Source organism: Callionymus lyra, chromosome 1 (assembly GCF_982586985.1).
Source record: "Callionymus lyra chromosome 1, fCalLyr1.hap1.1, whole genome shotgun sequence".
Taxonomy (NCBI): Eukaryota; Metazoa; Chordata; class Actinopteri; order Syngnathiformes; family Callionymidae; genus Callionymus; species Callionymus lyra.
The window spans coordinates 25,412,069-25,473,016 of NC_141818.1; the positions used below are offsets into that span (position 1 = coordinate 25,412,069).

The following is a 60,948-nucleotide window of genomic DNA, read 5'->3' on the forward strand; positions in this document are numbered from 1 at the left end:
TCAGGTGGGACACATATCTCTTTCCCCGACACTTCTCACCAAATTACTCTACCTGCACTCTTGATCTTGATGGACTTCGACTTCTGAGACTGTCCTTATAGACTCTGCTGCTGACGAGAACTTTATTGACAAGGACAACGCTCTCTCCCTAAACGTTCCTCTGGTTGAGCTTGATGTTCCAGGACCGATCTGCACTATTGATGGCAGAGCCCTGACTGATATTACTCATCAGACTAGGCCCCTGCCCCTCAATTTTTTCGGGTAACCATTCTGAAGTAATTTGTATCCTTGTCATTTCTTCTCCCTCCTCTTCGTTAGTTCTTGGTCTATCTTGGCTCAGTCTTCACAACCCTTACTTTGACTGGGTGAATTCTTCTGTCTTGGGTTGGAGTTCTTCATGTCAATCACAGTGTCTTCGTGCTGCTCCTGTAACCTCTCGCCTTCAGCTTCCTGTGTCTTCTCCTCCTGACCTCTCCTGTGTTCCTCCAGAGTATCACGATTTGGGTGAGGGTTTTAGTAAAGAAAGGGCTGTATCACTGCCACCACACCGCCCTTATGACTACTATAGAATTGCTTCCTGGCTCTCCTCTACCCTTTAGTAGGTGCTACAATGTATCAAGCCCAGAAACACAGGCTCTTGAGACCTACATAGGGCAGCTGGATGGATCCGACCTTCCTCATCTCCCCTAGATGCAGGGTTTTTATTTGTTGCCAAGAAGGACAAAAGACCCTCAGACCATGCATTGACTCCTGGGGACTAAATAACAAGAATAGGTACACTCTTCCACTCATTGACCATTCTTTTGAGCCCCTAAACAAGGCTAGGATCTTTACGAAGCTTGATCTACGAAATGCCTATCATTTAGTCTGATTTAGAGAGGGAGATGTTACATTCAATTTGTGATATTTGTATACACCATACTTAAATTAATTCTTAAAGATAATCAAATATAAAGTAAGAGAATAATACAATATACTGTGCTTGATCTAAATGCGAGGAACATTTGTCCAAACACACACATACAATCAACATTTTTTTTCTGCCTACAACCACACCTGAATTTGTATACAAAAGAACAAGGACAAACGAAGCCGGGAAGACCCCGGGGGGAATGGAATAATTTCTTTAAAAACAGCTTTCTTGGTTAATAATCAAGTTTTGGGTATGGTTAGGCTGCATAGTGAGTACTTATATTATGATTAAATAAAACAGGCTTTCTTGATTAATGCATTGTATTTTTCAAGTTTTGTTTGAAGTAGTTTATGGACAAATATCTTAAACTTCTATTGGGTTAAAAAGGTGTTATTCTTGTGAGTTTTGTGCCCCGAGTTTTTTTTTAAAAAGGTAAAAACAGCTTTCTTGGTTAATTATCTTAATCAAGTTATAGGTAAAAGTAGTTTTATGGACAACTATCTTAAAACTTCTATTGGGTTTAAAAAGGCATTTTTTGATTGTGATTTACATATCACAAGTTTTTTAATAAAGAATTTTGTATATTATAATATAAGTAAGTATATTAGATATATTTAAACTGAAAAAGATATATTTAAACTGAAAAACAAGTTGTAATATACTCTGGTCGTCGTCTCATGTTTACGTTGCATAGTGAGTACTTAGATTAAGATGAAATAAAACAGGCTTTCTTGATTAAGGCATTGTATTTGTGTAAGTTTTGTGTGAAGTAGTTTATGGACAACTATCTTGAACTGCTATTGTTTTAAAAAGGCATTTTTGCTTGTGATTTTTGTATCACAAGTTTTTCAAGAAAAGTATTTAAGCGTGAAAGGTCTCAGTTTCTAGAGAGGGAGACAAACAGTTGTTGTAAAAAAATAAAAATAAATAAGGATAAACAAAAAGAAAAAAAAAGAAATGGATTTATCTGAACAACGGATAAAATGGCAGTCTTGTGGAACAGGATAATGTGGTGCTGTATTGTTTCGCTCTGTAAGTTCATATGTGGAAAGAATGAGTCTGTTGGATCGGAAGAATGTTGTGAAAATCTGGTATGAATGGGCTTAGAAGCGGAGAAAAGTTGGAAATCTGCCTGACTGGGGAATTACGATGCCTGGGGAAGATATTCTTGGAGAAACTGTGAAAAACATTACTCCAGAACTAGAAAGTCATTAGAAAGAGGAAAACAAGCATGCTGTTAGGGAAGACAAAAACTGATAAAGACAGATTTTCTATGCTGATCGAAATGGTAAAAATGATAAAGTTCAATACTGAAGTAATGGCACCAGTGAAAGCTGCTAAAAAGAAAGTTTTTGATGAAAATAATGTAACTGAAAAAACAGGTCCACCACCACCTTACCTAGAAGGTGGAAACCAAAAACTAGATCTATAACTGTCAGACAAAATATCTTTTAACCCTAAGCACAACTGCTGCTGAATTGCAAGAAATGGTATTAAAATAGAGAGTTAGCACCCAGGCACCAGTGTTTAATGTTGCAGGATGGCAGCTGATGATGGATCAAGATGGTAATAAATAGATAAAACAAAAATGGTAAATTTAAAAAAGATAATCGATAACGTAGCAAAGATAACACACAGGCGAGAAATTCTCACAAGAGAATGATAGACACAGCAGAAAAGACATTTAGCAGATCAGTTGAGGTGGCGATAAGACAAGGACAAGATAAGGGAGATGAATATTTGGGTGCAGCAACGACAAGTATGACTATAGAGCAGACAAAATGAAAGGTACATTGAAAAGAAAAAATACAGTTAGGGAGGAAAGACTGAGAGAAGGATAAATAAAATAAAATTGAGCAAACCTTCAGATAGAGAAAATAGTGAAGGGATTAAAATGCTGTTATCATTCCAGTGATGGTAGCAGTGAGGATGAGGAACAAGACAAACTTTGTAATTATAGACTTGACCCAGGCACGCCACTAAAACCCTCCCTATAGTTAAAACTAAAAGGGATGAGAAAGGGACACTGAAAGGGTGATCAAATGGATTGAAAGGAACAGGCCTTCATGGGCAGTTTCCTCTAGTGGTGATAGGAATGAGCCTCATCAGACACCATTCACTCATCATGCAAGACAAATATGGATAGCCATGAGAGAGGAGTTCACCTTGAAGGTGGATGTGAATTAACTGACGTCATGCATGTACAAAAATCGAGAAGCTGGCAGTGAATATTTGACATGTTGTAGGACCAAGTGGGTTCAGTTTTTGTTTTGAATAAGTTATTTACACTAGTGGAATTTTTGTTGAGAGAAAGAATGAATACTCTTGCATCTTGTCCGATTCTTGAACAATTTCTTTTACAAGCCATGGTTCTGACAGAAGAGTAATTTATTTGGAAAAAAATCTAAAAAGATTTCAAATAGAATGTATGTAGTTTTTAATTGAATGGTAAAGGAATTAATTCCAAGGTTCGGCATACCCAGTCAAACAGCATGGCACCCTGTTTTAATTCTGCTGAAATAAAAGTTGTTTGTTTTCCTTTTAACGAATATGTGTAGCCCTTTGCAGGGTATTGTTTTAGGAGACAAAGGAAGCCTGAAGACTGATCTTACAACGTTCATGGTGGATCCAGGTTTGAGTTTGCATTTAGGTGGAGATACCTGGATTGGACACCATAAGAAAAGAACCTAGTAAAATAACATCTTAAGATTCTCACAGGGTTCCACAAGGAGGACTACAGCGCAGACGGTGAAGTTTAACAAGGGGAGTTGGTTCCGAGTGATCTTTGAGATGCCCAGACAACAGTAGCCCAAAGGACAGGTAATATAAACAAGATGTTATGTTTCCTCTAGAGGAGGTTGATGTATGAATGGAATGAGCAATGAATGAACATTGAACAGTGTCGGTGACAGTATTGTTCATAATTTGGGGATTCCTGGTTTTAAGTCCTGTTGGAAGAATGGGGGACGCCTCGTTTAATCAACATGGACGGATAACTAAAAAGAAAAGAAAAGAAAAATGAAAACAAAAGCAAACAAAAACTAAGAATGAACCTGAATTAAAAATACACTAACAATAAGAATGAAATAAATTAGATTAAAACTAAAACTGAACTAAACTAGATTTAAAATAAACTTAACTAAATAATAAATTATATATATATATATATATATAAAGAAGAGATAAAGTACGGAAAAAATGTTAATAGATCTAATATGGAAGTGACTCGTGTCTGTGCACAGACGTCGTGTTTGACTCTTTTAGAGAGTGGAAGACTGTATTTTAGAACCCTCTCTGCCATTTTGAGTATCTGGTTATGCCGCCCTCGCTTTTTTCCAAGGACTGATTAATGATGTTCTCAGAGATTTTCTGAAGGACTTTGTCTATGTGTATCTTGATGATATTTTCTGTGAGTGGACATGCATACCATGTTAGAATATCTTGTGTCGAGGGATCAGCTGGTGCATCTGTGATTAAGTGAAGTCCATCCAGTGTGGTCTAGCAGCAGTATAGTGAGTTATAATTATAATTTTAAATTAGCTTTAACTGTTTTTTTGTTCTTTCTTTCAAACTTAAATTGTATTGAATTTTTTTCCCATTAAAAAAAAGGAAACAAACACAAATACACAAATACATATGTAAATGAATAGACAGAAAAGGGGTAAATAAGATTAGGGATTGTTTGTTCATTTTACACACATCTTTCAAAGTACAAAATACACACAAACAAATTTAAAATAACATTTTCAATCATGTCGTTGTTGTGTAAACAGAGTCTATTTTCTTCATTTGTTTATGCATTTATCTTCTTGTGTCCTTATCTTATGACTCAAAAGTTCCACTTCAACACGCGAGACCACTCTTCAACTGTAGTTGATTGTGTCTTATGTAATTTTTTTGTAATAGTCTTTTAAGATGCTGCCAAATGTATTTTAAACAAATATTTATCTTTCCTATGTACAGTATTTTAATTCATGCCCAAATACAAAACAGAACATGAATGTGGAATGTTATACCCCAAGATATTTTCAATTATTGCATGCACATCCTTCCAATATTTTTCAATTTCAGCACAATACCAAGAAGTATGAGCATGATAAACATCGACAGCTTTACAATTCCTGCAGAATGGTGAGTCTATTGAAAGTTCCCTATTTTTAATTCTTGGTGTAATAAAGAATCTAATAACATTTTTCCAACAATGTTCCCTCCAGATATGAGAGGACGTTGTAGATTGTTGCCTGCATGTCTGAACTGTGGATCAAATCTATTTGGGATAAATTTCTTGTCATAAGCTATCCAGCTGAGAATTCTGATTTCATTTTCCAATTTGTGCTATGACCTTCTTGAAACACATTTCAAGTGTGAATTCACTTATTGTGTCTGATTGGTTACTAAACTCTTTCATTACTTTCCTTTCTCCAATTTGGCTTTGAATTTCCCGATCATTTATTTTTTTCCTCCAGGTTTTTCCATTTTGCCTCAAAGTTTTGGTCACACCAACTTATAATTCTTCCCATTTGGGCCACAAGATAATATTCTCTTATGTTTGATAACACCATTCCACATCCCTCCCTACTAATCTGTAGGGTTTCAAACTTTACTTGGACTTTGTCTGTTCCATTTAAATCTAGATAACAATTTATCCGACTCTCTGAACTGACTCTCTGGTATATCAATTTGAAGTGCTTGAAACAGGTAGAGTAACTTTGGTAGGAAGTTAATTTTGATTGTATCGATTCTTGAACTCTAATCCAGCGTAAGAGAACCCCATTTCTCTAGATAATTTCTCATTTCCTTATGTAATTTGAAACAAGTTGTGTTTAATACCATTTTAAGATTTTCAGATGGAATAAAATTCATTGTCAAAATTTGTGTTTTTTTTATTTTATTTAGTTTGTACCTAGAGTAGGAGCCAAACATTTCCATATGCTGTATTATCTCTGAAATTCTCATTTCTGGGTATTGCAAATACATATAATATCGTCTGCAAAAAGTCAGATGATTTGTTTTGAATCTTTAATTTACATTCCTTTTACTTACTCATTTTGTCGAATTGCTTGGGGCAATGATTTGATATAAATGGCAAAAAGAGTTGTGAGAGGCAACAACCTTGTCGAGTGGATCTCTCTAATGTAATGCAGTCAGATGACTACCATTGTTATTCTGGCAGAAGGATTTTGTTACAGAGATATAATACATTGTATTTCTTTATTATTTAGTCCCAATTTCTCTCGCACAAGATACAGGAATGACAAATTAACAATATCAAAATGCTTTTTGTGCATCAAAGTTTATTAGGACAGTTGAAGCGTTATTAAACTGTACTTTATCAATTACATACAAAGTCCTCCAAATATTGTCATGAGTTTAATGTCCCTTAATAAATACCGCCTGATCCTCATCAATTATATCTGTCATGAATGTTTCATATCTTTTTGCTATGATAGAAGTATAGAGTTTAATAGCGATATAAGCCTATAATCTGAACAAGTGTCTTGAGATAATTTTTTTATGATATGACACTATGATGCATCCGGACCAGAGGAGAGAAATCCTTCCAGGCTGTGGTTCCTAAGCTTTGAAACGATCTTCCACTCCCTCTTTGTTTGATGGAGTCTACTGACTCCTTCAAGGAACATCTTTAGACCTATTTATTTGTGTTTGAGGTTTTTTCTAATTATCTTGGGGCGGTTGTGTTTGTCACTTACTTACCTATTGTTTTAACTTGGCCTTCTAAGGTTTTTCAATTTGTATGTATTTTTAAACCAAGTATTGTTTTGTTGTTTAAGCACTTTGTGACCCTGCTCTCTTACTTACTACTTACTTACACTTTGAATTACATTGAATTGATTTCCTGAGAAGATTCTTGACTTATGATTTGTTCTAGCAGAGGAGGTTGTGTAAAATTAGGGTTACACGACAGATCAGTAAACTGAATTTTTCCTTTTTTTTTTTATTTGTTAGCTTTTTAGTTGCCTCAATGGATGATGTAAGTTTCTGTTTTTGTCACAAATTTAGATCATCATTTCAGCTCTGATGCTTTTGTTCTGGTTTTTTTTTAGGGTAATGTATAAAGTCAGCTATAAAAATAACAACTTACTAAAATACATTATATTTCCCCTGGTTGAGAAATATCACAAGGAGCTGTTGAGAGAACATATATTGAGAATTTGTGTTGTACTAGGCAAGAGACCAAGAGTTACACAGCCCCGTATCTCCTGGAAATGAAAGTGAGGGTGGATGCACATAAGGGATTTCCTTATTCTTTACCTAATAAAAAGCTATGGTTGATTTATGTGGGTAGACTTTTTTGTTAAGCAAATTATCTATCAAAAAATCCAGGATATTTGGGATTGAGAGTTGGTCTCAATTATGATAGATATCCTGGTTTTGAGGCCCTTCCAGCTGCCGTGCGTAGGCTAGCTTCGATTTTGGTTGTTTTGTGTAGAGATGCTCTGCAGGTTTGGCAGTGTAGTTAGGGCTAATACGTTTTTCATTTATTAAAGCATTTTAGTTGCTCCAAAACTATTCATTTATATCTCATTGTTTAAAGCTTAATGTGCTATTTTGAGATGCTCCCGTCATTATTGTCTTCTATACTTCAGACAAAACATGCTGGTAGAGGATCTGTCCAGGTAGCTTAGATGTTTGTCTCTTGCTGCCTCACAAAACATGTTACTACTGTATTTGCCATCTCCAACCTTCATGTTGACAGTTTCGACTTTTGTTTAGAGACAGATCCTACACAGTATCAACCAATCAGAAGGTGAACGACCTCCCTGGCTTTCATACATATGCAGTGGTGGAGGTCTTTCACCTTGACTCAACAACACAAGGGATACCACAAACAAGTTTGTTTCCGAGTCTTCAGGTCACCTTGACCCTGAGATAACACAACGGTTTAAGTAAACTCTTGTACGAGATGGCTTTCCGTGGCTTGTCTTGTTACTCTGATTGCTTTGGCTGGGATTTCACATCCGTGGAAGCTATCTTGTTCCTCCTACTGATACGAGCACATGCATTTGGTAAAGATTTGATATTTCTATTAAAATATTTTTATTGTTCGCTGATTGTTTTAATTAATTATCATTTCATTGATTTTAATGATTTAATTAAATTATTGGGTATTTAATATTTCTTTGTCTATGTCTGGGATGGTACTGCACCTTTAATGATGGCTCAGCGCAAAAATGCAATCCAAAATCCGCAAGATTTATAAGCCCAATGTTATTGTTAACATTTTTAAAAAAAACTTTTCAACTAAAAAAGTTAGATTTAAATTAAATGTAATCTAATCATTCTGGAAACCAACAACATGTTTTAATGGTGTGATCAAAGTATAATGTTTTTTATTGATTTCTTGCAGTCACATTTTTCTGTAAAACTTGCTGGTTTTATAGGTTGGTGAACTCTAATCCAACATCATGATGACCCTCAAAACAGAAAAAGTCAGAGAAAGTCCAGGCATAAACATTTATAGCTGTACATTTTGTTTCCACTGTTCACCATTACACTTTGACATTCTTCAGCCAGTCTCAGTTATCAATTTCATTGAAGTCCTCTGAGGAGCCGGAGTACGAAGCGTTGTCACCAGGGTCTGTGGGGCACAGGAGTATAAAGACCTATCATATACTTGACAATTCATTTTAAATCAATGAGAGTATTTTTATGGAGCTATTTTTGTCTCATACAAAATATTTGTGAGAGAAAGAGAGAGAGAGAAGCACCATTCTTTGACAATAATACATTTATGTATTTAATTGTTTTGATATTTATGCACACATTTATTTATGTATGAATGTATTTATAATTTATTTATTTATAATTAAGTCATTCATTGTCCATCATAGAGGATCAGAGGTTTATCCGTATGCCACGAACACGAACATGAAAATATGTTTTGTCCTCTTAGACCTGACTAATGTTGTGTCGTTCATAAACTATTTACTCATTTTAAATGGCTGGGACTGAATCAATCAATCACTACTTCACACGGGATTTGGGAACAGAACATGTCCAATTGACACAGATCATTGGAGGACTCATACAAAACGGGTTTCTATGTTCTCTGCTAGCTCCACAACTATTTAAATAGAGTTATATTTATTCTGTTAAATGTTGTAGTGCTCTTATTGTTGATTTGTTAATAGAAACACAGTAATACAGAAAAGTTCATCCTGTAAATTTCGTGACGTTAAAACACACTAAAGACTAAAACTTTATCCTTATGTTTTAACATCTGTGAATGCACTTACACATTGCTAAGAGAAAATGAGTGAAATTGGATTTTGAGTGAGCTATCCCTATAAAAGGGTTTGATAACTAATTAAATGACTAATATTCTGTTAATGTTAGATTTTAGTTTGGTAAAATGAAAATCAATGCACAGACCTTCACATGGACCCCTTTTGAAGCTGATGTCATCAATGGCTATGTCACTTCTCAAAGATGGACCTCTGATTGCTTCAAATATGATCTATGAAAAAAAAAAAGATTAATATAAATTGCATGAAGTGTGTTTATCTATCCGGGCTACAGAGTTGAAGTAATATGCAACATACCACATTTTTCTCACGCTCATATTAACTCAATTAATTCAATATTATATATTTATTTTTGTCAGTATAATAAATGTTGTCCTGTGCCTAAATCTAGCCAACAAAGGAAGGCACTACACAGTATCACCCAGTCAGAAGCAAAGGTGGTTCTTAGCTATTTCAAATTAATTTATTTTTATTATTAATGTATTGTGCCATATCTATCGATTGTTAAAAAACTAAGAAACAATTCTGCTTAAATTTTTAACTTGTTAATACATTATTTAGAATGGAAAGTTTAAGATGTGATGAATCAATTATTTCCCTGAGTTACCATCATTGACTACCACAGATATCCTGTAGAACAGGGGTCGGCAACCCGTGGCTCCAGAGCCGCATGCGGCTCTTTCAGCACTCTGATGCGGCTCTCTGAGTTTTTGGGGAAAAAAAAGTATAAATGTGGGAATTTTATTTAAATGTTTCATAGAGTTTTTCCAACGATGCACGAACAATGTGCAAACCTCTTCTTCTGTTTAATTTGTATTTAATAAAAAGCGTCACAGTATAAGACATATCTTCGCTGATATAAGAACAACATTAGTTCTTCACGATTATCAGAACTCTGACTCCCCCCTCCCTCACCTTTCTCACTCTTAAAGGAACAGTGAGAAATAAGGTTTGATATCAAATAGTTTCGTTTTGAATGTCCTATTATTTTGTATTCTGCATTGTTGAACAGATAGTAGTAATAATGATATGATAATGATGATACAATTATTATGATGCATATTGTTAGATTAAAATTGTTGTATACGTATATGCCATACTTCAATTAATGCTAAAAGATAATCAAAATATAAAGTACAATTTACTCGTTTGAATTAAGAGCGAGAAAACGTTTGACTACAACACATTCACAATCAACATTCCACTCAGAACTGATTACTGGTTCAAGACAAGCTTGAATGAAAATGAGGGTCAAAAACACCGGTAGAATCAACATTTTTCTCTGCCTGAAACCACACCTGACAAAGGAACAGGAACAAACGGGTCCGGCAACACCACAGGGGGGGAAGCAGAAGACAGGAAAACAACACCCACAACATGTGACCTCCGCCCGAGAACATTTTAATAATTAGATTAAAAGACGAAAAATTAGGAACTCTCTCATGTCAACTAAGGGTTGGGATTATTTTCAGAGTAATCGTTTTTTTGGGGGGTTATAGACAAAAATGTTTGTTCATTTGTATGTAGCGACTAGAGCTCAGTTGTCTTCATCTTCATCTTCCATCCAAAAAGGCACTTCCAAATACCTCCATACTGCTTGACTCAAAAACGATAGATAGTCCCTTTCCCCCAGTTGGGTGGAGAGTAAATTCAATTTATTGAGGTGCAGAGGCAGAAGCCTCAAAGGATATTGCGAAGCCAGGTAGAGGGTTCTGAATATAGTAGTAGAACTGGAATTACATCCAATCTGTCTTCAGTAAGACCAATTATGCTATCATTTTGTTTTTAGAAGGCAGGGGATTATAAAGGATGCTTAATGACATAATAAAATAAATATATAAATACAAAAACAAAATGTATAATATATAAATAAAAACATTACTTCTTAAGTGTATTTTTGGATGAAGATGAAGACGTTAAATTAAAATGAACAAAAATGTTTGCCTATAACTCAAAATTGGAACAGATTACTCTGAAAATAGTGAAGTTTGAATTTTGAGATCACTAACTAACGTTTTGTATAATGTTTATTTATATATAGCATTAAGGCAAGAAGAGACAATTTACATTATTTGGAATTATATTAAATTTTAAAATCAAAAGGGTTTTGCGGCTTTTCTCCCCATCGGAAACGGGTCCAAATGGCTCTTTGAGTGGTAAAGGTTGCCAACCCCTGCTGTAGATGATGTGGACTACAATGCAAGAATATATCATAACAATTTGTATGTGTAGAATATTTGAGAAATTGATGACTAAAAGATAATATCTTAGCTTTGTTGCATATATGCAATACAAAGATTAAACGTGAATGATGCTAGAAACCTAACTTCCCGCACAACTTTGTAGCAAATTTCACCCCCAAGCAAATAAAACATCTTTTAAATAATAAATAATAAAATTAAATTCACACTCTCAACTTCAATCTCAGACCCAGAAGGTAGATATGTCATAAGTAATCTCTAGCTTCTCTTCTCTAGATAAAAAACAAAATATGACCATAGTTAGTATGTATGAGCCAAACAAGGATTACCCAGATTTCTTCCACAATTTATTCTCAAATCTAATTGACTAACCCAGTTCTAATCTGATTATAGGAGGTGATTTTAACACTATGCTTGATCCAATCCAGGACAGATCCATTTCAATCACAAATACCAGACCTTGACTATTATCGGCAGTTCTAAAACAGTACACGGAGGAGTTTGGACTGGCTGATAGCTGGAGACTGAAAAATCAGGATCAGAGAGGATTCACGTACTTCTCACAGGTACATCACACTTCGTCTAGAATAGATTACTTCTTAACAAGCAAATCTCTACAATCAATCATATCAGAAAAAAAAACCCATCCCATAATAGTAAGTGACTACGCACCAGTCACACTTGGTCTAAATATTAAACCTCAACTGAAGTCTTCCACTCGATGGAGGTTTAACACATCTCTACTGAAAGATAAATATTTTGATTATTATTATTGAGAATGGTCCTTCTTTCTAGAAACTAATGACACACCAAACATCTCTGCTTCCCTTCTCTGGGAAACGGCTAAAGTAGTACTACATGGAAAAAAAAATCTCCTTCTCTTCAAGTAAGAAGAAGAAGATCTTGAGGCAGATTATTTTAGACAACCAAACAGATACTCTTCTCTGTCGGATTAGGAAAGTTAAATTTGAATTAAACGATATCTTGAATAAAAAAGTGAATTTACAATTACAAAGACTATGCCTAACTGAACTCAAGCACACCAACAAATCAACTAAATATTTGTCAAATTTAATTAATTGAGAAAAAGAGAAATTAAACAATCTCCATTATAAAGGACAGTAGTGGAAAATCCCTTCACACACAGAAAGACATTATTAAAGTATTTGAGGACTTTTATAAACAGCTATATAATGCCGATTTAAACCCAGACACATATGACATCATGAAGTTCCTTAATGGATTTGAATTACCACAACTTTCTAGAGAACAAGTAAATAGTTTAGACAGGCCCATATCACCACAGTAAATTTCCATAGATTTTAACAAGATGTCCATCAATAAATCCAGTTTAAAGTTAAGTTTTCAGTTAAATTTCCAGTTGAGTTCCACAAACACTTCTGGCCGACTGTCTCAAATCTATTTATTTGAATGGTAACAAAAATCGCATCAACAACTAGGACTCCTTCATCAGACATCAAAATCTTTGTTAAAGTGTTAGCATCTAGAATAGAACGTGTCATCCCAACAGTAATAACTCCAGATCAAACTGACTTCATCAAAGGTAGACAGTCCTCTGAAAACACAAGAAAACGATTCAATATACTACAAATCTCAAATCAAAGTAATTCGGATGACTTAGTATTATTACTAGATGCAGAGAAGGCGTTTGACAAATTTAATTGGAAATTCTAGTTCTCAACGTTATCAACATTCAGTTTTGGGGAATAATTTATAGGATGGATTAGAGCACTTTAGACTTCTCCAATGGCCACAGTCACAACCAACGGGATAATAAAAAAAAACTTTTAAATTAAACAATGGCACTAGGCAGGGGTGTCCGCTGTCCCAGTCTCTATTTGCTCTTTTCATTGAACCCTTGCAGCATTAATCAGGGAAAATACAGCAATTAGGTTAGGTAAGGTTAGGTAGAACTTTATTGATCCCTCAGGAGGTCTCTTTCGGGATTTTTCTTTTTTTTTCCAATTAGCCACAGCAATACAGCAATTTTCATTAAAAATAAATAAAAATAAAATAAGAACAAGAACAAAGAGAAATAATTAGAAAGAACAAGATGATACAATCTAAGTCTAAAGATAAAGAACATAGATTTAAATGATGATGTACATAACTTGCATGCCTCTGTGTTCTATCTCTTTGTAACATTTTCTGGAGCTGCTGAACCGTGAATTTCTCTAAAGAGATGAATAAAGTATCTATCTATCTAGATCAGGGGTGTCAAACTGGTTTGTATGTATGTGTGGATATCAGTCTAAGGGTACAAATTAACATAAATAAAGGCAGTTTTTGTTAGCCTTTGGTTTAATTTTGTCGTTTATTATTTATTTTTGTTTTCTGAGCTCCTGACAAAAAGGACATTCACTCAAATCCCACTCTTTTTACCTTCTGGAACTTCCCCTGTAATAGGGTATATATTATACATATTTGTCTGGAAAACATGTTTGTTAGGAGAACAGTAATCTTTGGGACAGCAATCGTTCTTAGTGGGAGCGTGGATTTTTAGGTTGAAGACTGAGGTTGCAGTTACTGGAACATTGCCTTATTCCCTAGGTTATCAATACAAGTCCATCACAGACTGTCACTGAGTAACCAATTGAGCGATTAACTCCCAACCCAGCAGGGGGCAGTAGGCCGCCCCCATATAAGGCCTTACCTCCCTCAAAATGTCAATATTTCAGACTCAGTTACTGTAAGTGATCTGCTGAGCCTTATGTCTAGAGGTCTCTTATGTTGGACACATTCATGAAACATGAATCTGCGCTACTTTGGCTTTCCCTATGGGTTACATCATGTGAAAGCAGTTGAATAGAATAGAATAGAAAAGCTTTATTCATCCCCAGAGGGGAAACACACTTTCACAACAGCGCAGTTGAAAAAATAAAGTGCAAGGAAAAAAGAAATAATAAAAGATACAAAAAAAAAATACAAAATTAGAAATTTGACACTATTAACAAAATAAAATAGAATAAAAATAAAATAAAATAGAAATAAAAAACGGAAAAAAAAATAAAATAAAAAGCACACGAGAAGAAAAACACACTACGGATTAGCATCAGGATATTTAAAGTAGAGAGTTAAATATCCTGACACCAGTTGGGATGAAGGACCTTCTATAACGCTCCGTCCTACACTGGGGGTGCCTGAGCCTGCCACTGAAGGAGCTGGCCAGCTCCTCCACGGTCAGGTGCAGTGGGTGAAGAGCGTTGTCCCTGATGGAGGATAGTCTGGAGAGTGTCCTCCTCTCTCCCACCTCCTCCACCGAGTCCAGCGAGCGGCCCAGGACAGAGCCGGCCCTCTTGACCAGCCTGTTCAGTCTCTTCCTGTCCCGGTCCGTGCTGCCTGCTCCCCAGCAGACAACAGCGTAGTGGATAGCAGAGGCTACCACGGAGTCATAAAAGGTCCTTAAAAGTGGTCTGCACACTCCGAAGGACCTCAGTCTCCCCAGGAGGTGGAGGCGACTTCGGCCCTTCTTATACACGGCGTTGATGTGTGTGGACCAGTTCAGTTTATTGTTGAGGTGAACACCCAGGTATTTGAAGCTGTCCACCAGCTCAATGTCCGAGCCCTGGATGCTCACCGGTTGATGTGGTGGGGACTTTTTCCTGAAGTCAATCACCATCTCCCTTGTCTTACCGGTGTTTAAGCAAAGGTAGTTGCTCTCACACCAGTCAACAAAGTCCTTGATGACTGACCTGTACTCCAGCTCGCCCCCCCCAGACACGCAGCCCACAATGGCCGAGTTGTCGGAAAACTTCTGGAGGTGACAGCTGCTGGAGTCATAGGTAAAGTCCGCCGTGTAGAGGGAAAAAAGGAAAGGTGACAGCACTGTCCCTTGAGGCACCCCGGTGCTGCAGATGGTCACCTCAGACCTGCAGTCCTGCAGCCTCACATACTGCGGCCTGTTGGTGAGGTAGTCCATCGTCCATGCTGCCAGCTGTGTCCCAACTCCTGCGTCCTCCATCTTCTTCCTTAGCAGCGCCGGCTGGATGGTGTTGAAAGCACTTGAGAAGTCAAAAAACATGACTCTCACAGTGCTACCGGCGGCTTCCAGATGAGTCAGTGCCCGGTGCTGCAGGTAGATGACGGCGTCGTCCACCCCCATCTTTGGCCTGTAGGCGAACTGCAGCAGATCCAACGCAGAGCTCACCGTCGTGCGTAGCTCGCGGAGTACCAGCCTCTCCAAGGTCTTCATCAGATGGGAGGTCAGGGCGACTGGTCTGAAGTGGCTCGGCTCCTTCGCGTGTACCGCCTTGGGAACCGGAACCACACAGGAGGTCTTCCACTGGACCGGGACCTTCTCCAGTTTGAGTTGAGTTTGAATAAATATACTTCCTGTGGACCACACCTAATTTGGCCCAAACATTTCCCACTGTTCCTTTTACACTGAGCACTTCATGAGTTAAAGGAGCCTGTAGTCAAATCTAGGAGGTAACCCAACAAAATGCATTCAGGGAGCACGGACAAACAAAAATGATGTTATGCTGATCTGAAGCAGACAGAGGGAAGCCACAAACCCCTACAAATAAACACATGAACAACTTCTAATCACAAAAACATTTAGCTAAGGGCTGCAGTTTCAGAAAATTGACAAAAGTGAGATTTGACTGTTATGACGTGCTAGGCAAAAGGCCAAAAAAAGGCCTTTTTTTAATGTGAAAAATTTGTATTTTGTAGCAGACTAAAGTAACAAATCAAACTTGACATGGCTGAAGAGCAGAGCAACGGTGGAAACATGGAAATAAATCAGGTATTTAAAAAGTATTCCATTGTTTCATTTTTGCTCAGAACTGGTCTGGATGCATTGTATATGCTAAGAAACTACTGACATTTGGTGATATTTATTTTTGAGACTGTGGCTTTAGAGAGACGCATCATCAAGTTTAAATGTATGAAATGTAATATAAAATGATGTACATACCTGACATCTGACGTCACATTGGTATTCAACCAAGGCTCTCATCCAGCTTACGCTCTGTTCCCCACGACGCCTCCATAGAAGTTTGTCAAACCCTTGTCTACGCAGGAGAACACTCATGATGCCTGTTCCAGATCCATGCATGTGAAAGAAAAAAGATAAACACTGGGTGATGGAAGAGCCGTTTATGTCGGAGGACAAAAGCCGGGCTTTGTGGCCTGGTCGCATCAGGGACGCTTCGATGTACATGAAGTATCCTGGAATGAGAGCAAAGAACATGACTAAAATGGTGTGAAAGTTGGGCTTGGTGAGACATCTGCCGAGAGTTAGTCTATCCAGACTCAACTACCTCATTTGATTATTTTCTGAATATTTTCTATGCTTTGTTAGTCTAAGGTGTTTTTTACCATTTGTATTCACGTTGAACTTGAGCCATCAGGGATTTTATTTCTCTCAAGTGTTTTTCTAGCTAAATAAATATTGAAAGTAATTTCAAATTTAGATGATTTTGGTATTTAGGATGGAAAGACACCTCAATGGCATCTGAACATGCATAAGCTTGTAATGGATATTAATTTAAAGCTATATACTGTACAGCAGCGGAAGATATATTGTGGGCTCTAAAAATGAGCAGACTCTTAATGAAGCTTGAATAGCTAATCTACCAGAGTTTTCATAATAGATGTTAATATCATTTTTTTTAAAAGGTCTTGATGGTATTAGTTGTTGGTATCTCTGGGATTGACTTTTACCCTTGCTACTTGGAAAACAGATTTATAATATGAATATTTTATCGACAGAGACGATCGATGGCTTGTTTTAAATATCTTCAAATTGAGTTTAACGAGAAATAATTAAATCAGTGACTTAAAGCACTCAGTAGTGATGATGGTAAAGATTCATTAGAATTTGTAACACACATTCGTATTACATTTATAAAATAAAACTGTTTTCTGTTTACAAAGAGTCATCATGTGATGGCCGATTTATACGAGTGTGATTTTCAAGGAGATCAAATTAAAATATCAAAGAAATTAAACATCAACTCATGTAACTGCCAACACGTGTGTGTGTGTGTGTGTGTGTGTGTGTGTGCGTGTGTGTGTGTGTGTGTGTGTGTGTGTGTGTGCGTGCGTGCGTGTGTGCGTGCGTGCGTGCGTGTGTGTGTGTGTGTGTGTGTGTGTGGTAAACTTGATCAATATTGATCGTTAATGTATATGTGTTAAACACTTCTCATCAAGTGAGGCTGACATGGATCTGAGCAGTAAATATGCACGTACTCCACCTTTGAGTTCAAGTTTCAAGCTCTTTTCATTCTTGATACATATGAACCTTGCCGTGAGCACACTAAAAGAGGGGGAGCAAAGATATGCTGCTCTGCATGTCAATCAAATAGTCAGTCTGAGATCTCTTCTCACGGCTGCATGTCAACCAATCGAGCAATATCAATTTGATTGAAATGCAGTCTGTTGAGACATAGTGTTACCATAACCAAATAAACATTTTCTTCAAAACAAGTAAATAGAAATTTGTGCAAACAATATTTCAAGCATGTTTCTCGTAACATTTCTACTATCCAAGATATCACTCCTTTAACATTTAACTAAGGTTTTCTCTCCTGAACATTTATCTACACAAACTCCTTAAATCTTTCTTGAGGTTTTATTTTCCTTCCACTTCTTCTCAACACTTTAGGACTCTCCGTTTTGACAGGAGAATACTCTTCTTCTGTGGCTTCCGTTTGTTCAGTTACATTTTCTTTCTCAGTCTCGAGCCCTTCAGTTGGTTGTTCAGGTGGGTTAAACAGTTTCCAAGATGACGTCTGTTTCATCTCACTTCACCTTTGTCAGTCTGGACTATATATGACCTTGGTGTATCAAACCGTTTAACAACAGTGGCAGGTTTGATCCAGCCCTTTTCCGGATTGCAGCTCCGGCAAGGGTTTAGGATTGTTCCTTGTGTTAAAGTTTTGACTGTACCTTTCCTTTCCTTTTGCATCTTTTTGCCTTACCTGCATCAGATCAGGCCATGCAGGCTGCAATCTAGCTTCAATGGTTGGAAGAGTTGTGCGGATTTGTCTTCGCAACATCAAATGACAACATAATAAAAAGCACAATACCAAATGTATAACTAACTATGATGATACAAGTCAACTCATATATACTCTTATCTATGGGTCCGGCAACACCGATGTGTTGGCGCATGCGTCAAGCTCAGACAGCAACACCTGTGTCAGTGCGCCTATGGCTTTAACAAAGTCACGTGATCAATACTGGAAATGTATCGAACTGACATTGTTGCACCGAAATGTATTTTTTTTTTAAAATAAATCCACCTCCTCAATGCTGAGGCATCTCTTCCATGTGAGCATTTTTTTCCCAAGCAGGAAATCCAAAAAGAGAAACAACTTGATTCAAAACTCTGAAAAACCTTAAAAAAAAAAAAAAAAAAAATCACAGTCTTCAAGCCTCCTCATTCACTTACATAATCACATTATGATACATATAAATTATTAATTAATTATTAATTATAAAATAATAATAACACATTTTATTCCTAGTGCACTTTATATTCTAAGAAAGAACCCCAAAGTGCTACAGAAGCAAGGGGTTTAAAAACAAAAGCAACGATCACAGTTACGAGAAACAGTAATAACAAAAATACAACGACTTTTGTATATACTAGGTCAGAAAATCATTCTCAGTTCAGCTTGTCATCCAGGTTGCCTGTTAGGATTTCTAACGTCCGGCAGGTGTCAGTATTTAATAACACAGTGTCGACTCAGTATTACAGTTTTTCTGAGTTGCTTTGGTGCTTTTCTCAGATCAGAATGACAATTCTCATAACTATTAGTTCAACCTCCGCACGCAACATTTAGTCATTTGAGCACATCATAGTAGCAATTTCTCCTTCCTCTGAACAAATTGTATCATTTGCTTTCATGCAATTCTCTGCTGTTTTATAAAATTGTCATTTGCTTATGTCATGTCAGTCAAAATGAACTATACTTATGGATGCTGAATAGTCGTTCCCAATAAAACTAATAGTCTTAATTTCATTGTTTGAGTCATTACGTACAAAATTGTTGAACTAGTTATTAAATTCTGTCAAGCAAATACTATACCTTATTTTATCATTTTTTCCTGGAAATGTCTCCTAAATTGAACAATTGCTCTCAGGTGGACTTCAGCTTTCACTCACGAGGAGGATATAGCATAAATGATCCGAGCGGGACATAGTGTGTACCATTTCTACAATTCTTTGACACAGAAATGGAAGGCCGGCATCGTGGAAGAGGATTGAGGATGCGGGGAGGAAGGGGAAGGGGACAAAACAGGGGAAGAATGAGAAGAGGCCAAATACATAGGCAGATACAATTGTGGACCATGTTGTCAATCATGGCCTCACAATGGTTGAGGCTGGTCGGGGGGTGCAACCAAATGTTGGAAGAACCGCCGTGAATTCAATCATTCAAACATTTCATAGGGAGAACAGGTATGTATAGTATTGGACATAAATCAAACATCTCATAATATCTCATGTTTACTGTACACAGAGTGCTCAAGAGAAATTAAATGAGCATGATGGTTGCAATCGGCGTTAAAAATTAGTAGAAGAAGAAGCTGTGGAGTCATTTCCAGTGAGTGCGTAGCAGCAATGTTTGATTTAAGACAGCACTTCTCTGAGTGCACTGGTTTATAGTACACATTAAGATAGTGACTGTACTACGCCAGTGCGCAAATATTTGACAGATAGTCCTAACACTGTCGCTACACATTTACAGGAAATGACTTGATAGCTTCTTCTTCTACTACTTTTTAACACTGATCCCAACCAGTCGTTGAAACACTATCGCTGACACTTGACAGCACTTTTTTCCCAATTGAAACAAGTTATTGAGTTGTGTTATTATTGTTGTGTTGTTTTGTGGAAAAATATGTGATTTCTTCTGTTCCGTTTAGCGTCAGAAGTGTTACCTTTGCTTAGCACACATAGTTGATATTGTAAAAATGTCAAAAACATCTGGTTATATCCCATAGTCCTTAAAAGTTTTGTAATAAACCTGCTTCAAAAGTCCAAGCTTGTTTCAGGTTGTTTTGTTTAGCAAACTATAGGCTTATCACCAATATTGTCTTTATTTTTTTTTAATTTTGGTGATACTTGTAACCAGTCAGTTGTGTGAGTATTTCCATATTGACAGTCCATTTTCATTTGATTTGGTTTTAAGATTTTACAAAAGGCTTTGGTTAGAAGTTATATATTTTTACTTCACCGATACAATAGGTACTGTAAGTGCAACCAAACCTGTGTGACCACTAAGTTCAAAATTATGTGTATTGTGGATAGCACTAAAAATCAATATTAAAAGTCATGCTGTTGTGGAAATGGTACAAGCATTAAATAATAAACAAAGGCAAAAGAGTGCAGAACTAAAATAAGTCCATGTAAAAGTGACATCTGGCAGTAAGATGAAATATATAATATATATTCAAACTGACAAGGGAATTTATATAAATATATGAGATGGACTTACCCACGCCAGTGGTGTGGTCACCCCTTGGTCCAGTGTATGAAGTTGGGGTTTGTCCTCGGATACGCAGCCAATCAGCTTTGTCCTCTATTAGATCCTGTATGAAGCCACATGTGCCAGATTCAAAATCGCAGTGACCCGCCGATGGCTCTAAGGAAGGATACAGACCCTGATTTATTTTCTTGAAATCAAAAAAAAAAATTCAAATAAAACTCTTAGTCGTGTGTCTTATTGTTGTTGTCGTCGTCGTTAATAATAATAATTATAAATAACTTAAATAACTTTTTAACTGTTTTATTCAGTATCAGTTGATCCATTCACGCTCAGGGTTACATGAAACAGCTACATATATCTTATACTTAACCAACGATCAGGGATCCACACAGAATTGAAAAAGGGGAATGACAGATACAATAAACTATGAATACTGGTCTGTTGTTATGGCGAACCTGTGAATGTCCCTCTAAAAATGGAGGGACTAACAACACTATTGAGGCTGTAGACTGAGCTTTGGGGAAATAGTATTATGGTCTTCACGAACCTTTCTAAATGCAATTACATTAACAATGTGTCATAAACTTGAGTATGGTGGTAACAAAGACAACCATTGAATTAAGATGATTCTAGATGTCTTGGTGAAGTGTTAATTGTTCAGAACCTTCCAACATTGGTCAAGTGGCCTGGCTTAAGTCACTTGATTATAGTATGGTGCTGATAACATTTCTCAAAGTACTCAATTCTCACTCTGGCCATTGTCAAGAAAGCAGTATAATTAACTTAACGCCCATTTAACTTAACAACTAGGAGACTCAATACATTTGAGGTAAGTTTGTTTTGAATTAAAACATACGTTCTTGTATTGCTTCTTCTCGGATGACTTGTAATGTGTCTAAACATATGTGTTTATGCAATAAAAATACATAATTAAATAAATATAACACTTACAAGCAGGATAAAAAAAAGTGCAAAAGCATTTTTTTCAATTGACACTCATGTTAATAATACAAAATTAAATAAAGCCATATTGTGTAAATACATCTTCCCTCTTTCCTTTAGCCACTCCTACAGTGACTTGCCAGTGCACTGATAAGACGTGGTAACCTCATAAAGACTGTGTCCATACTGTGTTGTTGCCCACACGATGTGCAGGTGGTGAATGTCCTACATAATTGATTTGTGTATACCACTTAACTCCTCTATAGTAGTTATTTAAAATATGTAAAAAGGATAGATGGGTGGACAACCCGAGGGGTTAAACATACCTCTATAAGCGTATTTTACTTCCTATTTTTTATGTATTTGTTTGCATTGTAATTGCTGTATGGTGCAGTTTTTGACCACATACACGAAAGAGTCCGTAAATGAATATGTGCACGTCCATAACATACAATGATAATATCCTGGTGTACAGTGCACTGCACTGTATTATAACTTGGAATATTATATATTAATATAAATTTTTAAAAAGGAGAACAATTCCTCTTATTATATTACTTTTATTATTATACTATGCATCACTGATTGAGAATGGCAAATCAACTACATGAAGGGTTGTTAATAATAAATAAATAATTTAAAAGAAGTTTCCTTTACATTTTTTTCTGGCATTGGACCCTTTTTAACACATTATATTATTCTCTTTCCACAACATTGTTAGAGACCAGAAAAAAAGGGATATAATTAAATTAAATCATGGAACACAGGTAAAGTTAGTCTACCAAATTTCTAACATTACCTCATCAGTTTTAATGTCCAATGCACTTTACAACAATTGGAAAGTTTTTTTTCCTAGCGTTAGCTTAATCATAGCCATATCAAATACATAAAAGCTGTACAAGTTAAACCTTTAATGCACATAGATAATCTAACATTATAGTTAAAGAAAAAACACCTGTAAAATATGGATTATTTATGACACTTTAAACATCACGTTAAATCATGTTTACTTTTGCTTGAAATCTCCTGCTGTTTGTCGCTCCAGTCTCTCGGTTAGTCAACAATAAGAGTCCCTGAACTTTGACTTTTAATCAGTTCTGCTGTTAATTAATGCTGCACATTTCTGTTGTGGCTTGATGTGTGTGTGCTGTGGCTTTTGTAATTGTTGTGGCATTTGCATTTGTTGTTAGCTTTGTTGTCCACCGTAAAGATCGTCACTCACAGCTTTAATTGTGCTCAAGCAGAAAAGGAGGAGTTAGTAGATTATCAGAACGGAATTATCCGGAACGAACTGGAAAGCTGCAACCTTCCATCCCTGTCAAGCAAGTCCGCCAGGTGGACTCAATATCAGGACATGTTGTCAACAGGGCTAGGGTGAGTACTAATCCCAATAGAAAGTAAGTAAGTAAGTAAGCAATGCTTAATAGCGTGCTGTCTATGCTTTATGAAACCAGAATGTTCCAGCACTGAGGAAAGCGGCATTCATTTTTGCAACACCACAGTGGATTTGTGGAGTCAAGTGTCTGGGGTTATTTACTTACAGACCACAAGCTAATAGTGTTGTTGAATGTTCTATTGGACTTGGAAAAGCGGATTCCCTTAGAAAGAGATCTGGCCCTTTCCAATAGCTCCGCAGCAACGATCAATAACTTCCATCCATCTATCCATCCATCCATCCATCTGTGATAAAGTATTTAAGCGTGTATGGTTGTAGGTTAGCTTGACGAGCTGACAACATCCTAACGTAACAAGTTCACATAAACGCTAGTAACGCTAACACAATAATATTGTCTCAATGCAGTCTTTAAATAAACATTTGCTTGTTAATATATTGTTATTGTGTGACCTGTGTGCAGATTTCATTGAATATAAATGACTTGTATCAAATGTGTTCTCTTTGTGATGAAAAGGCAGATGCAGTTTTTATTAAACATGATTTTTGTATCAAACATGTTCTCTTGGTGATGAAAAGGCTGATACACTTTTTATTTTACATGATTTTTGTTAATAGTGACTAGTACAATCGTTCATGTTTTCTTCCCAGATTGGTCACCTGGACGTCTCAGCAGTCAAGTCATTCAGGGTCTGCAAAGACTTGTGCAGAGACCAGGGCCATGGCTGAGGCTCTCAAAGTGAAGTTCATGTGCAGAACTAACAGTAACAATGCTATCTGTGACCCGGCAAAAAACAGAGGTCTGTGTTCCAAATGATTACTCAAATTGGATTTAATTGTTATAAAGATTACATTTTTTGGTTTTTCAATTAAACTCATGGACAGTATTGTGTCCCAGGATCTCTTTGGATCACTAAAATCAATCTCAGACACCTGTGACCAATTAGTTTGCCGGTTGATCCCAATTAGGGAAAAAAAACCTATGAAGGGCGTTCCACATTATTAAGCAGATGACCATTTCCAAGCAATATGGGAAAGAAAAAGGATCTCTCTGCTGCTGAAATGCGTGAAATAGTTCAATGCCTTGGGCAACCCTGGATGGTACAGATGGATGGAGTAGTGGTTGGTGGACGACCACCATGTCCCAACAAGGATGCAATCACAGCAAGGAGGTGGCGAAGTCATGTTTTGGGGCGGAATCATGGGGAGAGAGCTGGTCTGCCCCTTTAAGGTCCCTGAGGATGTGAAAATGACCTCTGTAAAGTATGTGGAGTTTCTGACTGGCCACTTTCTTCTATGGTACAAAAGGAAGAATCGTGCTTTCCGTAACAAAATCATCTTCATGCACCATCTCATGCTGCAAGGAATACCTCTGCATCATTGGCTGCTATGGGCATACAAGGAGAGAACCTCATGGTGTGGCCCCCATCCTCCCCTGACCTCAACCCTATTGAGAACCTTTGGAGCATCCTCAAGCAAAAGATCTCTGACGGGGGGGGGGGGGGGGGGTTTATGGTTACCCGAGCTAGAGAGGTGCTGCTGTACAGGGACTCCACCGACAACAAGGTCTCCTCGGCAGGCATAGAAGTGAGGACCGGCAGGAAGTGGAAGGCTGTCAACCAGGCTGAGGCACGGTTGTGACCCAGTGAGCTGCCGGGAACAGTGGCATCTGGACGGGCAGGTCTCAGAAGTAACCCAATACCTCGCTACAACAACTCCCAGGGAAAGGAGAGGCGACAGTTGATCCAGGAGGAGCTCAGAGCAAGGGTGGAGGAAGCCCGCTGCAGTAGGACAGTAGGGATGCGGCAGCAGGGTGCATGGACCCGATGTGAAGAGGCAGCCGACCAGAAGATCTCATGGACAGAGCTATGGAGATCTGAGCCACATCTGATCAAGTTCCTCATACAGTCGGTGTATGACAAACTCCCAGGCCCATCCAACCTCTTCAGCTGGGGCTTAGCCGCGACCCAACTGTTCTCTCTCTGCCAGAAAACCGGATCGTTGGAGCACGTCCTAAGCTGCTGCCCACGTGCATTTGGAGATGGGTGTTACCGTTGGCGCCATGACCAGGTGCTGCGGGTCACCGTGGGTTAATCAAGCTACTTAAACACAAGCCGGAGCCTGATCAATTCTGGCTGGGTCACCTGGGAGAGGGTGTCTGTTGTGAGACCCAAAACACCCTATGAACCCAGGATACACCACTGATGATGTGTCTAAGTTGCACCAAGAGTGTTTGCTGTAACAAGTATCTTTGTAATATGAACAGTTCACAAGCCACAATTTAAAGTTTTTTGGATTTTGCTTGTGGGCAACCCGTCAGTTATTGGGTTTCTTTCTTTAGCCTACACATTAATTAAGTCTATTCTAAGCATATATTCAATCTAGTAACGTGTAAAAATGAAACAAACTATGGATATATTCCGCGGAAATCACACCATAACATGGCTATTCAGATCGCCAACGTTAAGGTGAAAAAACAGCAGTAGGTATCATTAACGATACATATTATGGCGTGATATTATTATATATTAAATAAATGTAAGTGAATGTCGGCTGTATACAAAATACATGTTGAAGCTCAGCGTTTGATTGTTTGCACCCAGTTAAAGATCATCATTTTTTTCAAAAAGTTAAGCTACAAGGAGATATGTAATCTATATAATGACAATAAAGCCGTCATTGCATTCAAAATCTCAAAAAGGTAAGGAAGTTACGCACCTTTCTTTCATTCCTCATTCCTCGACTCCTGAGTACTGAGACAGCCATCACAAGCCGCAGCAGCGCAGATTTTGAGCTTGAGCAACAAGTTTGAGGAATGAGGAGGTTAATGGGACACAGCCTTAGACCCTCTAAGGACCTGTTTTCCCAGTCATAGAATAGAATAGAATAGAAAAGCTTTATTCATCCCCAGAGGGGAAACACACTTTCACAACAGCGCAGTTGAAAAAAATAAAGTGCAAGGAAAAAATAAATAATAAAAGAGATAATACAAAATAAAATAAAAACGATCTTAAGAATATACAAATTATTTACAAAATTAGAAATTTGACACTATTAACAAAATAAAATAGAATAAAAATAAAATAAAATAGAAATAAAAAACGGAAAAAATAAAATAAAAAACACACGAGAAGAAAAACACACTACGGATTAGCATCAGGATATTTAAAGTAGAGAGTTAAATATCCTGACACCAGTTGGGATGAAGGACCTTCTATAACGCTCCGTCCTACACTGGGGGTGCCTGAGCCTGCCACTGAAGGAGCTGGCCAGCTCCTCCACGGTCAGGTGCAGTGGGTGAAGAGCGTTGTCCCTGATGGAGGATAGTCTGGAGAGTGTCCTCCTCTCTCCCACCTCCTCCACCGAGTCCAGCGAGCGGCCCAGGACAGAGCCGGCCCTCGTGACCAGCCTGTTCAGTCTCTTCCTGTCCCGGTCCGTGCTGCCTGCTCCCCAGCAGACCACAGCGTAGTGGATAGCAGAGGCTACCACGGAGTCATAAAAGGTCCTTAAAAGTGGTCTGCACACTCCGAAGGACCTCAGTCTCCCCAGGAGGTGGAGGCGACTTCGGCCCTTCTTATACACGGCGTTGGTATGTGTGGACCAGTTCAGTTTATTGTTGAGGTGAACACCCAGGTATTTGAAGCTGTCCACCAGCTCAATGTCCGAGCCCTGGATGCTCACCGGTTGATGTGGTGGGGACTTTTTCCTGAAGTCAATCACCATCTCCCTTGTCTTACCGGTGTTTAAGCAAAGGTAGTTGCTCTCACACCAGTCAACAAAGTCCTTGATGACTGACCTGTACTCCAGCTCGCCCCCCCCAGACACGCAGCCCACAATGGCCGAGTCGTCGGAAAACTTCTGGAGGTGACAGCTGCTGGAGTCATAGGTAAAGTCCGCCGTGTAGAGGGAAAAAAGGAAAGGTGACAGCACTGTCCCTTGAGGCACCCCGGTGCTGCAGATGGTCACCTCGGACCTGCAGTCCTGCAGCCTCACATACTGCGGCCTGTTGGTGAGGTAGTCCATCGTCCATGCTGCCAGCTGTGTCCCAACTCCTGCGTCCTCCATCTTCTTCCTTAGCAGCGCCGGCTGGATGGTGTTGAAAGCACTTGAGAAGTCAAAAAACATGACTCTCACAGTGCTACCAGCGGCTTCCAGATGAGTCAGTGCCCGGTGCTGCATGTAGATGACGGCGTCGTCCACCCCCATCTTTGGCCTGTAGGCGAATTGCAGCGGATCCAACGCAGAGCTCACCGTCGTGAGTAGCTCGCGGAGTACCAGCCTCTCCAAGGTCTTCATCAGATGGGAGGTCAGGGCGACTGGTCTGAAGTGGCTCGGCTCCTTCGCGTATACCGCCTTGGGAACCGGAACCACACAGGAGGTCTTCCACTGGACCGGGACCTTCTCCAGTTTGAGGCTCAGGTTGAAGATGTGTGTGACCAACTCACAAAGTTGATCAGCACAGTCCCTGAGCAGTCTGGGGCTGAGTCCATCTGGTCCAGCAGCTTTCCTGATCTTCAGTCGCCTTAATTCTCTCCTCACCTGTTCAGATGTAACAGAGAGAGGTGGCTGTGGGGGGTTGGGCAGCTGAGGCAGTAGGGCTTGTTGGGGGGGAGAAAGGTGGCTTGGAGGTGAGAACAGTTGAGGGGAGGGGGCTGAAGCAGGGGAAAAACAGCTTTGTGAAGAGTGAGGGGCAGAGGTGGAGGGGGGAGAGGGGCCCTGATCAAACCGGTTGAAATACTGGTTAAGTTCAGTGGCCCATCTTTGGTCTCCCCCTGCTGTGGCTCTGGCTCCACTCTGGCCATGACCTGAGATGTTCTTCAGGCCTTTCCACACATCCCTTGTGTTGCCCTGCGCCAGTTGCTCCTCCAGTTTCCTCTTGTATTCGTCCTTGGCCATCCTGATCGCCTTCTTGAGCTCTCGCTGGACCTCCTTAAGCTCCTCTCTGCTCCCTGAAGCAAACACCCTCTTCTTCTTGTTCAGCAGAACTTGAAGTTGAGGGGTCACCCATGGCTTGGTGTTGGCAAAGCACCGCAACTTGCGGGTCGGCGTGACGTTGCCCTCACAGAACTTTATGTAATCCGTGGAATGGTCATTGAAGGTGTCGATGTCATCACCATGAGAGAACACGCTCCAGTCTGTAGACTCAAAGCAGTCTCTCAGCCTCTCCTTGGCTTCATCATTCCACATCTTAACAGTTCTTTTCTGTGCAGGCTGTCTCCTCACCATGGGAGTGTATTCAGGTCGCAGACGTATCAGGTTGTGATCAGAGCGGCCGAGGGGGGGTAGGGGGATGGAGGTGTAGGCACCTTTTACATTTGCATATAAAAGGTCCAGAGTCTTGTCCTCCCGGGTGTGGCACTTCACGTATTGTGTGAAGGTGGGAAGAATGGAGGAAAGTGAGGCATGGTTGAAATCTCCGTTAATGAGCAGGAGAGAGTTCGGGTGTTTGAGCTGCAGGTCCGACACTGAGTCACTCAGCCTCTCGCTCGCTGCGGCTGCGTCCGCAGAGGGAGAAATGTAAACAGTGAACACAATCACATGTGAGAACTCCCTCGGGATGTAATACGGGTGGATGCCCACCGCAACAAACTCTATGTCCTTAGTGAACACTTGTTCTTTAATGGAGACATGCGCGGCCATCAGTGCATCAGCCATCATTAATACAGAAAGATCCTGGCCTTCCACCACTTTCGGTTAGGTCTAACTACATGGTCTATGACCCACTGTTTGCCTGGACCTCAAGGGGGGGCCAGTGATGCAATAGGTGTGGTCTCACAATGTACTTTGCGTACTTATCTGCACCATTGCTCTTGTTATACTATCTACCTTCCCCCAGCTGACATGACTACAACAGTAGCCTATGATGAGCTTGAGAGGAAGGATCTCAAGGACGATGAAGAGGTAGTTTAACACAACCAGCCTGAAAGAAGATGATTCCCTGGACTATTTTTGTTCACTTTGGCTATTCCTGCTGGCTGTGCTTTTCGCTGGCATGTTTGCCCTATATCTGACTGGTAGGGACATGTCTTAGTTGCAGTTCACTATCCTAAGTCAACTATAAAGCCAAAGACACATGTGATGGCTGTCCGGCCCCTACTATCCTGTTCTACGATGACCTGCTCTAGCCAGGTAAATTGCCAGGTGTAGCTTGTATATCTGATCTGTCAAGTCGTCTGCACCAGGGTGGGATACTCCGAGACTGGTTCCACATCCAGCCTGTACTGCAACTGAAGATGACGCCTGTCTGGACATCCCTCCAATAAACTCTGACTGGTGGAGTTTGTTATTGTCCTTCCACAGCAATAACTTCAGCCTTGGAGGGCTCTGTTTCAAATCCGTTGTCCAAAAGTTGCCTACCCATGATGATCTGCTCTCTGTTCCTAATGGTGAATTCAACAAGATCAATGAGGGCGTTGCTTCTTAGATCTTTGATGTCTTCTTGTGTCCTGAATAACTTCTACCAAGTATGTAAAAGGAGTAATTCACTCCTGGTAACTCTTGTAAAAAGACATCACCTGGTTTGGTTTGCAAGAGAAAAAGCTGCTGTCCTGTTTGGATAAGAGCATCAATTTCTGGGTGAAATACCAGATCAATAAAGACCATCCATCTGAAATGTTGCCCTAGCCCAAGGCCCCTTGTGCTTATGTACCTGTCTAGGAGTGGTACTACATAGTTGTTTTCTTCAAAAAAACCTTTGACCTATGTTTTAGTTTAGTTATGTTTTGTATGAAAATTTACCCTCAGAACGAAAATATTTGAGTGCACTGATTAAATTACAAATAGGGGAAACTTAAGGTTAACCCAAAAATATGTATTATAAACACGGCAACAGAGCTAGTCGACTCACACATTTATTAACGAGGAGCAACAGGGAACAGAAATCAACAATCATGTAATAAAGGTTAATAGATCAACCTGAATGGCTCAGGCATAACAAAAAGGACAGACTGGTTTGGCAAAGAATATAAATCACTTTACAGCAACTCAAAATGGCATCATTAAAATAAGTCTGTAATTCAGATATAAAGTGGGCCATCTTAGAGAACCTGTCGACGACAGTCAGCACCGCAGTCATGCCCTCCGAGGCCGGCAGTCCGGTGATGAAGTACATAGAGATATGGGACCATGGATGATCAGGCACCGGCAGGGGAAGCAGCTTCCCAGGCGAGGGAGCGGATGAGGTCATGCTGGTCGCACACACCGGACAGGCCAACATGTACTCCAGAACGTCCCTCGCAAGCCCAGGCCACCAGAACCGCCGCCTCCCCAGAGTCAGGGACCGTTGCTGTCCTGGGTGACAGGACCACTTGGATGCATGGCACCAGTGGACGACCTGCTTGCAGAGGTTTTCTGGCACAAAGAGACGGTTAGATGGACCGAAAGTCGGAGGAGGAGTCCGGCGGTTGGCTCTCCGGACTCGCTCCTCGACCTCCCAAACCAGAGACCCCCCGACAAGCCCCGGCTTCAGAATCGGGGCAGGGACAGAGTCAGAGTCAGTGGAGTCAAACATGTGCGAAAGGGCGTCTGCTTTACAGATTTTTGATCCAGGTCTTTAAGTTACCATGAAGTTGAACCTGGTGAAGAATAACGACCACCAGGACTGGCGTGGGTTCAGCCGGCGTGCAGTCCTTAGATATTCCAGGTTGCAGTGGTCGGTCCAAACCACGAACGGATTCTCCGCCCCCTCCAGCCAGTGGTGCCACTCCTCCAGAGCCCCCTTGATGACGAGGAGCTCTCGATCACCCACATCATAGTTCTGTTCAGCAGTAGTGAGCTTGCGGGAAAAAAAGGCACAGGGTAGCCATCTGCGGCGCATCTCTGGACCGCGCCCAGCCCAGTGCTGGAAGCGTCGACCTCGACCAGGAACTGGAGACGGGAATCAGGTTGCCGGAGGACTGGGGCAGAGGTAAAGCGGCGCTTGAGCTCCTGGAACGCCTCCTCGGCGGCCGGGGACCACCGGAAAGGCTGTGACTCAGAAGTGAGAAAGTGTAAGGGAAAGCAGACAGCACTGAAATTTTGGATGAAACGCCGGTAAAAATTAGCAAACCTGAGAAACTGTTGCAGAGCCTTGCGTGTATCGGGGGCCTGCCAGTCTGACACCCCCTGTACCTTGGCAGGATCCATAGAGATTCTACCATGGCTAATGATATAGCAGAGGAATGAGACGGTCTGGACATGAAACTCGCACTTGTCCGCCTTGACAAACAGTTGATGCCCAAGAAGACGGCTAAGGAGCATACATGCTGGCGGTGGGACTGTTCGTCCTTAGAAAAGAATCAGGATATATCGTCTAAATAAACGAAAACAAACTGGTTAAGGAACTCCCGTAATACGTCGTTCACCAAGGCCTGAAAAATGCGAACGAGATGATAGGCGTTACGCAAGTCTAATTTGTGTAACACAGTGCCCCTTTAAGAGTCTCGAACGCAGATGACATTAACGGGAGGGGATAGCGGTTCTTAATAGTGATGTTATTAAGCGAGCGGTAATCAATACATGGTCTGAGGGACCCGTCCTTCTTGCCTACAAAGAAGAAACCCGCGCCAGTCGGGGAAAAAGAGGGACGAATGATGCCTGTCACCAAAGAAATATGTGTTCATGGCCTCAGTCAGGGAGAGAGAGGGAGTACAAGTGACCTCGATGCGGGTAAGAGTTCAGGCCCTGCGCACCTCATTCCGCCCGACCTTCACTCATGTAAACCGTGGTGGCGCGAGTGGAGGTGCGGGGGGGAGCTCGACCTCCATGCGGTTTGCCGTGGCGGTGAAGATGTGTGGGAGGACGTCAAGCGGGTAGCGAGGAACCAGCCTGGTTCCCCTGCCCGCTTCGACATCTTCGGGCTTGGATCTGAACAGGGTGCTCGGATCCGCCTAATAATAAGATCACCGCCTCATCGTAGTCGGCCCATGACTTGGTTGGAGGACGTGGCGTGCGTTGACAAGCCTTGTACACCTCCAGTCTTCATCGGACCTCCACGGGAAGCGCACGGCAAGCCCCACAATCAGCAATCGCGTGATCAGGTCCTAGGCAGAGAAAACAGAAAACATGTGTGTCCCCCCTCCCCAGGGGGGTGTCACACGTCACATCATGCCATGATGCTTCAGGAGCGTTCTCGCTGAGTTGTAAAGGAGGAAGTGCGGCGGGATGTTTCCCACCTTTATAGCAAGTGGACTGCCCCCTGCTGGGTGGCTATTTCATTAAACTTTGCAGAGACGAGGCGGTGCCTCGGGGTAAACCAATAGCGAAGCTGTTAGAGGGCGGAGCACCAATATGAAGTAGAATTCACAGACACAGAAGGGAGCAGGTTTCAAAATAAAAACAGGAAACACCAAGAAAGACACACGAGACATAACAGTATTGATATATGTGTGGTTTTAAGGATGTATATACGATCACTTAATCACAAGAGGGTTTTTTTGTAACGGACGTGACGTTCTTTCTCTGACTTTTGAAGCAAAGATTTGAAGGGATCAAACAAGATGATTTTCTTCCATACATTTGTTACAACTGTCCTCAAACTGATCCATGTGAGTTCTGTGTAATGTGCCTCTGCCCATGAGCAAATCAGTAGAAAAATGTTGTTGGACAGATGACGAGGGACTCACACCATCAACCAAAAGTACTGACAGAAACTCTACTGGTATCAAATACACCAACTTCTTCTGCTCCGGCACCTTCTTCCAGCATTTAATCGTCTCTAACAGATCTTCGATTATTCAAAACGGAAGATATCACATGTTGAAAAATACTAAACCTGGTCAGACTCTTCTGTAAAGATGGAAACTATGGGCTGTTGCTGTTGGACGTTTTGTTTGTGGGGAGCAGAAGTTACTTCTCTTCCTCTTTTTATAACTGTAGAAAAACATGTGCAAATCAAGGATCAAGATCAAGAGTAATTAAAAAGAAACATAAAGTATACACATTAGAAATAAAGGCACTATATTAAAATCACATAATGTAATAAAATGCTATAAAGTTCTATGTTTTACTAGATAATTACAAGATTAGAATAACATATGTACAATAGACACACACAACAGTAACACATTAGTTAGTTTACTAACTGAGATTTTTACCTTCAAAGGAGCTACTGAAGTGAACTACACACATCAGGACAGACTAAATGAATCTTAAATTGAGATTTTTAATCTCATAATAATCCCTGTCATTTTACCAACACTATGGAAATGCACAACTCAATGCACATTAAACAAAGGTTTGACTGATTATTCAGAGCAAGAAATGGGGTTTGACTTCTTTTGAAGTCACTGAAGTACCTCAGCAAAAACATTAACCCGACCGGAATCTGAAACTATGACTTTATCGTCACAAACTACTGTCACTTATATACAAGCTTACACTATAATACCACAGTGATTCAGTATGACTGATCTTTCCACAGTATACATATTTTACCTAAAGATGTGTTGTCTGTATTCATCACATTGTTATTTCTTTTTAAACTTTTGAGTTTGTAGTAATCTGGTCGTGTCAGTGTGGAACTGTGAACTATTACGTAATGGATATTAATCGCTACCTCACGTTTCTTATAGATGTTCTACTTCATATTGGTGCTCCGCCCTCTAACAGCTTCGCTATTGGTTTACCCCGTGGCACCGCCTCGTCTCTGAGAAAGCTTAATGAACTCGCCAACCAGCAGGGGGCAGTCCACTTCCTATAAAGGCGGGAAACACCCGCAGCACTTCCTCCCTTAAAACTCAGCAGAAAGCTACTGACAGTGGAACGTAATGATGCGAATGAATATTGAAGAAATGTGTGTGCATGAAGTGCTAAGACTCCCTGAAGAGGGGAGACACAAATTTCTGCTTCTTTTGCCTAGGCCAAAATCACACAATGACTGATTATGTGGCCTTCCGAGTGCTTCCCACGGCTTTTGACAGTGACGGGAAGCGTTCGAGGCTTGTCGACCCACGCCGCCTCAGAGATCATGATTATGATCAAGACAGGTTAATGCAATGTTGTTTAAGAAAAACAAACAACATGGCAGTCCTGTGCAGTCCTTCCCCCACAGCGCTGTCAACAAGCACTGGCACCGTGGAGGACGTCACGTATGGCGGCGGAAAAAGGAAATGCCATGGAAGTGACGCAACATGGCGCTTTTACGCGCAAGTTTTCTCGCCGTTCTGAGACCAGGCGAGAGGAGCTATCGCCCCTTCTGGTCGATCATCTGGAGAGGTGCGTGGCGGTCGGATCTCACGAGTGATGAGCAGGTCAGGACCGCAAGCGGAGCTTGAGAATGTACTGGATGCGGTGAGTGATGCGGTGTCGACACGCGTGCGACCTGTTCTGAATTCACATCAGCTCCGGGTAAATTCTCCAGCACATTCCTCCACATCTTGGGTTTTGTCAGCTCCGGTGACTCTAAGGAGTGTTCGGGGAGCTGGGGAGACTTCTGGGGGAAAAGGGTACATGCAAGACGCATCTGAGGTAGCTCACGCGCACTTGCGCGTTTTTCCCACAGAGCCAGATTTTATGTATGAGAGTGGGGGGTTCTAGTGAATTCAGCTCGAGTACATGCTCTGTTGATTCAAGAGATAGAGAAGCTTGTGTGATGCCCTTTCGTATACGGCCCACTCTGGGACGGTCACGGGGGCGGGCCGGAGGACAACCCAAAGTTCGTCAGAACCGCAGCCCTGACGGAACATTATTCGGCTTGGAGTCGCCTGGTTTTACTTCATTCCAGATGGCAGAGGGAAGTAATCAGGCGGGGCTATGCGCTCCAACTTTCCCCGTCAACCCCTGAGTTTTTCAGGGATTCTCTAGACACGAAAAATGATCCCGTCTAAGAAACGAGGTCTACTCTTTTACTCCCGGTACTTCCTTGTCCCAAAGAAGACCGGGGGTTGGAGGCCCATACTGGACCTCAGCTATTTGAACAAATTCATTGCTACCTGCCCGTTTCGCATGTTGACAGTCAAGAAATTTCAGGTGTAAGTCCAGGAGATTGGATGACATCTATCGACCTGACTGACGCGTACTTTCACATCGAAAGTATTTGCTTTTTGCCCTCGAGAATCGTGTGTTTCAATACATCCGACTCCTGTTCGGCTACTCTCTGGCACCCAGGACCTTTACCAAGTGTGTGGAGGCGGCACTGGAGCCATTAAGAGTGAGTGGGGTGAGGTTCTTGACCTATCTGGACGACTGGTTGATCCTTGTCAGGTCAGAGGCAGAAAGTTACACTCACACACAGAAGGTGTTGAGCCATATTGCCACCCTGGGGTTCACGGTGAACCTCAGCAAGAGCGCTCTGACTCCAGTTCAACAGTTAGTTTACCTGGGGGTACTGTTGAACACAAAGGAGGGATACGCGCGCCTCCCGGACGTGCGTATCCAGCCCATTCTCCGACTGACAACACAGCTGCTGGAAGCTCGGCGTCATGTGAGCTTCAGAGATGGTTTGGTCGTCTCAAGCTAGACCTCAAGCGGGAACTGGGTCGAAAAGTGTGCCTTCCCGCTCGGGTTTTGCAGGCCATCCAGTTTTTGGAGAGTTCCATTGGGTTGCGTCCTTCTTTACACTCAGGTATTCACAGACGCTTCTCTGACAGGTTGGGGAGGCACCTTGGGTCAGGCCAATGCTAGCGGGGTAGACCAGTGTACAGTCACATAAACTGGCTAGAATTAAAGGCAATTTACAACGTCCTGCTTCACCTCTCTCCCCAACTGTCACTACGCTTACGTAAATCGCCAAGGTAGAGTCAGATCCCCAGCCCTTCTGAGTGTGGCAAAGAAGATTTGGCTGTGAGCAGACCGTCACCTGCTTTTTCTCAGAGCTCTGCATGTACCGGGCGAGCTGAATGCAGTAGCGGACAGACTGTCGAGGGGGGACGTCCAGGACGAATGGGGTCTGTCCGAGGCAGTGGAGAGCCGAAATATGGTCTCGGTTCGGTCACCCGGTGGCAGACCTCTTCGCCAGCAAGGAGAGCTTCAGATGTCCTCTCGGGTTCTCCCTCAGGGCATCGGATTGCCCCCCACTAGGCGTGGACACTTTAGCCCAATCGAGTTGGCCGGCCGGACTACTGTTCGCCTTCCCTCCTCTGTGGCTCCTCCTCCCCTTAGTTCGGAGGACGAGGCGGCAGGGGCTGAGGTTAATACTGGTAGCACCAGACTCCCCGGGAGCGCTCTGGTTCCCAGAGCTGGTGCGCAGGGCGATCAGGGACCCGTGGGCCATCCCTTGGGCCCCTGCTGCCCTGGGCTGGCCTTTTAATGTGTGGCTCCTGCACGGGTCGAGCTGAGCGGGACTGAGGGTGCTTTGGCTCGCGTTAGTGGGATCAGTTGGTACTGGACTCTCTCACAGTCGAGCCTCTTGACCAAGTCCCACTGGATATTGAAGACATATTCTAAATTACTTTTACCCTATATGTGCATTCATTGATGAGTTGAATGTATGTCCTCTTTTGTGTATTCAATTGTTAAACATTGATAATGTCATCTCTTGTTCAAGATCTTAAACATCTTCCTGTATTCTGTCTGCCAGGCAGCAGGGCTCAAAAGGTTTGGGGTCAAAGGTCAGGGCTCAGGTGCTCTGGCCATTTGTGTCTTAACTTTTATGGACCATGGTGCCATTGCTTAAAAGTGCTGACTGTGAAAATAACATATGTATTGGGAAAGGAAGGATGTAGCCGTCCTTGTTTAGACAAGGACGTTCCCGACTCTTAAAGTATCAAGACACAGAATTTATGGTCCACGAACCTGGTTTGAGATAACAGGTGTGAAGGAAGTCTGGAGATTCTTTGTTTAGGTTAGTGAGTAGGTCAAACAACATCTGTTGTTCATTATGGAGTCAGATTTGGGGAACTTACTTAACTATTCTGGGAGTGTCTTGAGTGTCTTGAGGGCTATAAAATAAGGGACAACCTAAAGATTAGTTGCCACTCTCTGGAAGGATCTGGGGGGGTGAGCCAGGATGTCTGACAGAGACTGGACCAAGCGCTGGAACTTCTGGTCCAATTTCAATAATTTGCATTTCTTTGTCAAACTGTTATATTTGAGGTCTTGTACGACCTACTTTTGCAATCATACTTTACTAATAATAAATTGACTGTTTTAATTCTAAAATGTTACTCTTCCTTGGATCAAACAAATGCGCAGAACTCATTAGACAGGAAAGAGATTAGAGTTTGTTTCAATATCCTGTCTTCAAGGTATCACTCTTTCTGGCACTAACAACCACAAAGAGAGCAAGTGAGCTTTGTGCTCTGTCCTCTAGCCCTTAGTGTCTTCCTTTGGCATCGAGGAGTCTTCGGTGTCATTGCGTCCTAACCCAGCGTTCCGCATGAAGATTCTAAGTCATCACACTGCGGGCCTTCATCCGCCGCCCCACTCGGACCCGGGTCAGGAACGTCTTCACCTGTTGTGTCCAGTGAGGGCTTTGGCCTGTAACTTGCGGGCGGGTGGCGGTGTTTAGGCGCTCTGATGCCCTATTCATCTGCCACAGTAGATGCTGACGGGGTGAGGCGATCTCCTCCCAGAGGTTTTCTCATTGGGTGAGATCGGCCATTCTCCGGGCCTACCAAGCAGCGGGTGGATCTGCTCCTAGCGGACTGAGGGCACATTCCACCCGTGGTGTGACAGCCTCAGTGGCTCTTTTGCGGGTGTGGCAGCAGAGGACATCTGCTCAGCTGCTTCTTGGGCGTCCACGTCAACCTTTGCTAAGGCCTAGCTCCTCGACATGACGGCGGGATCAGTAGCTCATACGGTTTTGAGTGCTGCTGTGCCCCCCTCGAGGCCCACGGCTCCACTAGACTTGGATCCTTGGCCGGCGGGGCCCTAGCAATGCTGCTTCAGGAGCGGTGTCCAGCTGGGGGTACATTCATCCTGTCAGGCTTCGCCTTGGGTTTAAACCAATAGCGAAGCTGTTAGAAATGGAGCACCAATATGAAGTAGAACCCCTGAGTTATCTATCATAATGTCAGGTTCTACGAATTGGTGCAAAGCCCTCTAACCTCGTCGCCCAGCAGCCGCCCTTCTCGCTGAGTTTTCAGTTGGAGGTAGTGCGGCGGGTGTTTCCCGCCTTCATAGGAAGTGGACTGCCCCCTGCAGGGTGGCGAGTTCATTAAGCTTCCTCAGAGACGAGGCGGTGCCTCGAGGTAAACCAATAGCGAAGCTGTTAGAGGGCTTTGCACCAATTTGTAGAACCTAAGATTATGATAGATAACTCAGGGGTTATGTCTCCTGTGTCTTTCCCGGTGTTTCCTGATTTTATTTTGAAACCTGCTCCCTTCTGTGTCTGGGTGAGTTTCTTTTCCGGTCCCTCCCCCTGCTGATTGTTATTGTCTCCACCTGGTCTTGTGTTCTCCATGACAATAGATAACATAACTATTTTGACTCAAGCTTCAAAACTACTTTAGAACCACTTACTTGTCCAGCTTCATCAACATCAAGGCAGCATCTTCATTAATCCCTCCTCGTCTCTGAACTTGACTTGTACTTGAACTCTTGACTGTGCTTTCATAGGTTATACTCCCTTTTTCTTTTGTCTTTAAACAAACCTTTTTCCTTTTTTTGGAGCAGCTTCTGCCTTCACAGCGTAATAGCGGGTTTATCCCTTAGACCTCTTTACTTGGACCGGCAGCGGAAATGGGGAAGAAACGTATGTCGTAAAAAAAAGTCCTTCGTTTGTAGCTTTTTAGTGTGGCAGGTGGTAACCACTCTCCTCGAACATTTATAGTGGCAGTGGAAGTGGCACAGACCACCTCAAGCCATGGTAGAAGAGTCATTCAACTAGTAATAGGTCAATGTATCATCACAAAAGTTATGAAAATATTTTATGAAGGTGTCATTGTTATCCAGTTTTTCTTTAATTCAAAAATGTTATTACTTTTAAACTGCTTCTGCAGTTTAACCCAGCGCGAAGTTGTCATTTTTCCTGGCCGGCTTTGTATGATATCAGATCATTTAATAACAAGGGTTTACCATCAAGGACTTTCTGAAAGTGAGAGTTTTTCATGTGATATAATCGATATGTCACTAATCAGTTAGCATCTATAATGTGTTGTGCAACATTACAAACTAATGACAATCCTATTTGTTGAAAAAAATACTCACATTTATGCCCTGTGTTTCTCACCTGCTAAGCCATCGATCATACCGCTGTTTCAACTGTGCCTTAGCACCCCCTAGTTTGTAAGGGCTATCTGGCTCTCCATCTTACCCATTAACCAAACGGATAATTTGGACAATACTCCGTCTCACAGGCACAAAAAAACTAGAGGGGTAGGGCTGGGACAGACTCTTAGACTTCTTTTGCAAAACCTTAAACACATTCTCAGTCACAATGTGCATTTACCAATGAGAATATCTTATGTTGCAAACATTGGAAGCAAATTGTGAACTCCAACACAGCTGTCATCTTTTACACACAACTCAAAAATACATAAGTCGATTGGATATAATTAAAATGTATTATTGTTATTTTTATTACCTGCAGTGACGTGACAGTCTCCCAGGCTTACTGTGATGTCATCGATCGCAACCAGGCCACAGTCCCAGAAGTAATTACAGATGCTGGCAAAAATGATCTATTACAGATAGAAAACAGAATGCAGAGGAATAAAGAGACAAGCAGACTTCATATATTCTATTGTTAGCATTATATAAATATTTTGGAATTACATTTATTGTCAATGGATCTGTCCAATCCTTTACCTTAGACATCATTGGCTTTGTGTATGTAATGTCCACTTGTGTCCAGACAGCTCTTGAGGTGTCTGTCAGACTCCACAATTGACCCAGATTCACATTGTTCTCATCATAGATATAAACCACCAGGTTATTTTCAACTTTTCTAAATCCATGAAGCAGATAAAAGAACTTCAGGCAGTATTTGTGGTTCCCCGGTAAATATGGACCATGGAGGCGTCCCACATATCCAGGCATGGAAGCAAAGTGTGTGTTGGCCAACAGGAAACATCCTTTAACAAGAACAACCAAAACAATATCTTAGTGAACACAATGGCAATTATATTATGTACATGCTCAGCCCTTGCTATTAGTTTATCCCTTAAGGTTTCTGCCTTTTCACCTGAACAAATGTGATCTACTCTGAAAAACTAGAAGGAAGCGTTTGCCCCCCCGACCATACAAGCCCTCTGCTCCCGCCACTCATCTCCCCTTTTCCACTCAGTCACCTTGAATTAACAGATTCTTCTCAAGCGATTATTTCACCATCTGGTGTGCTATGAACCAAAAGACATGCATCTCCTGCACAGCCATTCTGGTTGAATTTGATCTCCATGGCTCCTACTTCTTCTGCGTGGGTCAGCAGCACCTTCAGGAGGTTGACATCTTCCTTTCTAAGGAAAAGCTAGGCAAGCAGGAGCTGCTTATGAATGCTAATCCTGCTCATCCACCACCTCTCATACAAACTCATCCTCAGGAAGAGGGGAGGTTTTCCGCTGGTAGCAGCTACTGCTATGGCAGCTAGCTCCACTCGGACGGCTAACACCATGAAGGGCTCATCGACTCACTAGTTTTCCGATCATGAGTTAGAGGAACCCGAATCTCTGTTTGAGGAAATTCTAGCTACTACATCAGAAGCAGAGTTTGTCAAGAGAGGTCAGAATGTTGATATATATGGACAGAAGGACCTTCTCTGCAAGAGGTGCAGGATTAAGCTGCACTAATCAACTTCAATTTTGAAAGTTTATGCATCAAGCTGGCACGTTTAAAGCTTGATGCTAGAAAAGACAACTAAAACCATCTTCACGTCCAGTATCCGATGTCCTGCAAGAGTTACAGGACAAAGCCTGTGCTGCATCCACACTGGCTGTTTTTGCTTCATTGGTTGGACATGGATATTGACAAGAAAATGACAGATTCAAGTTGTCTTACAACCAGGAGTTTGGTAAATTGCTTTTTTTCTAGGTGCTGGTAGGATAAGACTTCCTACTCATCAGGTGGTCCCACAGTGGGACCAGTGGGTCCGGCTGAAGGTCCCGTCGAGCCTTTGGACAAAAATGCTTCCTTACTAGCCCTCCTTTTGTCAAAAGTATAAACAAAATGGGTAGGTTACATTTGTGAAATTGCTGTGGACCCCGACTGGCTCTCTTTTGCTGAAGCGGAATAATCTGTAAAATTAATCCAATTCCCTCTAACAAAAAAATTAATCCAAGCATTCAACAAATATAATTTAACAGTATATTTAACAAGTAGTCCAAACTTATTATTAATTTCATGTAAAAAGAAACACTAATGGCAGCGAATTAATAACAATGAATGCGTATTATTCTCCTTGTTCAGATAGAAAACTAGATACTTTAAAAAATAGGGAAAAACTATAAATAATCTGTCAAATCTACCAATTCATCATAATCCTGTAAAATTCAAAATGATGAGTGTGAGACTTAACCTGGTGAATCCTTCTTTTTCAATGTTTAAGAGTGATGTAACCCGCCGATTTAGCTTGATTGACTCAAGCACATTTCTGACTATTTTGGTCACTATTTACCGAATTCATAATCAGAGACAATGCCAATTTGGGCAAATTATGTTATCGATACCTTTTGCAACGTGGGTTCTTAAAATAAGAGTCCCCAGGTAGACAGTGTTGACACAACCAAAATTAGGAACAGAATGTGAATGCATCAATGCAAATATTGTTTATAAGTGTAAAAGATTCTACAAGCATATAAAATCACTGTTCATGATTATTTTCAGCTATTTCCAGTTGATTTTTCAGCTGATTATTTTCTTCTAACAAAGAATAATAAATTATAATCATTATAATTATTAATAATTATTATTAAATAAAAAAACACAGCCATGTAAGCGATGGGTCAGCAGGACAGCGCCCTCTATAGGCCAGCCACTACTGCCACCACATTATTGTCTGGAGACTCACCTAATCCTGTTGTGTGGTCACCAATTTCATAGAAGCTTGGTTTGACTGTGTATCTGCTCCACACTTTATTCCTCACTTCCTCCTGGTAGTATAGGCACATTCCATTTTCGAAGTCACAGCTCGCTATAGATGGGTCAACTTTTGGTTCTGTAAAAATTGAAAATTAAAATTATAGTTAAAGGCAAACATGGATGTGCTCAATGACCATAGTTTGATTTTTTATTGAATAAAAATAAACAAACATAATGATATATTTGCATACTTTAACTTAATATTGTACATTGAACATTTTAAAGTGAAGTAGTTTACTGGGGTCAAGCTATCATGCTTTCGAATTTCACCGGTCAACTGAGCTGCTCTTAGAACTGATGTGTCCCTTCTCGCTAAACATTACTGTAATATCCCCAACCGCGTGCAAAAGCATGTGACAAACCACTGGTTTTAAAATAAGAGCACCACAGCGCAACTTTCTGTGTGCCTTTTAATCCTTCATTATCACGGTCATATTCGGTACTGTAAAATAAACATTTGTACTTTATCGATTAATAAAACCTTTTTTTGTGGTGATCATTATTTTGTGATAAAAGTTCAGGTTGTTTGAAAAGTTAAGGTTTCACATGTCAACATAACAGGTTTGGGGGATTATAAATCAATAAATCTTCAGAGTTCCAATTAATGACTACTATGGATGTATTATAGAGGATGTATACTACTAGAAAATAAGGTATTAAAACATTTGAAAATAGAGATTTATAGATATTAGGATTTTAATATTAATATTTTGTAGCTGTTTCACATGTCAAACATGACAGGTATGAGGGATTATAAATCAATAAATCTCCAGCATTCCAATCAATGACTACCATGGATGTATTATTGAGGATGTATACTACTATAATATAAAGTATCACAATATTTGAAAATAGAAATTTAGAGATATTAAGATTTAAATATTCATGTTGGCCTATAACTCAAAAAAAGGAACAGATTACAGAAAATAATACCGACCTTTCGCGACATGACAGTGAGTAGAAAATGAGTGAAGTTTGAAATTTGGGTGAACTATCCCATTAAAGCTCATTGTTAAACATTGTTGTTCCAAACCCTTTTAAGGCAGTGTCTAAAACTGTTGAACTCAAAATGACAAAGTAATGCAGGATAATGATAAGCCTTTTTTGTCTGATGTGGGGAACTGTGTTCATTATATGCATACCAGTCTTCTATGCAGTGATTAAAATTCATTTTTAAGCTTTTTTTTCAATTAATATGCCAAAACATTAATTAAGAGAATAACCATATATTATATTTGTATTTTTATGAATGGTGCAGGAGGTGGTACGCACTTGTATTTTTCTCTTTGCACAGTTGTTTGGTGTAAATATATCTAGTTTGAAGTAACAATTTGCAGTTTACTTGACTGGCTCATTCATATTACTAGTATAAAATTATCAACTTATTCCGGACAATCCTTAAAACAGACAAACATTGTTCTCTCTCACCTGTGGCAGTATGACAGAATTTGGGTGAAAACGTTACGTCATCTATGGCTACATATCCCCCTTTGGCACTGTTGAACGCCACTTCAAACACCACCTGGTAAACGGATGCAAGAAATCACCTGAGCTTTGCCCTGAAGCTATACAAACATCAGACCCTGCACCAAGGGCTTATTTAAACAACCGTTTGGCAAACGGTATTGTTACATAATTGTCTTTTCAGCTACTTGTAAATGGAAGCACCTGGAACAAAAATCATATTTACCATTTTTAAAATAAGTGGAGGAGTACAAGGAGACTTTTTTTGCATTTTGGGGGTTGCATTCGAGTAGTTTTATACACAAACTAGCAAAAGGAAAGGCTCAAAGTGATGGGCTTACACGGGCCACAAGACTAGCTCTCGCAGAGGGGACAGCTCTACATCTTCATCCCCTGGGGAAGCAGCAGGCAAGGACAGGGTGTTCCTTGGCTGCTTTAGACCTTCGGTGCTGACTAGCTTAACCATAAGAGCATGTTTTCTGTCCCAGTCTTAAAAGAATTGCCAATGTTATGGAAAGCCTCCTGTATCATTCCTGTCACAAAGAAGAACAAGCCCAACGAGTTAAACAATTACAGGCCTTGGCTCACACTTTACGGTTAATAAGACAATTAAATTTTATTTCTATTTTTATTGAAAGTGTCAAGGGCAGATATGATCAAGAGTTCAGGGAGCTGATGTAGGGCTTGTCGAATTTCAACCAGAACCACCCCAAGAACAAACATGGTAAAACCCTGGAGCTGGTAGTGGACTTTTGCAGGCTTTAATACTCTCCACCTGCAACGGTAAACATCAAGGTTTCGGATATTGAGGGGGACATCATGGAACACAACAACTGGATTGAACTGATAACATTGGTGCTCTCTTTAGGAAGGGCCAGCTCAAACTGTTCCAGTTGAGGTTCTATGGGGTCCAGGGAATGCTCCTGAGGACCTTTTATGACTGTGTAGTGGCATCAGAAAGGTAGTCTCCTGGTCAGGGAGCATCACAAGAGGAGAACATACTCTTTACTAGGCTGCTCTCTGGACTCAGTGTATAAGGTGGGAAACAGGGGAACTTTGATTGAGCTGTCCATGGTGACCAACCACTCCCACTCCCTTTTAGGGGGTTGGTTTTATAATTTATATAATATAATGTTTAATTATGATTTATGATGTTATGACAATGACAATTTTCTTTGTGCCCCAGGTTGTTTTAAGGTTGTGCGGCTTGCAGAGAATTTATTGTGAAAACGTTGTTGAGACCTGAAGAGTTAAGCTGAGTTGTCCCTCAATCTTGAACAGGCCGTGACGAGTAGAACGAAAGGGTGTTTTGAACATAGCGACTCGCCGCATGGTTATCGTCGATGAGGTATGCAAGAGCCAACCAGGGGCGACATAGCTCAGATGGTAGAGTGGTTGCCTGCAGTCCAAAAGGTTGCAGGTTCAATCCCAGCTCCTGAGCAAGACACTTCACCCTGATTGCTCCTGATGGTGAACTTGGCGCAAGTGTGCATGCCTACTCACATCAGTATGTGTGAATTTCCCCTCGCGGGACTAATAAGGGATTCTAAAAAATAAAAATAAAAAAAATAAAAAAAATGGCCCTCCTGCAGTGCATTCAACTGGCTCACTTCTATAGCAGATACTGCACATGAGGTAAAGGAGATCCACAGAGGCTGCCCTCCTCAGGATGACGTGTGCATATGCTCTCCTGGTGGAGCATCTGGGACGCTGCTTGGCTGAAACATCGACCGTCAGTGGTGAGTTTTTTCCATATTTTGCCTGAGCTCTTCAGGAGTTTGTTCGGAGGTTCGGTCAAGCCGGACCTCTTGGAAACAGAAATCAGGCATGATGTGGCACAGCAGGTGTCGGTTCAGGCGCCCGTAAAACTGTCGAAGATGCAGCAGCTGTGGGTGAGTGATCTTTTTTGTGACTGGACAGTCCTTATCATCAACACCTTCCTCCTCCTTCTTCTATAAAATAAACCTTGATGAGTGGGTTTTACTCCCTGCACTACCTTGGACCAAAGAACACCGGAGGATGGAGGCCCATATTGTACCTCAGCTATTTGAACAAGTTCATAGCTGCCTATCTGTTTCGGAGGTTGGAGGTCAAAAAACTGCTGATAGGTGTATGTCAAAGAGACTGGATGACAACAATTGACCTGTCCAGACACGTACTTTCACATATCTATAGTCAGGGGACATGGGAAGTACCTGTGTGTGGAGGCAGCACTGGAGCCAATGAGTTTGGGTGAGGATCTTGACCTATCTGGATACTAGCAAGGTTAGAAGCAAAGAGTCACACTCACACACACAGAGGGTGTTGAGCCTCATTGCCACCTTGGGGTTCCTGGTGAACCTCAGCAAAAGCGATCTGACTCCAGTTCAGCAATTGGTGTACCTTGGGGTGCTACTGAACACTGTACAGACACATGTATCCAGCCCATTCTTCAACTGACACATCAAATGTAGAATAGAATACCATATCCTGGTCTCCAAAAGGCCAGCAGGCATAACGTTTAATTATGCTTTAAAGGGTTCTTGACACAATGTTAGAACTAAATTTAAACCCAAAATGTGTAAAACATGTATATTTCTTTTCATGTCTATTTACAGAGACATACTGACACAACGCAATACACCATCCGTGCACATACAAAATCAGTCGTTGTAGGTGCTGTTCATTGTGGGAATACATAGGGGTATAGGGTTTGATTGGTTGTAGTGTGTTACTGCATTGTCCTTGACATCAAATATGATGCTACACAAGCAGAAACAGAAAGAGTTGATTGAATAGAATATTTTTGTTGGCATGAATGCAAAATAACAGATTAATGGGAAGTTACTAATGAAAGATTATTGTAGCAATCAAATGCAGTTGTTAACATTCATTTGTTGTTGCTGTTGCAGAATTTGGGAGCACGACAGGCACATATTACTATTTTGTTTAGGGAGTCGATGAAGGTTCCCACATGCCAAACAACACCTCACATAAAAAAAAGGTAAAAGAAACCATCTCCCCAAGACTAACCTCTATATGTTGTGGTGCCTTGAGATCAATGCCAGCCAGTGTCCAACCCTTGGTGGTGTACTGCTCAGGCCTCCAGACCTCCTCATAGTGGCCAAACTGATCTCTAGTGAAAACAGTGAAGATGTTCCCGAGTTCTTGGTCTCGTAGGTAGTAGAAAGACAGACATCCCTCCATAGGAACGTTGGTCATAGGTAACGTTAGCTTTGCCACCTCTTGGAATTGTTTGACGAATAAAGATTCCACATACATGAAGTTTCCTGTAGTATATGATTAAAGTTAACACTCTTGTGGGGAAATCTTAAAGTGTGATTCTGACTTTATTAAGAACTTGGTTGTTTGAGAAGGCACATACTTCTAAAAAAAAGATTTTACCCAAATATTAGGCCCTAAGACAAGCCTGCTGAAAAAGTTTCAAAGAAGAACCTGGGGACGCAGAGTTCATACCAAAGTTTGGGGAAACATAATTTTTTTTTTCAATTGTCATGGACAGCAGGGTTGCAGTTCACAGAAGAAGACTCAAGCAAACAGTATGATCCTTGATCCTCTTGTTTTGGGCAAGTGACCATAATTTACAATATGAACCGTCTATTACTCTACATATAGCTCTGTGTTTATACTGTCTGCCATTTAACATTATTGTATGTATAATTATTTTATCTATTTTTTTGTTTGTTCTGTACTGTCTTGTTACTGCTTTTACTTTATTTAATGTATCAATCCAGGAATGGGAAATTACATTCAAACAAACCTTGCTAGAAAAATGATTGCCAGACTATTATTAAATTATTGCCATACTGTTGTAGGTCATGGTCTTTTGGTTACCTCTTTGGACGCTGCTTTGTATGTGATTATCCAGCAGGTTGAATATGGGCTCCTTCATCCCTCCGACATACCAGTTGACATTGGGGTTCCAACTGTTACTGTACCCACACAGGTGATGTTCTTCAAAGTTGCACTCTAGTTTCCATAAAGATTTACAATTATCATCACATTGTACAGTTTAATAAAGAAAAACATGATTTGATGTGTTAATATTAGATCACTGACCGATACAGTATCCAGCAACGATGTGAACCCCAAATAAGGAAACACTGCTCCTGTTGTCATTTTCTGTTTTACCTTCCAACAAAATCTGAAAGAAAAACAGTCTTTACCCATTACTTCTTTAATGCCACATAAAAAGAGTAGGAACTAATTAAGTATGCTACAACGGATGCTATTGATACATGTGAAAAAACTAACCAACCAATATATCAAACATTAGAATGACAATTCAGAAGTTAACTTTTTAAGATTAAAACTGGATTCTTAACTATTAAAACATAACTAAATGAACTGATATCTTATAGCCTGATTCATGAATACAGTCTGATGATTGTACTTTTCATTTTTTTTTACTTGATACTATGTATCAAATTATGATAGTATCAACCTGACCATTTTTCTCTAGGTAAATCTGATATTGTAACAATCATATGCATCCATCCACCATTCACTTGTTTTCCAAGGGGGTGACACGTAGCTGGAGCCTACGTATATCAGTTAATTGGGGCTTGAGGTGGAGGGACCACCTGTACAGGTCACCAGCCTTTCCTGGGGCAAACACATCCACAAATACTTTGCATGCAGTCATACCTGAAAAGGCTCAGTTGTGTTGGGTAGGTCCACACTACCAATCAGCCAGCTGTCAGAGACTTTGAAAGACTTCCAAAGTGTGTAATCAAAGCTATCCAGAAGGGGTCTATGGCGCAATTGCAAGGAGCCTCCGCCACTAATCTGGTACACCAGCCTTACACAGCTCCATCCATGATTCTCCAGAACTGGACTAATGACGACAGCCTTATTCTTGTGTGGTGAAGAAGATGACTGAACACTTATTACATGTCCTAGGGAAAAATGAAAATATATATTTTTAGAATTACAATAGGTGTGAATTAAAGTATGTATTGATGTTTGAAGGCTCTGCAAAAATGTGACGATAAAGTGACAGATTTGGTGCTGATGACAACAACATGTTACAATTATTGTTAAAACCCCAAAGTTTTTTTGTAACTTTCTCCCAAGAAAGACACAGAAAATTATTTAAATTAAATATTCCAGGAGAAAAAAGGGTTTTTGACCTTGAAGTTCAATTTAGTTGGACAAGGATATACATAAAGCCTTCATATCAATGTGGTGTGTGCTTGGATCAGATACATTTCAAAGAGAAAACTTATTAACTTTATTAAAGTTTTAACAAACATTTTTAAGCACAAGTTTGGCAAACTCTAACTCTCATCTGACAAAATTATATTTTATGTACGTATATAGCAAACTAAATCTCAACAGTAAATTAATTCACATCAATAAGGGATATCCCTCATTAAACTATCGGTTATACCAATAAAAATAGCGTGCAAGCTTAAATGTTTAACAAGAAACATGCAGCATGTATTTACTCTCCCCAAACTGTAACTATAAATATTCTGTAATCATATTTTAAAATCCCGCAGCACATTTCACAAGCTATCGTTACATTCTGCAAGCAGTCAACATGTTTTACAATCTCTTATCACTTTCTACAATCTTTTAACACATTATGCAAACCTTTATCACAATCTACAATCTTGCATCACATTCTGAAATCTCTATCACATTCAATAATCCTTTTATAAAATTCTACAATCTCTTATCACATTCTATAATCTTCTATCACATTTTACAATCTTTCAACACATTCAACAATCTCTATAACATTCAACAATCTTTTTTTATCATATTCTGCAATACTTTCTCACAATCTACATTCTTTCATCACATTATAAATTATTTAATAACATTCTACAATCTCTCATCAAGTTCTACAAACTCTCATTGCATTCTGCAATCTTTCTTCACGTTGTACGATCTTTCATCACATTTTACAATCTCTCATGAGATTCTACAATCTCTCATCACATTCTAAAATCTTTCTTCACATTGTACGATCTTTCATAACATTTAACAATCTCTTATCACATTCTACAATCTCTCATCACATTCTACAATCGCTCATCCCATTCTACAATCGCTCATCCCATTCTACAATCTCACATTCTACAATCTCTTATCACATTTTACAAAATCTTGTCACATTCTTCAATATCTCATCACAAAATGAAATCTCTTATCACATTTAACAAACGCTTGACACATTCTACAATCTTCTATGACATTCTTCAATCTTTCATCACATTCTACAATCTTTCCTCATATTCTACAATCTCTCATCCCATTCTACAAACTATTGTCACATTCTACATTAATTTATTACATTCTACAATCTCTCATCACATTATTTATTCTCTCATCACATTCTTCAATCACTTATCACATTCTACTTTATTTTATCACATTCTACAATGCCTCATCACATTCTACAATTTCTCATCACATTCTACAATCTCTCAACGAATTCTGCAATCTCTCATCACGTTCTACAATCTCTCATCACATTCTACAATCTCTCAACCATTCTACAATCTCTCATCTCATTCTATAAACCCTCATCCCATCCTACAATCTCTCATCCCATTCTACAATCTCTCAACACATTCTACAATCTCACATTCTACAATCTCTCATAACATTCTTCAATCTCTCATCCCATTCTACAATCTCTCATCACATTTAACAAACCCTCATCCCATTCTACAATCTCTTATCCCATTCTACAATATCTCATCACATTCTACAATATTTTAAAACATTCTACAATCTCTCACCACATTCTAAAATATCTAATCCCATTTTACAATCTCTATACACATTTTAAAATCTCCCAACACATTCTAGAATCTCTCATCACATTCTACAATCTCTCATTACATTCTACAATCTCTCATCACAATCTACAATCTCTCATCCCATTCTACAATCTCTCAACACATTCTACAATCTCACATTCTACAATCTCTCATCCCATTCTACAATCTCTCATCACATTTAACAAACACTTGTCACATTCTTCAATATCTCATCACAAAATAAAATCTCTTATCGCATTTAACAAACACTTGACACATTCTACAATCTTCTATGACATTCTACAATCTGTCCTCATATTCTACAATCTCTCATCACATTCTTCAATCACTTATCACATTCTACTTTATTTTATCACATTCTACAATGCCTCATCACATTCTACACTTTCTCATCACATTCTACAATCTCTCAACGCATTCTACAATCTCTCATCACGTTCTACAATCTCTCATCACATTCTACAATCTCTCAACCATTCTACAACCTCTCATCTCATTCTATAAACCCTCATCCCATTCTACAATCTCTCATCCCATTCTACAATCTCTCAACACATTCTACAATCTCTCATAACATTCTTCAATCTCTCATCCCATTCTACAATCTCTCATCACATTTAACAAACCCTCATCCCATTCTACAATCTCTTATCCCATTCTACAGTATCTCATCACATTCTACAATATTTTAAAACATTCTACAATCCCTCACCACATTCTAAAATATCTAATCCCATTTTACAATCTCTAATCACATTTTAAAATCTCCCAACACATTCTAGAATCTCTCATCACATTCTAGAATCTCTCATCACATTCTACAATCTCTCATTACATTCTGCAATCTCTCATCACAATCTACAATCTCTCATCAAATTCTACAATGCCTCATCACATTCTACAATTTCTCATCACATTCTACAATCTCTCAACGAATTCTGCAATCTCTCATCATGTTCTACAATCTCTCATCACATTCTACAATCTCTCAACCATTCTACAATCTCTCATCTCATTCTATAAACCCTCATCCCATCCTACAATCTCTCATCCCATTCTACAATCTCTCAACACATTCAACAATCTCACATTCTACAATCTCTCAAAACATTCTTCAATCTCTCATCCCATTCTACAATCTCTCATCACATTTAACAAACACTTGTCACATTCTTCGATATCTCATCACAAAATAAAATCTCATCACATTCAACAATCTCTCATCCTATACTACAATCTCTCATCACATTTAAAAAACGCTTGACACATTCTACAATCTTCTATGACGTTCTTCAATCTTTCATCACATTCTACAATCTATCCTAATATTCTACAATCTCTCATCCCATTCTATAAACTATTGTCACATTCTACATTAATTTATTACATTCTACAATCTCTCATCACATTATTTATTCTCTCATCCCATTCTTCAATCACTTATCACATTCTACTTTATTTTATCACATTCTACAATGTCTCATCACATTCTACAATCTCTCATCACATTCTACAATCTCTCATCATATTTAACAAACAATCTCAGCCATCAGAATATTAAAGGGTTGAATTTAATAAAGGTTTAGTTTGTTATATTTTAATTTCAATTTTTAAATATTTTTCAATTCTAGCTTAAGCCCTATTTGCACAGAATAAGTATTACCTGGGGACCTCGGTGCTTTGTAAATTAACCCCCTCCTCTGCGTTATTTTAAGTGCATTCGCACGGGATAAGCGATGTCTGTAAAAAATCATTTTTACTGACATTACCTAGAGATACAGATATACATTCTTGTTTAGACAAACTCTACACATGCTCAGAAACATGTTTTACTTTTACTTTTAAGCTCAAGGTGAGCCTAAAAAACAAGTTAATATTATTGTTTATTTTATTGGTCGAGTTTCTGCGTATGCAGCGAATTTTACTAATGTGTATGAGAAACTTATAACATTGTTTTGTATGTTTATTCATTCAAGTTCATTTTTTTAAAAAGCATTTGTTATACGATGCTTTGCAAATTGTTTTAAGAGTGAGTGGAACGGGATATTACTTTAGAGAAAATTGCTCCACTGCTCAGATGCTGCAGCAGAACAGAGAAAGAGATACATGTGTGCCGTCGTTCCTGCTTTTTGCATAATGTCATCTGATAAAAACTCACTTTTCACTACAAGTGAAAGTAATATAATGGAAATGGATTTTGCCTGTTTCCCAGTGTTTACGGATGGTCATCTCTGCCACTCCTGGACCAATCTGATTATTCCCAACTTGATGCTCCATTTTCCCAATCAAACAAAATAATAAAGCACTTTTAACCTTTGATTTGCTGGCCAGCATAAACAATAATACATGTTTTCTCTATTTAAAGATAATTTATATTTTAAGCCAAGGAAAACCTCCTTGGCTTAAAATGTAAATTCTCTTTTTCTTTTTGTTTTTTTTGGATTTCCATTTGTTTTACCATTATGACCAAACGTTTGTGTTGTTGTTTGGAATAAGAGACAACACATATTTTATTTTATGAGTGTGAGGTGAATGAATGTCCCTCTGTCCATTATATTGTTTTCTTAATTAACCTGACCAGTAGTACACTGCTATCAACTCTATCATGAATGAGACTCATTGAGTGTATGTTTGAAGCAGAAGAGTTTTCCTTTTTTTTTTTGTATAAATGAAACCAAATGTTTTTACAAGTGGGGCACTTTAATCAGCTGACTCATGTCTAAGAACAGAGAGGGACTTATAAATAGATTTTTTTTATAGACAGCAAACCTGAAGTGCTTCTGAACAGTGATCCTTTTTTGGTAATAAAAAAAAGAGCAAAGTGGAATTTGTGTGGTTGCAAGAAACCATCCACATATGTCTGTCCCACTTCATGAGTCATACTAGCTGTAAGACTGCTTTAATAAACACTACCAGTTAAACAGTCTGTCAACTTCAACTATCAATATTTCACAATTAGTTTGAATGAAATAGATGAATGTGATTCTGAATTTTTAGCTATTAATATAACTGTCAATTCAATTTTTAACTTTTTTATTAGTGCCCAAACATGACACATTTAAACTGTAAACTAAAAAGTTACATGATTATAAGTTAGGGTGGAACAGGTAAATTACTCTGAAAAGCTTGATTGTCATTTGATTATTGTGTTTACACAAGGTATGCTCCCCTCTGACGTCTGAGCATAATATTTAGAACACTAATCATCCTCTAAAACCACATTTCCATAACCAAATTTCTTCTGGGTTACTGTTTTGGGTACAGTTTGCACAAATCAAACTAACATTGCCATAGCAACCAAACAGCAACAGGACTCTGTTCTCAATGTATTTTGAATCTTTTTTATGTAACTGTAGGAGTGGCTAGACATATGTATGAGATTGAATTGTAGGAATAAAAAATGGAACTGAAGAAAATTAGAATTTCATTAATGGAAAGTCAGTTGGCATACTACCAGCAGCCCTGGCAACTCAAACTTTGCTAACAGAAAAAGGAGGGAGCTACTTAGGGACTCTTTGTGGCTATCATAAACATAGCTGTGCAGTCAGTGGAAAGTGGAAGAATGGACAACGAGTATTACGAGTATTTCCACATTTGGTTTACAACAGCTAAAACATTTACTGAGGATGGAGCCATTCGCACAGAATTGACAAAACCGAAATTAATATGGCTCTATTCATATTAAATGATATGACAATAAAACATCAATCGTTTGTTTTAATCAACAAATGAATACTTGGTTTTGTGCACTGGGGGCATTTCTTTTCTTTTTTTTCATTTTTTAGTTTTTTGTCTCGACAAAGGTTGTCGTTTGCAGGCAATCTGGCTCATGACCGACTGATTTCTTTCAGGGATCATTGTGTTTTTCCTATAGCCTATCAAAATGTAAGCATATTCTGGCCAACATGGTCCAGTGAAACCGTAGAAGTGTCTGTGTTAACAGGGCTCAAGGCTCTCCTCTGTAGGGAAGGCCAGAGTCACTCATTGTGCCTGAGAGATTAAATCACTATCTGTGCCACCGTCCACAGGCCGCTCCTGCTTTTGCTCCTGCTACCGCCCCCAGCTTTACGTGCTGCCATTACTCTTGAGCCTTCTATCTATTTACCAGATCATTGCAGTAAATGGATGAGAATGAAAATAAAGACAGTTTATCTATCTACCTATATTTCGGAATCATGTTTTTACAAAAAACTAACTTTTTCATGATAAATGAGTTTCATGTTACATGATATTAGGATTTGTAAGGATTGTGTCTGAACCTCGAATACATTTATTATAAAAACAGAACCGTTCTAATATTTACATGAAAGGTCAGTTTTATGTTACAACATGTTATTTTATAATCAGGTACTTACATAAAACTAACTTTTCTTATATTTCATGATGAATGAGTTTCATGTTATAACATTATGTTTTATAATCATGTAATTACATAAAACTAACTTTTTTTGTACTTTCATGATAGGTGAGTGTTGAGTTACCGCATGATATTATTAAATCATGTAATGACATGTAAATGAACTATTCATAGATTTTAATGAGATGACTTTCACGTTACATGAAACTCATGAAACATCAGTGTTAAGACTGTGAACCTTTTTTTTTAATTGTGTAAATTGATTGTGTACTTATTGGAGTACTAAAATGGAATACTGAAATTGTCATGATTCTACATGTTCCTCCTTGTTTTTCCGGTTTTATTGTGAAATCCGCTCCCTTCTGTGTCTGTGCTAGTCTTACTTCCCCCCTGTCTGAGTAGTTATTGTTCACAGACGTGTCTCGTTAGTCCCGCCCCCAGCTGCTGCTGATTGCTCCACTGTCTTCTTAAGCCCCCACTGTCTGTCATGTCCTTGTCTTGTCGTCACCATTTTCTAGAACCTGTATCCTGCCTCTAAGTATTCCTGCGCTTACCCTGTCTCGTACCTTGTCCCAACCAAGACTCTTTCCTGGCTGTTTTGTTATTCGACCTATTGTTTACACTAGGGACCAGCTGTTGGTGATGCGCAACACCGCTCTCTCTCTCAGCGCGGAATGGACGATTCCCGTGGAAATTAAGAGGAAAAGACGCGGATGCAGAGCAGGTTGTAGGTTCCGTCCCTTTATTCCATCGATCATCATGGGAAATGTACGTTCGATCGACGTTTTATTTTATTTTATTATCTCTTATTATTTCTTTTTTTTCCTTGCACTTTATTTTCAATTGTGCTGTTGTAAAAGTGTGTTTCCCCTCTAGGGATGAATAAACATTTTCTATTCTTGACGGCCGCCGCCGGGACCGCAGCACCACCTCCCGCTTCGGCGAGTCCGGCCACCGCGCCGGCTCCAGCTTCCACCGGTGAGTCCGTTCCGGTTCCACACTTCTCCATGATCGTCCTGCAACGACCCGAGTGTTTCTCCGGTGACTCTGGAGATTGTCGGGGCTTCCTAACCATGTGCAGTCTCCACTTCGAGCTGAACTCCACCGCCTTTCCCAATGGGCGCTCCAGAGTGGCTTACATCATCTCGCTGCTGAGCGGGCGGGCGGCAGAGTGGGCCGTGGCGGAACTGGTCGTCCCTATGCGACTCTGCGGAGCTGTTCACCACAGCGTTCCAGCGGACCTTCCAGCGCATCGTTCCGGGAGAGGAAGCAGCATCTGCTCTTCTCCATCTCCGCCAAGGGTCCCAGCACGTGAGCGACTACGCTATCCGGTTCCGCGCGCTGGCTGCAGAGTGTCGCTGGGAGGGGACCGTCCTCACCCGAGTCATCCTCGAGGGTCTCTCCCCGCGCATACGAACCATGCTCATTCCCCTTGAGCTCCCGGAGGGGCTAGACGCAGTCATCGCCATGGTCACCAGGATCTAGACGAAGCTGCGCAACGCCCATTAGGTCTAGCGTCTCTCCGGTACCTTCCACCACTTCTCCGGACTCATCATCGGTTCCGTCTATGTACCACGATGTGGGTGAGGTTTTTAGTAAGTCTTCCTCCTCATCGCTCTTATGATTGCGCTATTGAGTTATTGCCTGGTTCCCATCCCCAGCGTGGTCGCCTTTACTCCTTGTCTCGCCTAGAAACTGATGCCATGAACCGTTGCATCTCGAAATCTCTGGCCGCAGGGATAATCCGCCCTTCCTCATCCCTGGCTGGGGCTGGCACCTTTTTGTCGGTAAGAAGGACGGCTCCCTGCGCCTATACATTGATTATCGCTCTCTTAATGATATTACGGTTAAGAATCGTTACCCCTTACCACTAATTGTTTCAGCGTTTGAGATGCTCAAAGGAGCCACTATTTTTTACCAAATTGGACCTATGTATTGCTTACCACTTGGTTAGAATCCGCCAAGGGGATGAATGGAAAACTGCTTTTAACAGTCACTCTGGCCACTACGAGTATCTGGTAATGCCTTTCGGTCTCACTAACGCCCCTGCCGTGTTTCAAAGCCTAGTTAATGACGACCTGAGAGAATTTCTTAATCGGTTCGTTTTTGTTTATCTAGACGACATTCTAATTTTTTCGCCAGACAAACAGTCACACCACCAACACGTGTGTCTAGTGTTAAACAAGCTATTAGCTAACCAACTGTTCGTCAAGGCTGAGAAGTGTGAGTTTCATGCTGCGACCGTCTCCTTCCTTGGTTATGTAATTAGTCCCGGTAGGATAGCCATGGACCCGGCTAAGGTTCAGGCTGTCGCTGACTGGCCCTCTCCCGATAACCGAAAGGCACTCCAACGGTTTTTAGGTTTTGCAAACTTCTACCGGAAATTCATTAGAAATTTTAGTTCTCTGTTCTCCCCTCTGTGCCCTGACCTCTGACTCGCAGCCTTTCCACGGGAGCCCGGCAACCGAGAGCGTTCCGGGAACTAAAGGAATGGTTCACCTCTGCCCCGATTCTCCGCCAGCCTGATCCCCACCAGCAGTTCCTGGTCGAGGTGGATGCTTCTAGCACGGGGGTCGGGGCCATCCTCTTCCAACGCTCTATCACAGATGGTAAGGTCCACACCTGAGCATTCTTCTCCCACAAACTGAACCAGACGGAGAGGAACTATGATATGTGAGACAGGGAGCTGCTGGCCATCAAGGGCGCCTTGGAGGAGTGGCGTCACTGGCTGGAGGGGGCGGAGAACCCCTTTATGGTATGGACAGATCACAAGAACTTGGAATATATACGCACTGCACAACGCCTGAGACCTCGCCAGTCCCGCTGGTCCTTGTTTTTTTCCAGGTTTAATTTTGTTGTGACCTTCCGGCCTGGTACCAAGAATATTAAGGCAGACGCCCTGTCTCGGATGTACGACTCACTGAGACTGTGCTGCCTTCCAACTTGGTGGTTGGGTCCCTGGTCTGGGAGGTCGAGGAGAGGGTCAGGAGGGCCTTGCGGCAGACTCCTCCTCCGACCTTCTGCCCCACTAACCGCCTGTTTGTGCCTGTCCTGTCACCCAGGGCAGCAACGCACCCTCACTCTCATCCGGCGGCGGTTCTGGTGGCCTGGTCTGCAGCAGGACGTGTGTCAGTACGTGGCGGCGTGTCCCATCTGTGCTGCCAACAAGCCGCCTCCCGCTCAACCCACGGGAAAGCTCCTGCCGGTGCCTGATCGACCATGGTCCCACATATCCATGGACTTCGTCACCGGGGTTTCCGCCGTCCGAGGGCATGACTACTGTCCTCACCATCGTCGACCGCTTCTCAAAGATGGCTCACTTTGTTCCCCTACCCAAGCTTCTTGACGCCAGAGAGACTGCTGAAGCGGTCCTGAACCACGTTTTCCGCCTGCACGCCCTCCCGAGGGACATCGTCTCGGATCGGGGCCCCCAGTTTTCTTCCCGTTTCTGGGCAGAGTTCTGTCGCCTCATCGGTGCTCGCCCCAGCCTGTCCTCGGGTTACCACCCCCAGAGCAATGGACAGACTGAACGGGTAAACCAGGACCTAGAGACCTCCCTGTGCTGCCTGGTTTCCCGTTCCCCCTCCGCCTGTGCCAAGGACCTGCCCTGGGTGGAGTACGCCCACAACTCTCTGACCTGCGCCTCGGCCGGAGTTCGAGTGCGCCTACGGCTATCAGCCCCCACTCTTCCCGGACCTGGAAGGGGAAGTCCAGGTGCAATCGGCAGCGGCGCTGGTTCAGCGTTGTTGGGACACCTGGGCCAAAGCACGCCTGAAGCTCCAGAACTCTATCTCCGCATATAAGACTGCAGCCGACCGCCGGCGCTCTGAGACTCCTCCCTACAAAGAGGGAGACGGGGTGGTTGTGCACAAATGACATTAATCTCAATAAACTGTCACCCCGCTACATTGGTCCTTTTACCATTGTAAATATTGTTATTCCTATCGCTGTACACTTACGTCTACCTAAGCCCATGCGCATCCATCCTACGTTTCATGTGTCTAAGCTAAAACCTGCCAAGACCTCCCCTCTGGTTCCGGCTTCCAGGCCTCCCCCTCCTCCCTGTGTTATTGAGGGTGAGACTTTGTGGACCGTTAAAAGGATAATCGATTCCAGACGCGTGGGCCGAGGTTTTTAATACCTCGTTGACTGGGAGGGTTATGGATCGGAGGAGAGGTCGTGGGTTCCAGGTCGTGACATCCTTGACCCTAAACTGTTAGAACAATTTAAATCCAAGATCAAAGCTAAGGAAAAAAAGAACTAGCTCTGACTCTCCCTCTCTTGTTTGTTGTTTTGTGTGCCCCTTGCCTTTTGCTCGGTTTTGTTTTTTGGCCTTGTCAGTCTTGTGTTATTTTCTTGTCGGTTTTGTTGCCTTGTTTGTCGCATGTTTCAGAGTCTTGGTCTTATCCGTTTTGTCTTGTTCCCCCGTGTCCTCCTCTTTCTGGGCGGTCCGGCTGGCCTAGGTCCGCCGGAGGCGGTCCATTGAGAGGGGGGGTACTGTCATGATTCTACATGTTCCTCCTTGTGTTTCCGGTTTTATTGTGAAATCCGCTCCCTTCTGTGTCTGTGCTAGTCTTACGTCCCCCCTGTCTGAGTAGTCATTGTTCCCAGCCGTGTCTCGTTAGTCCCACCCCCAGCTGCTGCTGATTGCTCCCCTGTCTTCTTAAGCCTCCACTCTCTGTCACGTCCTTGTTTTGTCGTCACCATTTTCTAGAACCCGTATCCTGCCTCTAAGTATTCCTGCTCTTACCCGTCTCGTACCTTGTCCCAACCAAGACTCTTTCCTGCCTGTTTTGTTAGTCGACCTGTCTCTGCCCCTTGACGCAGAGCTGCCTTACCCTTGCTATTGCCTTTCGTTGCCGATTATTGGACTGTTTGACTACGTCTCTGCCTTCCCCACGGAATAAACCATGTCTATGCAAATACCTCTGCACCTGGGTTTCTCCTTTCCACATCGTGATAGAAATAACTGGTGCAATTGCTCACTTTACTAACTTTGACTATGTGAGGTCAATATAACTATATATATATATATATATATTATATTCCGTTCTATAGAACGGAACAAAAAAAACGGATACCGGAACAATCCTGTAAAATCAGAATAGTATAGAAGATTTCAACCTAACTAAATTGCTCAGAAAAAATAGAGATGAATGCCCCTAAGTTTTCAGATGATGCTTAAAAGGTACATTAATTTAAGTTTGTTCAGCTGTATGACCATTGAATGCATAACAAAAGTAAGAAAATGGATGTCAAAGTTGGCAGCTAATGGGGGTAGGAAAGCATGTAAATCTGTTACTTTGTGATTTGTTAAACTATAGATCATAATAGTATATAAAAATCATAACAGACTTAACATGACTCGATTGTCTATCCTTCTGAAGCATGAAAAGATATAATCTTTAATTGAAGCAAGTTCATAGCAAATGTGTACTTGGTTAAAATGAAATGCATATTAATGAAAGTTTGACATTACTTGAACTTCTTCTGTCTAATTATATTACAAAATATTTGTTCTCAGTAGCAGAAGTAATAGAAATAGAAAATTGTAATAGTTAATAAATAGTTATTTAGAACTCAATTGAATTAAAATGAGGAGTGAGTTTAATTTTTTTTCAAGTGACATTGTGAAGATAAAGCAATGACCTTACCTTCTTCATTCATGCTCCAGCTGTCGTCATGGATGTATCCGCAGGTACCTGACTCAAAGCTGCAGGAGCCAGGGAGAAGCTGCTGCTGAGCCCTCAAAAACCCACACAGGCAGAAAACTGCATGGAGACAGACAACAAAAAAACGAATGCATATCACTGATTTCAGACAGGCAAAGTTGAAGCTTAACAAAATCTGTAGTAACACTCACACACAACCAATGTTGATTTCAAGTGTCACTGGCTTTGCTAAGAGTGTTTGTGTTGTGTGTTTAAAATGTAAAATGAACTTACCAAGGAGAGTAATCCTGACTCTGTTCATCATGCTCCTACTGCAGTGTGGTAAAAAAAGAGGGCCGAACCGCGGTAAAGTATCAGCCCACTGATCCCCTTCTATGTTGAGACACTGCCCACTAGAGTTGTAGAGCTGCATATTTATGATCACTTTATTATTGTGTGGCTGTCCCAGGAAATGGGTGGAACCGCCTTAGCCCTCTTTCCACCACACGTATAAGCCTTGGCTCATTTTTTCCAATGGAGCTTCTAAATGATGATATAAGAAAGTTTTTATG

At 40.8% G+C, this 60,948-nt stretch overlaps 1 protein-coding gene across 1 annotated transcript; it reads right to left on the bottom strand.

Moving 5' to 3' along the window:
• Positions 1 to 8,309: 8,309 nt before the first annotated feature.
• On the bottom strand, positions 8,310 to 60,699 carry mamdc2a (MAM domain containing 2a). The gene is made up of 14 exons (XM_087811551.1): positions 60,671 to 60,699; positions 60,380 to 60,496; positions 48,219 to 48,469; positions 47,631 to 47,715; positions 47,406 to 47,540; positions 46,584 to 46,840; positions 43,536 to 43,629; positions 42,037 to 42,183; positions 39,843 to 40,108; positions 39,619 to 39,715; positions 20,852 to 20,998; positions 16,321 to 16,574; positions 9,308 to 9,392; positions 8,310 to 8,513 (listed from the first exon to the last, which is right to left on the bottom strand). The coding sequence occupies exons 1-14, from the start codon at positions 60,696 to 60,698 to the stop codon at positions 8,452 to 8,454; spliced, it is 2,025 nt and encodes a 674-aa protein (XP_087667677.1). The 5' UTR covers position 60,699; the 3' UTR covers positions 8,310 to 8,451.
• Between the last annotated feature and the right edge of the window lie 249 nt (positions 60,700 to 60,948).

Excerpts from the sequence above, each read along its gene's own strand:
- mamdc2a (XM_087811551.1), bottom strand. The coding sequence starts at position 60,698 with ATGAACAGAGTCAGGATTACTCTCCTTG. Across the intron at positions 60,497-60,670 it reads AGTCAGGATTACTCTCCTTG|TTTTCTGCCTGTGTGGGTTT; the intron begins GTAAGTTCATTT and ends GTCTCCATGCAG. Across the intron at positions 43,630-46,583 it reads AGGCACCACAACATATAGAG|GTGGTGTTTGAAGTGGCGTT; the intron begins GTTAGTCTTGGG and ends TCCGTTTACCAG.